General features: G+C 47.1%; 1 protein-coding gene across 1 annotated transcript; it reads right to left on the reverse strand.

Moving 5' to 3' along the window:
* Positions 1 to 3055: 3055 nt before the first annotated feature.
* PTPRJ (protein tyrosine phosphatase, receptor type, J) lies at positions 3056 to 40041 on the reverse strand. Its single transcript, XM_004683559.2, has 25 exons — positions 39985 to 40041; positions 39480 to 39498; positions 38270 to 38383; positions 36086 to 36355; positions 33775 to 33999; positions 32837 to 33010; positions 32412 to 32672; positions 30141 to 30398; positions 27650 to 27907; positions 26691 to 26969; positions 24338 to 24628; positions 22838 to 22969; positions 21316 to 21526; positions 21094 to 21218; positions 19872 to 19959; positions 17860 to 17901; positions 17290 to 17298; positions 17100 to 17187; positions 15551 to 15641; positions 13728 to 13801; positions 13497 to 13631; positions 11656 to 11775; positions 10229 to 10389; positions 8090 to 8225; positions 3056 to 6511 (listed from the first exon to the last, which is right to left on the reverse strand). The coding sequence occupies exons 1-25, from the start codon at positions 40039 to 40041 to the stop codon at positions 6353 to 6355; spliced, it is 3777 nt and encodes a 1258-aa protein (XP_004683616.2). The 3' UTR covers positions 3056 to 6352.
* Positions 40042 to 58874: the final 18833 nt, after the last annotated feature.

Here is a 58874-nt window from a genome sequence, read left to right on the forward strand (position 1 = left end):
AAAGAAAGAAAGTGACTCTCTTAAACTAGATCATCTACTCTTGGAAGAGAAGACTAAGAACGCAGTTTGGGAGTTGATTCAAATCCCGGTTTTGCCATTTCCTCTGCACAGGGGCCATTCTTTTGAGCACAGCTGAAGGATAAACAGGTGATCAAAATCAAACGAAGTCTCTTCTGGTCTGGGTTCAAAGTTAAGACTCACTTCTGCCCACACCCATGGTCCCAAGAAAATTACACAGCCCTGTCTTGTGTGGAAAATGAGGCAGGAAGAGCATCGCTCTCCACCCTGTCTCAAACCCGCCACCTCTCCACCTTTGCTGTCACCACCTCCACCTCATTACCACCATCTATTTTTAAAACCATCCCAGCCCAAGCCTCCACGAGGCCGCGGGCTTCCAGCTTCCCTCCTACAATCCATCCTACACTCTGCGACCAGCGCCGTCTTGACAAGCCCCAGCCCCTCCTGGATGCTAGATGAAGCTAGCAGGCCCTCGCACCTGGCATAGAAAGCCTGACAGTTGCCTGCACCCTCGCCCTCTCGATCTGTGCTCCTGACTCCCTCGTGTGCTAAGCTCCAGAGACACAGTTTTCTGGCTGTTCTTCCCAGAGCCAGCTTCATTTTCCCCTGAAACCACCTCCCCACACCCCAGGACTTCCTTCTCCACCCACAACTACAGGTCCTATTCCTTCACAATTTCCTGACTCTCCCATAGGCCCCTAAAATGCCCATGAGAAGCGTTCGTGCCTGTTTTGTTCACAAATGTCACAAGAGCCCTGTCAGCCTACAAGAGAGAGTTGATGGAAATTTAGCTTGATAAGTGAGCAGCTATCACTCCCAGAGTGTTTCATAGGAGCCTGACGATGTACTGAGTGACTCAGCACATCACCGCTTCAAAACCACCACCAGACTGCTGCGGTCGGAAGCCATAACTGTCTTCCTCGTCCTTCCTGAACTTACTTGCTAGTTCCCTCAGCTGAGTGGCAGGCTCTCTAGACGTTTCACAGGTGGAGGTGGGATGGCCCAATGATACAGGACCTCAAAGCACCCCTAAGGGATGCCCTCTCCAGGCCTGAGCCTCAAACCTTCATGCCTTAATTAAGAGACTCTGATCCACACCCTCTGCTCAGGCCCTCAGGCTGTGCATCCCCAAGCCACACACATCACACTCAGATGCAGGACAAGCATCTCACGTCTCTGCCACTGATCTTACCAAAAGTGGAAGTTTCTGTGATTTCCACGCAGTCAGCAGAGGCAGGAAAACAAAACTCCGGCACCAAGCATTTGGTTCTGTGCCATTCTTTTTACCACCAGACATCCAGAAGCATCCTTTTAAAGCAAAGTATATTCTCTCGCAAACCAGGGGAGTAATGATGGCTGCAACAATCCAATTATGTCCCAGACCTGTGCTTTTAATGTAATCAGGAAGTAATTATAGCAAAGGAGCAGAGCAGTACTGGACATACTAAAAGTCACTGAGCCTGAGGAGTGGACCTCGTTTCACCCAGCATTTTCCAGCACTCAGGAATGTGCTGGAATTGTTAATAGTTATTTTGCACTTGGTAAGTGATTCAGGATTTAGCCACAGTCTCCAGATGGTTGGGATAGGAGAGGAGGGGAAGGGAGCCGAATGGAGGGAGGGTGGGAATAAATCATATCTGTTACTCGAATGAACAGCCAGCTACCTGCAGGGACTTCCTCCATCTTCTGGTCACTGTGTGGCCACCCTGTGGTTCCCACCCAAAGGAAACCACTAAGGTAAAACTGTATGTTTATATGTGTTCTGCACATGGGCTTGTGTGCGAGGTGCAGTGCTTTAAAGGTGAGATAGTTTTAATCAGACATAGATTCTCAAAGCTTTTACCTTTCAAAGTGATCAGCCACCATCTCCACTCACACCCCCGAATTCTCCCCTTTCCCCTTGAAACTGTCCCCCCTTTTAATCCTCCCACTAAGATCCTGCTTAAAGCTCAGCTGTCTGGGGCTCCCCTCTCAGCTGTCTGGGGCTCCCTGTCACTGAAGCCTCCTCTAGGACTTTTCAGGGTTCACCTCACAGGGTACCCCGCATGCTCCTGGGTTCCTCTTCTTCTGAACTTCACTCCTGCCTTCCTGTAGCTGCCCATGGCTGTGTGAGTGACCAATTGGTACATCAGGGCTGGAAGTGCTCTTTTCCATTATTTTCACCATCGAACCTACTGGAGATTTTATTTGCAGGTGACACGTGCCTGTCTCCCCTCATCGGGAGGGAAGCTCCATCAGAGCATTGACTTATGTCCTTTTTGTTCACTGTGGCTCCCTCAGCCACTGAGCAGCAACTTGCATAGGGCAGGCATCAGGACCTGGGTGTGACCAGGAGGGGGTCTGTCACAGGCAAGAGGAACAGGGATCCCAAAGAAAAACACCTGAGTCTGCTTGCAGTTTGCAGCCCCCCAGGAGTTTGCAGACAGGGAGAAAGAAAAACTCCCTAAATGGTATTGGAATTCCCCAAACCCATCAGCAAAAAAATGTCTCCAACTCCTGGCAGCCCTAGAGGGTGTCTGTCCAGCCCCTGAGGGCCCACACTGCCACAACCTTCACACCACTTCTCCCAGGCTCCTCTTCACCTGAACGCCTTGGATGTGTGGGTGGAATAGTGCCCGACCCCTAGTACTTCAGTCTGAGTGCATTTTGAGGTAGGGAGATTACGGTAAAATGAGGTCCTCAATGTGGGCTGTGATCCAATCCCTACGAGGAGGGAAAGACACAGGCAGAGGGGCCCTGTGACTAGGAGGCGCCACAAGCCAAGGAGACCAGCCCTCCAGAACTGCCCCTTCTCGCCTCACTCCCCTTTGGTCTTTGTGCTTTGGTGTGGAAGAGAGAAGAAAGTTAAAACAACACTGGAAACCCCAAAGGGCTATGTTAAGGATGCCTCCATGGAACAGGTCAGCAAACTGATCCTTGAAAGGGATATGCATAAAGGAAGGGAAGGGGTTAAAATTAAAAAAAAGAGGGGGGGGCAAAGAAACCAACCTAGATATCATACGTTGACTTTTTTTATATTTGGTATTTGTAAGTCTTTTTAAAAAATTTTTTTCAGGCCATTTTGTTCCTTAAAAAACAAGAAAAGCAACCAACAGCAAAACTCTGTACAAGTATAACAAACATTAGAAATATGCATCATTCCAAAATAGTTACAAGAAAATTACAGTTTGAGAGTCCACATCAATGCATCCTACTTCTGGGCCCTCCGGGGGAAGCGACTGGAGGGCTCCACTGTCACACGAGGTCGGAGAGCTCAGCGCTTGCGCTTCTGACGCAAGTCAGCATCTGTCACCAAGAACGGCTTAGCTCAACAAGCACGGTCAAGCAGCTCAGAAGCAAACAGGCATTTCCACCTAGAGGGAACGCAGAGGTGAGTGAGCTGCGTGGTCAGCCCCCACCTGCGGCCCAGGAGCCTCTGGAGCCTGGGACATGACCAAGTCTAGTCCAGTGGAGTCCATTATGCCCAAGTCTAGCTGGCGATCAGTCGCTCCATGGAAAATCATCTTCCGGCGCCAATCATCACAAGACTTGACTTTGGAGACAAAAGCCCTTGTTTGTGGGAGAAGCGATCGATCACAGGCCTGAATCTCTGGAGCCAGCTCCTTAGTCCTTTCACTGACAGTCAGCCCCATTCAGGCTGCTTTGCTGTGGGTGACCACGCAGTTCTAAGCAGGGGAGCCAAGCCATCCCTACCCTACCACCCACTCCTCAGATTTTAGGTCACTGTGGCTGGGAAGGTTGGTTGGGCCGAGGCCAAAAGCACACTCCACTTCTCCGTGACCATCTCCGGCCCCTATGTCCTTATGGTTACACACTAATCTTCCCTTTTCCATCACTGAGCTATCAAGACCCTCACCAACTCCGCTGGCCCTCCCAGCCCTCTCCAGGGTGCACAAGAGCAAGCACCCTGACCTCATGTGACCTGCCCATTTGGAACCCAGAAATCTCCCCCACAAACCTTCCTCCCTAGATTAGCAGTGTCATCCAAGAGGGGCATGTAGACCCGTGTCCCCAGCCCATGCCAAGCAAGAGGGACTCAGCTTTCTGGCTTTTGCAGAAAACTATGTTTTGATTATGGTTGCTTTCATCTTTTAAGGGGATTTTCCAGCCCAGCCCTTCCCTCTGACTTCTCCAAGGCAGTGAGACGCACAGGGCCAGATGCAGCAGCGACCTGGGCTGTGACACCCAGGTACCCAGCACAGTGGTCTCCCGACAAAGCAGAGAGGGGTGGGGGTGAGTGAAGGGCGACTGCCTGAACAGGGGGAGCTCTCGGCTCTGCCAGCACTGAGGGCCAAACCACTATGAAGCAGAGAGGAGCCCCCAAACCAGCTTCACCAACACCCCGCACAGACACAGCTTCCCCCAACGCAGAGCAAAGGCACCAGTGGCCCCTCTGCAGCTGAGGACAGAGAGCTCTCTCCGGCCTGGACACCCCATTCCTCAAGGGCCTGATGCTGAACAAACCGCTGACTGCCAAAGACAGCATAGGAATCAGCAAAAAGTGCAATTTCCATGTGGGAAGCAGGGTTCTCCCAAAACATCACCCCACCACCGCCTCTCCTTTCAGTACCTCAAAGGGAAAGGGGGACGGGACAAAAGACATTCTGCACTAAATCTCTGAATGAATCAAGGGCTTTTGGGCCGCTGTGGTTGACTCTAAAGCACCCATTGACGTGCAGTTAGTTATCAAAGTGCCGGTGAGTCGCGGGGCGGGGTCTGGAGACAGTGAGTGACCGGGCGCTGGGGAGACCCCGCTCCCACCTCAGCAGGACACGCCTGTCCTGCTTCACAGCAGGATTATTACTGTGGGAACAGCCACAGAGCTCCAGGGACTCGGTAACTCCTTCATACAAACCTTGGATACTTCATTTGCTATCAGAGGATAAATTCACAACTTCTTCAAAATATAACCTGAGCCACCATATAAAATAAAAAGAAACAAATCCTTTCATGTTAATGCCTTGACAAAGTTTACAGAGTATGTACCAATAAAATAAATCCACACAAATTCTGAAATTCTTGGTGGATATACAACCTGAAGCCCAAAAAAAAATCTACACTTAAAAAAAAATCAAAGTAATTACAGCAGCAGAATGAAAAGAGGTTTGAAAAATAATAGTTACATCTCTGATACAAATTCAAATTTTGTACACCTCCATTCAAAGGAATGACTGTTTTGAGAGTTTAGTATATATATATACAGCAGATACCGATGCATCACTGCAGATACAGACTAAAGCCAGTGGGCTTTGAGGGAGGAGGGGTCATTTGACACTGTTTTCACACTGAAGTGTTCACAGATTGCCACACTTTTAAAAACACACACACAAACACGGACACACATATAATGCCAACCTGAGTAAAACATTACTAAAAACCTAGAGCATCATGAATCACTAAGTCAGATATTGCACCTTGAAATAATCCTTCTTACCACATACAGAAATGAGGAAAATGATAGAAAACAGACGAGGAAAGATTACATCACTATAGGGGTCCCCCTGTCCCCCCACCCCCCAAAATTCTCAAGGTGATAGTTTCCACTCCACTCTCACGCGTGGGCTGAAATTGTGGCAGCAGAAATGTCTTTGGGGACAACTTCAAGGACAAAAGGAAGAAAGAATTAGGAATGAACAGGAGGTGGGTGCGGAAGCTGCCTCCAATCAAATGCGAACACGAACACTTCTGAGAAGGCTGAACCTCTGATACTAAACTACTGTTTAAATATGCCGTATATTCCAATCATGAGATTCGATACAAAAATATAGATATCTACTGAGTTTTGCCTGTGGAAGCATAATTCAGAAAAGGCACATGTTCAAATAGAAAAGCCAGGCAGAAAGAGGCACACCTAGCCCTCCCCACGTGATAATCGTCCACAATTATGTATTTTCCATCTGCTAGATTCCAAGATACAGTAGGTAAAAATAGACTTCTGATACTTAAAATATATTCAACCCAACACAAGCCTGGCTTTAGCATGTGAATCATATAAAATAGTCTTTAAAAAAAAAATCTGTTTTTGAAAAAAGAAAAAAAAACCAAAACCATAGCTCACTTTTCCTGGTTTTCCGTAATTCTCCAGAAATAAAAAGTGAACTCATCCCATTGGTAATCAGGAATGTAGTCGATTCTCTCACCCTCCACAGCCCCCCATGAGCCCCAACTTCTCATGTGTCATGTTTCACATGAGCCCCTGAACACCCTCACATTAGTTCTAAACAAACAGAACAAAGAATGAAGATATTAGACATAGAAACATGTCGGCATGGGGCATTTTCCTTTGCTGTGGCTGTGACGGTCTGGTGAACTCCAGAAAGGCTTTCCTTTGGAATCAGGCAATGTAACCATTTGTCTTTCCAAATGCAGTCACTGGTGCGAGGTTTTCATAGATTGTCATTGCACTTGTGTTCTGGTAGATGAGATCTACTTTTGAGTCTTTCTGGGTTCTGATAATATCCAAAACACACTGATTGAGGAAAACATACTGGTCCTGTTAGAAAGGAGAGAAAGCAAATGAACAAAGGCCCCAGGGGTCAGTGTCCAAGGTGACTGTCTCAGATTACCACCTACAAACTCGTTCACCCAGCCCAAGGTGGACACTTCAAGGGAACATGTGCGGAAAGGCAACGGGATGCGGGTGAAATCTGGAATCAATGATGCTCAGCCTGGGCACACTCCCCTCCTCCCCACCCCAAAGAGAAACACTGGGATCTCTGGAAGGGCAAAAGAAAGTGGAAGCATTAACACAGCAGTAAAAATTCCAATAAGATTTCTTTGGCAAGTGACAACTAAAGAGGAAACTGGGGTGCAAGACAGAAGACAACAGGGGGTGATGAGGGTAGAGTCGGGTGGGGAATGGCTTTGGGCAAACAAATCAAAATCATTAGAAAATGATCCACAATGCTGTAAGGGGGGGGAAGGGGGGGTCATAGGGCAGCATTGTATATAAAAGGATTAGCGGGTGTGTGCACACACGTAGGCAATCCCCCACTGCTGTACATAAAAATACAGGCAAACGAGGATATTGGCTGTGAGGAGTGAGATTGGGGGAGAAAAACTAAAAGAGGAAACCCCACTAGATCTATTCCTGTATTGTTGCATTTTTTAAATACACACAGGTTTATATTATTTCCAAATTATAAAAAGGGATGAGAAAACATCTGTTAAGCAGGTAGAAGTTGTTTTCCTCAAAAGGGGATAAGAGGTTTTCTAGCAGAAAAAAAAAGAAATATTACCCACAGGACCAATACACGAGGTAAATTTCACTCTATCACAACCCTATCACTCACTCCAGAGTACACAATGTACGCAGACCTCTAGAACATTCCCTGCTAAATTCGAAAACACAGCCCATATTCATAGAGTTCTAAATTGGAACAGGGCAACAGCCTGATACAGAATTAATATTCTGCTCTCATCCTGCATTCACCCCTACAGCTTTGAGAAAGGCCATTTCCCAACATCTTTGCTGAGAACATGCCAAAAAACATTTCAGGGAAAGCCAAATCCAGTGGCCTCAGACAAATGGCATTGTACATATTTAGCATTCACTTTCTCAATGAGGTAGCCATCCCACTGTGACTGACAACTGATGTTCTTTAACACAGGCTGGGTAAGGAAACAGTGCCATCTGAATGCTTGAAGCAACATTTTGCAATTTCACATGGTTCATATTTGAAAGGTCTACTTCATGAGCTTATTTGAAGGATGGTCAGATCTCCTTAGAAACAGGGAGAAAAATGACAATATTATGAGTTTCCAACCTGGATGGCAAAGTTCAAAGACTTGCAAAGATGTTTTGGGGAGTCAGGGTGAGTGGGGTGAGGAACCCTGATACCATCTAAGTTTATAGCCTATTACTGAAATCAGAACCCACTGTTGTTGAGGAATTCAATCCCAAATCAGTTTTCTTAAAGAAATCACAGCCAAGAACCAGGAAGACCTGGAAAGGGGAAATAGTTTAAACACAAGTATATGACACAAGGCAGCCTTTTAAAAATTAATGGGGGGAAATAAATAAAAATGACTGATTGAAGGGCGGGCTGTCAAACACAGATCTTGTTCTCACCTCTGTTTGCACCATTAATGGCCTGTGCATTCGGAGGTCATATACGATCCCATACACATCCACAGAGTTCTCATTCTCAATCTGGTAGATGAGACGATCGATGGCAATGAAGGTGCCTGTCCTTCCCACCCCGGCACTGAAAAGGAGAAATGAGCACACTCTAGTGGGTGACTTTTATTGCCAAGCTTATAAATTTCCGTGTGTGTGTGTGTGTGTGTGTATACACAAATTTATCTTGTTCTCACTAAGACTTTGCAGGCGATACACAGCATCATTAAACATCTGCTCAGTCAGACTGTGGCAGCTTGGGACTGGGACCCAATTCCTAAAATTACTTTTGCGTCAAATGCCACAAATGGAAGCTTGCTAGAGCTTTCTGAATCTCAGTCCCCTTTGAGTTGCCACCATGACCTAGAAGGACCCGTTTCATCCACTGATTCCCCAGAAGGTAGCAAAGGCCCGCCTGCCTTCTGTTCCTAAATGAATTCTTTTGGTTTTGCGATCTAACTTCCTGCTGTTCCAGAGAAGGCAGTGGCAAGCTTTCTCTGTGAAGGGCCAGGGAGTAAGTATCTTCTGTTTTGTAGACCAAATGCGCTTTCTGCCATGGCAACATGGAGGTAACTAGCGACAACAGGCAGACAAGTGGCAAGGCTGTACAGGCAGGAAACAGATGGAGGTGATACTTCCACAGTAGATACTTATCTCCATAGTCATAAGCTGTTCTCAATCTTTTTGTATGTCAAAAAAATTTCAGACATGAATACAGTGACCTACAGCTATGTGTTTCAACACTGTTAAACAACAACCAAAATGCTGGATGAACTTCGGGGTTCTCTATGCACTGTCTCCCCCACCCCCACTGGTGGACACAGGTAGATTAGCAGGTGGAAGCTGGGCCTGACGAAGGGGGGTCCTGGAGCCCCCTGCTACAAAGACACACTGGACTTATACATGGGGGTCTAAATCTCAGCTGGCTGATCAATTTGAGCATGTTGCTTTACAAGAAGGTCTTAAAGTTATTTTCTGGTAGGATTAGCATGTCACTAATGCCAGCCTTTTGACAGGTTTTTAAAAAATTTACAGCTAAACAAGGTTAGATTTTAGCCCTATTTTAAAGGTTTCTACATTTTTGTTTTACAAAGCTGCTTATTGGTTCCCACTGTTTTCCTCATCCCTACTTTTTGGGGAGCCGGAGACAGAACTAGCCTCCAAACACTTGTCTTATATCCTTATTCTCCAAGTGTGAAGTACTGTGTCTTTGTTAAAGATTCTAGTTATTTTTAGTTCTAGAATAATCACCAAGCCCCATCTTCATTCCTAAAAAAACATGCTGACGGAGGGCAGGTTGCAGAATGATGTGGATATCATAAAACCCGTCTAGAATTTAAAGCCATATAAATCCACAGAAATATTCACACACTTAATAAAATATAAAAGCACAGAAGGAAAGGACACAGAGCACAGTTACTTGTGCCGGAGACTATTAATGGAGGCTTTAAAGATCTAGAGTGCAGGCCCTCCCTTGTGGCGCAGCGGGTTAAAGCACAGCACTGAGAAGTCTGGGCTACTTCCCCATGGGTTCGATTCCCGCCTGCCCCGGAGGTGACCACATGGCGTGGCAGACCTCTCCTGGCCCGCCCGCTGCTCCCCTCAGCAGTGTACTTCGTCGATCTGCCTGTTCTGCTCCCTGCTCTGTCTCTGGTGAATCCTCTCACCCGCTGCATCTCTGGCCTGTACCCCAGTTCTATATGAATAAATAAATAAATCTTTAAACAAAAAAAAAAAGATCTAGAGTGCATTACTAACAAAAGAAACACAACTAGCCTGACTATATTAATATGTTATTCTCTGTATTTCCATAAGGTTGAAATATTTTATGAGCAACTACTACAAAGCATAAGTAAATTTACATATGTTATTAAAAAAAAAAAAAAGACAACTGAGCAGATCTGACCTCACAGGCCACAATTTGCCAACTCCAAAGTCTTGGGAAATGACAAAGTCCCTTATCCAAACCTTACTTGAATCCATACATGTCTACTGCAGTCTCTTATGCTTTTCAAAGCATCCACTTTCTTATTACATTTGAAAGTTGCCCCTGCAGCCTGCCCGGCCCACCACCCGGCGGGGTCTGCACACCTGCAGTGCACCAGGATCGGGGACTCCGGAGGACCCTGCTTCATGTAGTCACGAACGAGGTACCGGAAGTTGATGAGCAGGTCCGTGGTGTCGGGAACGCCGTGGTCGGGCCAGGAGGTGAAATGGAACTGGCGCAGCGGGTGGCTTTCACTGGTCTGACTCTGAAAGCCAAAAGAGGGGGTTGGATCGGAGGCAAAGGTTAAAGAACAGAAGCAGAAAGGCAGGTGGCACAGTGGTGCCTGAGCACCCTGCCGAGAGGCAGTTACCTGAAGAGAACCGAATGTCATAACAGAATTTTACATTGGTACAGCCGCAGATAAAGCCCTTGCTCAGGTTTGGATATGCCCAGTAAATCTTCACCACATGTCAAGGAGGACATGTGTGCTCCCCCTTGAAAGACAAAGGGGCCACTCCCCAGCATAAAGATCAGAAGTGGCACGAGTCCCTGGGACCAAGAATCCAGATCTCTTCCCAGCGCAGCTGCCTGCCAACCATGTCTGGCATTCTCACACCGGCACCTCTCAGCACTTCAGAGCCCTCATGCCTGTGTCTACCTGGGAATGTCACTGACCAAAATGAATAACACAAACCCAGCGGTGATATGAGTGCCTTGGGGTCAGGCGCTGCCTCACAAGTCATGTCTTCCAGTGGACCTGATAAAGTGACAGGCAACAGCAAGCACCCGTGAAATATACAGACCTGCATGGGGAGCTGGAGAAAGCATCGCACAGAAGACTTTCTACCCCACATCAGACAGCAGGAAGTGGACCTTGTTCTAGCAGTTAGTTATTCTACATACGGCTCCTATACTGGCCACAGCATGGACCTTGAATCACCAGACCTGCACCCACTGGGCCACTCCTGCCCTGACTCAACCATCCTCATGAGGGTCACACTCAGCCACCTACATGTGAACAGCGGGCATGACCATCTCCTTCATGATGGCCACTCTTGGGGACATTTGTACATGCACGTCCATCACAGAAGTGCCTTTACATGATTCAAAATGTGGACAACAGCCAGGGAAATGCAGAGTGAGGAAGAGGGGATGGTGAAGCCCCATCACACACAAAGGTACATGCACAAGCGTAACCATGGTGTGCACCCAAAAAAGGGAACCGACCATGAGCAGAAAGAAGGGAAGTGGCAGGCCAGGACACTTCTAAAAAGAAAGGCACATTGGTGTATCTTGTGTCATTAAAAAGCAGTATTTGACTAAATGCCATGAAGTATTCTGAATTGGACCCTGGAGCCGGGAAGTGCATTAGTGAGAAAACATGAAACTCAAGTAAAGTAATTGCTATTAGCTTTTTATACTGACAGGGTCACTTCCACCTACATATTCCCCCACTCCCAGGCAGGAGATCCAGCAGCCTGAAGTGGACACGTCAATACAGGAGACCCGTCAGTCTTCACCACTCACTTACATTTTTCACCGTGAAGTCTCTGATGGTCCACTCCGGAAGAACGATTTCTGATGTATTTGCCACAATTATGTCCCCGTAATCCTGAGCCTTCTTGGAGGGCCAGTACTCCTCACATTTGGTCTAGAACAAAAACAAACTTTTATCCAAAGACTCAGACTGGGGCAGGTGCCATTACTCAAGCCTCACAAGGTGCCCTGAATACTGAAAACTGGCACCAGCCCCTAAACCAGCCCCTCCCTGGTTGGTTCCTGTTTGACCCTTTAAAAAAATTTTTTTTTTATTTATAATTGGCGCCAACTCCTTTCAATTTGGCAGACTTCCCATAAAAATGCAGATTTTTGACTTCTCTTTAAAAACAAAGGATCTGAACTACGCAGAAGCCCGATTTCTTCATAAAAACTGATCCAGATCTGAGCAACAGCTGGTTCTCCCCAGGGTCACAGTGTCCACCCAGCTCCCTCCGGCCCTGACAGAAGCCCATCCACACTGTTCCCTGAGAAAACTTGATACGCTGACAGCGAGAAAAACACCGATACCAATAAAGAGACTCAACGCCAGTCACTCTGGGCTCCTTGATTTTTATAAAGTCACTGGGCAGATATGAACAGAAATCAAAAGCAGCAGACAACTAATCTCCAAGAATAACTGAAGCCCCACGTGGCAAATGACTTCTCTCTCTCTCTCTCTCTCTCTCTCTCTCTCTCTCTCACACACACACACACACACACACACATACACACACACACATATACACACACACACACACCCTTTCCAATGTTGGGAAGTTAATGCTGTTATCAAACATATACTTGGGACCCCCTCCAAGGCGCTGTCTGGCCCCTGGGCCTGTATTTGCCTTCAGTGGCACAGGTTTCTAGAACTCTGTTTCAAGAACAGAGGCCTGGGACCCACACAGATGTGGAGCTGGTGCCCAGCTCAGCCTCTTCCCCAATGGAGCTTTGCTACTACCTTGTGGGCAAATTCTGAGACTCCATGGACTTCAGTTTCCCTGACTATAAAATAACACTAGCAGGGTTAATACAGAACAATAATGTATGAGGAGAACCTGCCACAGAGAACACACCAGCTCCCTTCCCCTTCTTCTAGCGGTCACTACCACCCACTCCTCTCCTGACTTACAGTAAACACGGACCCATCTAAATTCACCATCCTGCTCTCCATTAATTTGGTTATGTCAGTTTAATGTGCCCAGCAGATATTTATGAAAATGTTTCATGGGTGAGGCCCTGGGCTCAGCAGCACCATAAAGTTTATGTGTGTTCCAATAAATGTTGCAATGTTCTTTCATCTGTATAACAGATTGCCTCCTGATGGGAAACGGGGTGCTGAGCCCAACCTTCTACCTCACGAGCAACATGAAGCTGGGAACCGTCACTTCCTGCTCTTTGTTACCTTTCTCCACCCCTAGCACAGGACCTTACACTGAAGTAAAATCCCCCACTTCACAGATGAAGAAGCGGGGGGCTTAGAGACATAGTGGACTTGCACCCCAGCACAGGCTAGTGAAGGGCGAAACTGAAGATGAACTCCCCTGCCCAGCACTCACTCAGGCCCTGCCAGGAACTAATCTAACCTCCAGGGACTCAGGAATAGCAAACAGAAACATTTATCCATAAAAGAAGGTAACAGTAAGATAAGAGTTCTGAAGACTTCCTCTTAGACAGAAAAGGGAAAACAACTCTAAGAAGAGGTGTTGATGTTGGGGGAACATTTTTAAGTAAAAAAAGGAAAAAAGACAAGTAGTTTCTAAGATGCCCTTCCATGACACTCAAAATGCATTCATTGAATTGATTTTTAAAATTCAAAAGATAGATACGTACCCGTCCCTGTTCAACACATTTGGTCAACATAACAATGGCATACACGTTTTTTTCCCAGACCATACGCCAAAAATCTTTCAAAGTGTTGGGTAAAGGTCCCTGTGTGGCAATAAAATCTTTCCTAGAATGGTAGCCCTAAAAGTGTGAGACAACAGAGAGCCATTGTCAAAGACGCAGGAAGAGGCGAGACGCGATGAGAACAAGCCAGACAGGAGAGCGCCCTCCACCTACCGGCATGTAGTTGGCATTGATGTAGTCATCCGTCGAATGGGTCTGGATGGAAAGTTTGACACGGGAAATATCATCTGTGACATTAAAAGAGAAAAGTGTCCTTAGTAGCGAGAAAAAAAGAAGCATCACCTGGCAACACCAGGGTTTCTAGAAAACCTTAAAGCTTTTTATATCAATGACCTTCTTCAGTCCTCGCAGCCACCCTCGGTAGCTGGGCACAGAGAAGCTGTGTGATTGTCCAGGCAGAGCTGGTAAGCATCTGTGCAGGGGTTTGCACCCTGGGAGCCCGGCACCGTGGCTCGCTTAACCACACCTGACTGCCTTCATAGGCAAAACAAGCCTACCAATGTTAGTTCTCTGTTTGCCCCCCCCCCCCACGCCCTGGGAGCTCGCGAGCTCACTTCGTTTACTCCTCAAAACCACCCTGCAAGCTTGTCTGCCCATTTCACCAATGAGGAAAGAGAAGGTGGAGGTTAAGAGGCTTCTCCAGCAAATGGCAGTCAGAACGGATATCTAGTGCCCCTTCCACCATGGCGAGGGTTGACACTCAGGTGAACCTTCTCACGCTTTCTCTAGTCACAAAAGATGTTCTAAAAAGACAGTACTGAATTCAAAAACAAACAGAATTATCAAACTCCTATGAGTAGAAAGATCAAAAGCACAAAATTCGCATGTTTTCCAAACATTGTCATCTCAAAAACACACAAACTGTCCCAACTCAAGAAATGAAATGATGACCTTAGAATTGTGGGGGTCAGGCTGTGCTTTAAGCAGCACCCTCTGTTCCCCTATCTTTGACGACATGCTCTCTCACTCTCCCCTAGGTGAAAAGATGCACCGATTCTAAACCCAGTAAGGAATGGGATTTTCAGCCTATAATCTTCCCAATGAAAAAATCCCAAACTCTGGATCTGAAAATCTTTGCAGCCAGTCACAGACCCACAACCCCCAGTTTCCACTAGAAGAGCAGTGCTGGGCAGATTCCCCCACCCCAGTCACCCCTCTAGTATAAAAGCAAGTGTCTCAGAACCAAGTCCACTCTCAATTCAAAAGGGGAAGAAGAGAACACACCCAGGAGCCAGGAAACCCTGAATCTAAACAGAAGTTAGTATTTCAGGCCAGGAAGGGAAAACAGAATTTCAAATAAAAAAATAAAATTAGAAAAGTCTTTAAATGTTATAAAAAATTATCAGCAGAGCCTACACACTCCTTCTAAATCAGAACACAGCTCCAATCTGCTGGCAGTTCTCACCCCAAAGAGAGCCCACACAATACTTTCCAGGGAGAAGGGTGTATATTTCATCTTCATTTTTATTTTTAACTCGTTCCTCATTGTTAACTCAATGGTTGTCATCTCTGTCTGTTAGACTGTAGACACTGTTCATCTCAGCAAAGGGGACAAATTAAATATAATTGGTATTTAGCTGTGGAATGAGCTCAGTCAACCAGAGGAGAGCCCTCCTCTTCTCGTTCATTCCAGAATCTCACAGATACGAGATCGGCTGTGAGACAGAGGAGGTCTGGAGCACAGACCAATATATCTAATCCAAGTTCTTCCTGCGGACCCCGGTAACCCTGAGTGAACCATCTCACTGTTCAATGCCTGATTTTCCTCATCAGCAAAATAAACATTTCACCCTCTACTTCACGCTATGAGGGTTAAACCCAGTGGAATATGCCTCCACACTGGGCTAGCATATAGGGTGACTCAGGAAAGCTGGTGGAAGTGGGTATGTAGGATCCCTGACTTCCCTCCCCAGAACTGCATAATTGCTAGTGACAGAAAAAAAAAACAAAAAAAAAAAACGGTTAAAAACACTTACAGGGTAGAACATTATTATAGCGATTCTTTCCTCTATTGTCAGCCAGCTCAGCAGTATATTTCGGTTGGCCAATTCCAACAAGCTTTAGGTCCTTGAAACAAATGAGTTGAGCATTTATTTCATGTTCAAATACTGTATATACTAAGCATAGAGCATGACAGAACAGAACATTTTGGGGGTGCAGGGGTGTTATGGGTTAGCCTGCATGTTCCCCCAAAAAACCTCATGTCCAAGTCCTAAGCCCCAGTGCCTGCCAGAGCAATCTTACTGAGCACGACGGTCTCGGCAGACGTAATCAAGACAGCATGAAGTTATACTGGTTATGGCAGGCTCTCAATCCCAGGACTCATGTCCTCACCAGAAGAGACAGAGGCATGGCCACCCAAGGGGAGGTGGAGGGGAGATGAGGGCAGCGCTGGGGCCTCCCAGCTGGAGGAAGCAAGGAGGGATCTTCCCCAGGAGACTCTGGAGGGGCATGGCCCTGCCCAACACCTTCATTTAGTTGAACTGTGGGAGAAGAGTTTTCTGTGGTGCTATGGGCGGCGAGGCAACTAGCAGTGAGGTGAAAAGAAAAGACAGAGTCTTTTCCATCTGGGAGGGAGGTGTAGACAGAAACAAAGAAGTTACAAGGCTAAGTCAGTGCTGAGTACAGGTCACAGGTGCTGTTCTGGGCAGAGGCTCCAAGACGTACAAATGAAGCCACGCCAAGGGCTGCAAGCCTGTGGCAGGCTGATAGAGGTCCCCCAAAAAAAACGCCAACCCCCAAAGGGCCAGCCTGGGGAACGGAACCTAATTAATTGAAAAAAAGATGTCTGTGCAGATGAACGTTGAGACTAGGCTGGAGGAGCCAGGTGGGCCTCGATCCGTCAGCAAGATGTGGGCAGAGGTGCGGGCAGGAGAGCAGACAGGCAGAGACTCCAGCCACGCAGCCCAAGGAGGCTGAGCCTCCAGAAGAGGCAGGGAGGCTTCTCTCCCTGGAGGCTTTGTAGGGAGCACTGTCCCCCACACCTTGATTATGGATTCAGTCTGCCCTCTAGAACTGTGAGAAAATAAACATTTGCTGTTTCAGTCACCAGGTTGTGGTTATGTATTATTAGGACACTAATATGAAGGAGGACGGGGTTTTAATACGGCCGGTGAGGGGGATGAGTTCATGGCCATTCTGGGGGGGCAGCCAGGCAAGAAAGTCTTCCCTCAGAACTTCACATAACCCCCAAGATATATTCACCCACAACCATCTACTCATCACACCTCTCGCCCCTAAAGGCCCCACCTGGGTTCTTTCTAGCTCAAAACAGCTCCCTAATTACTCTGGGCAATAGCCATCTCCCACTTCTCCGTGTCTGCATAATCTTCACAAGCAGCAAGGTCGAGGTGCTGGGCACGTCATGTGAGTGCCCACTCCAAGCCCCACCCCTCACAAGCTCCAGTATCTCTCTCCCCTGTAAGAGGATGGCCTCCCCACACCAGCATCATCAGAAAACATAAGATAGGCAGATTTCCAACTTTCAGGAAAATCCTAAAGCAACTGGAGACCAGGGTTACGTACTTCATATTCTTCTGCGAACCCACAGTTGGAGTCTGCTTGCTGTTTCTTAAAGTAGGCCTCAAAATTCTCCACTTTGATTAACTTGGATCTAAGAAAATGAAACAACATATTTGGATGTTTTACCTTTATGAAAGTTCATACTCAAAATTAGAAGGATACAAATTATTGAAGAAGGAGAGAAGTTACTCACTTTTTAGGTCTTCATCATAGAAAGGGAAAGAAAAAATAAGCAATTAGAAACACTGGCTCAACCATCTCCAGATGACAGTAAGTATCTTCCCCAAAGAACAAAAAACAGTATCGCAAGCGCATGTGTGAGTGAGTGAGTGTGTGTGTGAGAAAGAGAGAGAGTATTGTTATTTACACAGTCCTGAAATGCTGAAACATGAATGTGAACAAGGAAATCTGACTGGCTTTGTGACTTGTGCATATTCTCTTCTAGATCTTGCTAAGTCTTAAATCTCAAAATAGGTACTTTTGGTAGAATTAGCAGCAGCTTGCAGTGAGCGCTATGTACTTACCACAGGAGGGCAGGCAAGCAGCAAGCCAGGAAGGAGACTAACACACACATGCCTTGCAGAACAACAAAGCTAGCAAAACCTCTGGATGGTCACGGCCCAACGTGTCAATCAGGAAAATGACAGCAAGTTCCACCCAAAAAAGTCTCCATAGACATCGAGTCATTGAACAGACCGGGGAGGGGGGGGGGGGGGGGGCAGTTAGAGACCTGACAATCAAGCTCAAGACTCTAGACACTTACTTAATTTGAGAAAAGGACAATTCATTGTTCTTTGCATCTTTCCTGTTTTGAAAGAAAAAAAACCCATTAGACAAAAAAATAATAATAATTCTGTGTTTTGCCCCTTCTGTGTATCAACTAAAAAAAGCCTTTTCCCTGGAGCATTTTCAGTTCACAGCTGACACTAAGTCGTTATTCCTAAGTTTAATGTGGACACAGAAAACGCTGATTACAAATCTACGAGGCTGCTCTTTCATACCACCTAAGAAAATTTTTAAAAGTTGCTTGAGTACAATTCTTCTCTACCAAAGTTTACTGTATTGAACAGAAAGAATCATATTGATGCGACGTTTAAGAATTTCCTGGTATATATACGGTCAGCAGCATTGCCTTCCTGTGAAGTTAGACTTGTTATCTCCCAACTTTTTAAATGAAAAAGACTTTCTGATAAATTAATGGAACGAACGAGAAAACACGAGCAGTGTGGCAGGGCAGTGAGGTGTCTGGTGCTCTCTCCTCCATCATTAGCTAAACCTACCGAGTTGTGTTATTCAAAAACTTTCCGGAAGGCAAAGTACCAAAATCAAAAGCCGATACAAACCACCGACCCAGCAACTGCCTGGCTTGGAAGTTGGCTGAACGGAGAAATGATGAATATGCCCCAAAACTTAGGCACAAGGATAAGTAACTAGCAAAAAAAAAAAAAAAAACCTTGACTATCTCTAAGTGTTTGGTTGAATCATTTCTACACAGTTGAATACTATAACTCTTAAATTCCTTCTTAAAGTAAAGAAGAAATGAAGTTGTCCACTGTGCATTAAAGCAGATCAGGAAGTAAGTACATGGTTCTTTTTATGTGTCTGTGTATTCCTGAGCTTGCCCATCACATCAACAGTCACAGTGATTTTGTGTACAGAATTAATCATTTTCTTGGCTCATCTTTTCTGAATTTTTGGGTCATCAACATGTATTACTTTAGCAAGAGGCAATAAAGCTGTTTGACTCTGCTACCAAGCCCTCCACTGCAAAACATCAAAATAGAATCGAATGCAAAGAACTGGCCTAGGAGCATTGCCTGTCAGGTGAAGAGGGCAAGACAGTGGCAGAAGCACCAGGCAGGGTCTTTGTGGGTGGACCTGGGGGGTTCCTGATGACAGAGCATGAGTCCCAGTGAATGCACAGGCTTCACATGCCACAAGGCCAGGCAGGAGGTGATGCGGGGAAATGCAAAACCAAGTTGAAATCCATTTCCACACTGCTTGCACACCGCCTCCTCATCCCACCACACAGTAGAGCCTCCTGAGTGGGATGATTCATGGCAGGCACAACCCAGTTACCCAGTAAGCTCAAAACAAAAAGCTGCTATTTTTACTTCTGAACCCCCTCTAACGGTGTTCAGATGAAATAACAGCAGAGAGACAAGACATCGTGTGAAGCGCTTTAACACTCCTGGGCATCGTGAGGGATGTTATCCCCACAGCAAAGATGAGGATGTCGTTAATAAGGCTGAGCACTTCACATCTAGTCAGAGACAGAGAAGGTGTTCAAACGGAGCTAACACTGGCCCGAATCTCCTGACCCAGGAGCTGAGTTGTGAAGGAGAGGGTACCCCTGGGAGGACATCATCCCACATTGCAGTGCTCACCCAGGACCTGATGCAGGGCTGGGATCTGATTGCAAATACTGCAGTTCAGAGGTGGAGAGGAGATAGAATTAGCCAGGCGGCGGGGACTGGATGGGGGGATGCCAGGGCTCATTTGCCCGATGCACGATTATCTGAAATTTTCCATAATAAAGAGCTCCCTTGAAAAGAGGGGTTTTGAAGGCCTTGAGTGCTAACCAGAGAAATGAGGTATGAGAGGGGTGCAGGGTACATCAGGGACCATGGCGGGGCCTGGGGTGCTTCACTGGTGAGTAAGCTACAGTGACCCCTGAAGGGGGCAATCCTTTTCTTCCAAAACACAAATGAGGATGTAATCCAAAAGGACTTCAATTTAAAAAATGGGGTTTCATCATTTGCATGAGCAAGTCACCTTTTCTTCCTCCAGAAGATGAAGCCTCCCACGGACACGATAGCCAGAGCACCGAAGATACATCCAAAAACTGCTCCACAGATGACGCCTGGGAAGAGCCCAAACAGGAAGCACTTCAAGAGGAGTGCGTGACCCACCGGCCCGGGGTGCTCACGTGTGCATGTACACACACACGCACGCACGCACACACGCTCAGTTCTATTGCTGTGCACCTCGAACTAGTGTTGGCATCTGGCCAGGCTCTCTGCTCCTACCACCCTCTCCCCCCAACACCGTCCACCCCTAACTGGGTAGTCTTGAGGCAGCGTCTGCTCTCCTCTGGGGCTCAGCTGCAAATTTTGGGAACGAGGGCATAAGTGATGACCAGTGGCTCGTACCCACTGATCTCTTCAGTGATACCACAGGCATCAGCCCCGACATGTAAGACAGGAAACCTTGCAGGCACACTCTAGTTGGGGTCACGGCCATGGGGAGTGTGCAATCTGGAAAGCACTAGACGAGAGGCTCCCCGTGGGGGCTGCCACCTCTGACTGCATGAGACTCATGCCCACGTATGAGCAGAAGTCCCCACCACACTGAGTGCAGAGGACTAAGAACCCTCTGCTCAGGGGAAGGAGTCGGGCACTGCCTGGCCTGCTCTCGGGAAGCCACAGTTACCAAGTGTGAAATCAGACTAATGGCGGGCCCCCAGGGAGGGCTCTCTCCCCTTCGGGCCCTGAAGCTGCTTGACAAGGATGCAAAACCAGAATGGCAGGCCTAGTTCTAGGCCACGATCTCACCCTGGACAAGACGCTGACCCCTTCTGAGGCTTAGCAGCCTTGTTTCTAAAGGGGGGGTGCGGCATGGAACAAGGGGGGGGAGGGTGCGGCATGGAACAAGATGATTCCTGTAGCCCTTGCTGATCCTAAGAGCAAGGGTTCCCTGTGCCCACGGTCACATTGGCATCTGCACATGGGCACAAAGAGGATGTGGAAAATGGACCAAACGGTCTTTACAAAGTGGAAGTACCACTGGCACTGGCACTGTGGGGGTCTGGGGAGTTGGCTGTTGGAGGTTGGGGGTGTCTCCGAGGTGGAGTCTGAGCTGGGTCCTGGTGGCCCAGTGACCTCCCAGGAGAAGCCAGGTCCTTCCCGGAGGCCTCGGGGCAGATGTGCAGACACCAGGTGAAGGCGCACCAGAAACAAAAACCCACTGAGTTGCTAACTCCACTCTTGTTTTCTACCTGGATCCTGGGGCAAGAAAACGGCATCTGAATAGCGGCTGAAGGAAACGTAGCTCTGGGCCCCATCGATGAGCCCGGCGTTGCGAGGGTTAAAGGTAATACTGGTGAAGCCTGCCACGCAAGCCCTGTGGGAGGACAAGAGGGAAAGTTGCGGTGAGACAGGTGCAGGCGTGTGGAGCTCCGGGAGGCTCAGCCCCCAGGGGCCGGAGGCCGGAGGCTTACCGGTAGGAGCGCAGAGGCTCCAGCCTCCCGTTGTGATAGCCGTGTGTGACGGACCCGTTCCCCACATCCACCTCGTATCGCAATCCCTCGGGCAGACCCTCGGGGTGTCTCTTGTCTCCGGTTGTTATGAGGTATGTCACGTACGTGTCCGAGGTCCCCTTTTTGAAATCATCGTATGTATAGTTCAAAACATCTGCAGTGGCACGCAGAGCTAGGACAGGCCAGGAGAAGGAAAGTTAGACGAGAACAGGCCGGCGGCATCCTGCCTCCCGAGCAGCTCAGAGACGTGTGGACACGGCGGTGGCGATGCCAGTGAGAGCCGCGTCTCCCGGGAGGGAGGCTTGACTGACGTTAACTCCTGTGAGCTCCACGTGCCTTAGCTCACTTTGTTCCCACAATGCTCTGCTCACGTGGGTTCGTCTACCATAGCTGCACAGAAAACCAGAGGGACCTGGGCCCGCACCACGGAGTACACGCTTTCCCAGGCCATCCAACGTGGGGGGAGCTTCCTCATGGCCCTCTGGTCAGTGCCTCGTCGCCTCCCTCATTCAGCAAAGGCTTCAGCTTGGGGTTTGACTGAAAGCCTTCAGAGCAAAATAACTAAGTGCTTGAAACAGACCCAAAACAAAGACGCAAAGCAAGGGGCAGGTGGGATTCGACAACACGTCTGAAATCGTCACAGATTTAGGCCACCCCAATATTCCTTATCTTCCAGGATCCCCACACCCCTGGACAGTGCATGTGAGCTCCATCTTCTGAAAAGAGATGAGGGCCACACCTCGATGAGGAGACAAGGCAGGGAAACACCAAATTATTCACATTTCGCTTAAAAAAAAAATGGCCTAAGGCAATCAAACCTGGTACTTTATTTCTACATCCTGACAAGTGGCCAACAGAGACGGGCTGGAATCTTTCCCTTCTCACTTGCAAAGATGTTGCGGAGCTCTTTTAAGGAAAAGCAGCCTGTCAGCCACCTCTTCTGTCAGCTGTGAGGATGCTCCTTGCAAGTTAATGCAAATCTTTTTCTCTTTTCTTTCAAGAGGGCATCTATTGAGGAGTGTGTGCATGTGTGTGACAAAGCTGGTTAAGACTAATATCCTTCCACCTACAAGACCCTGCACTCTTAACGAGGAGATAAAAAATCTACAACAGAGGTGGGCACATTAATACCCACAGCCAAACCCAGCTAGCCAGCTGTTTTGGTGAGTAACATTTCATCGGAACAATCCACTCAATCATCCTGTGTCCAATGCTGCTTTCACATTATAATGACAGAGTTGAATAGTTGCAGCAGAGATGATAAGGCTTCAAAGCTTAAAATACTTACAAGAAAATCTGTCAACTCCTTACATCATCAGGCAAATACCTTACCCCCACCACCACCACCACCGAGTGCCAAAGCCTGGGCTTCAGTGTAAAACAGACACGTATTTGTATCACCAAAGTGCCTCAGTGAACACGGAAAGGGCACCGGGTCATAGCCTCACACACCGGCTGCTTCACCCCTAACAATCCTCCTTACCTTCCCCAGTGGTGAGAATGACAGCGTATGCTTTGAGGGGTCCGCTGCTGGCTTCAAAACCACTGAACTTGACCTTTACTGAATAGTGGTTGACAGATGTAATATTGGGGGAGCCATATGGAGGAGGAGGGTCTGAAACAGAGCAAAACATGACCACCCAACATTTAAAACCAAAGAAGGCACAAAATGAGGAAGGTCACCACTGCGGCGCCCTCCTGCAGTGCTGCCCCTGTTCCAGAAGCTGCTGCTGGGCACTCCCAAAGCAGCCCAGAAGCAAGGGGCAGAGCAGGGACCCGGCAGGGCAGACAGAGACCCCAAGGAAGGCTGGCTCCTTCACTGTGGCTCCATCTGTGCCCACTGTGTCACCAGGGGCAGGGTCCAGGCCGCCGTGTCCACTGACAATAGCCCACATTTCCCAGTGGCCCCCGGTGCCACCGGACCAAAGACGGGCCAGTTCCTCATGCTGAGAACTGGGGCAGAAGGAGGAGAGAGACTGTGGGAATCAGGCTCTAAGGTGGGCACTTGGCGCAGGATACGAACATCAGCCCACCACATGGACTCAGCACCAGGAGGGCTTGGCACACTGAGAATGATGCTGCTGCAGATACCCAGGGCAGGCAGAGAGGACATCCAGGGGCATGCTTCTACCTAGGACGTGGCTGCTTTCCCAGTTCACGTCCTGCACGCTAAGTCAGAATTTTCCTGGAGCTGTTTTAAAATCCACCTAAAGAAACCCATCAGCTCCCCTGCCAGAAACCAGAAACGCTCACCCAGGATCGTTCATGGGCGACCTGCAAGAGTGTCTGCCCCAGCGTTTGTGAAGCCGCTCTCAGAACTAACAACAGAAAGCACTGTCTCTACACATGAATTCATCTCACAGTTCAGTTCAAGTGCTTTCATGACTATCATCGGGACTCAGGTAGACGAGGAGAATCACAATACAACTACCCAACTCTGGGCTTGGGGGTGTTGTCAGATTGTTAAGAGCGATGGCAATGATAATTCAGTTATGTTTGGAAGAAAGGAAAATGAAATCCCTAACTCAGAACCATATATACTGAAATATTTACAAATAAAATTATACAGTGGCCAGGAGTAATCTCGAAATTAGAAATCTCGCTGTCACTGAAGCGAGACTGGCCCAGAGCTGAGTGCCCACCCGGGCAGCGACTATCCACAGCTTTCTCCATACTCCCTTCTGCTTTCTTATATAAAATGGGAGGTTGGGAGGGGGGTTGGTTTTGTAACACAGCGAGGGAGCGCACGACTTACAACATGGCAATGAATTAGTCTATAAGGCCAAGGACATTTTTAGAATGTACCATCTTACTCTGCTTTCTTAGAGGAAATCGCTATAGAATTTGGTTAATAAATCTGATGTCATCGAAAACAGAAATTTTAGAGGAAATTCAGAAACCAGTTTTGCAGGCCACCTTTGCGCACTTGCGGCCTCTCCAGGGGTAGACCACCATGCACCGGCCACCCCCCCGCAGAGCCCACCTGTGATGCTAGTGAGGCAGGTGTTTTGGGCGGGAAGTGCCGTCTTGTTACAGGAAATGGCAGTGATGTTGATGTTGTACGAGGTAGAAAAGTTCAAATACTTGACTTCTGTCCTGTACTCAGTGCCATTGTCTAAGGAGCAGCTCTCCAGGTAGGTCACGTTGCTCCAGGCCCCGCTGCTGATCTCCAGCTGGAAGCCGGTATTGACGCCGTCAGGGCAGGTCCACTTGAGAACCAACATTGGCCTTTTAGGGACCATTTCACAGTCAAAAGAGGCGACTGGTGCAGGATCTGCAAAGCAAGTCCATGCATCGTGAGAGTCAGGGACTTTTGTCTTTGCACACACGAAACCTGGGAGCAGTGTGCTCCTCTTCTGTGGTGGAGGCATGTGGTAAGCAAGAGGCAGCAGAGGCTGGCCCAGAGCAGGCACTGCTGAACTATGTGACCCTAAGTCCATCTCCCAAGTGACCCGAGCCTCTGTTGCAGGACTGTCGGGGGGCTCGGTGAAGCAGCGGGTGTCCGTCACCCGTTGCTGGAAGAGAACAGGGCTGTGTGAAAGGGGGTCCTATCACGCTGTGCGTGGAGCAACTTCTTTACCTGCACCATCTCATTTGCGGGCCCTCTTGGCAATCCTTCCGGAACAGCTACAGTGAATTCTGTCCCGTTTTGCAGAGAAAGCAACCGAGTAAGTCAGAAAGGCTAAGTAACCTGCTGAAGATGACATGGTGCAAGAGGCAGAACCAGGTCTTCTACAGCCAAGTCAGGAGTATTTTCTGTTTTCTACATACAACGTGCTGAAGACGTAACAGCCAGTTGTACATTTAATATTTACTTTATTTAGTTCATTTGTTTGTTTTGTGAAATCATATAGTATTTGTCTCTCTCCATTTGACTTACTTACTGAGTGTATGCCATTGCATATAGAACTGTATATTTGAGGTCTATGAATATATTGTGGGGAAACGGATGACTTAAATCAACACAAGTTTACTTGCAATATAATATACAATAACACCGTAAAGAAGTAACATTGCGTCACACTGGTTTACCACTCTGTATATGACTTAGAAGAGGTTCACACCTCTTCAGACATATGTCGCCACTCCACCCCACCACCTAAACACCTGTAATCCTCCGCTGTAGACCACTGGGCCCCCCACTCCTTCTTGCTCCCCATCCTCTACCCTTCCACTCTAGTAGCCTCAATTCAAATGTTAAAAAATGTTATAGCATGAATAGCTCCAGCCAGTCACCAGTACAACTCACACCCGCCCCATCCCCAGATGGCCAGAGGTCAGAACAGTGCCTACCTGCTCTACCCACCCCGGTCATAAATGCTCGCCCCATTTCCCCCCTGCTGTTGGGGGAATGATCACAGCCAAGCAAAGCATCAGTATGAGAGTCACCCAGATACGGAGGAGCAGCGTCTAGACCAGAGACTCAGTTAGCAGAGGAAACTCCGAGCACAGGCCCACTCCCCATGATCAGTCTGGTAAGCTGATCCCCTACCTAACCAGCCTGCACACACTTGAACAGCTTCGTGTTAGGAAGGAAAGATGTTGCACAGAGGCTGGAGTGCAAGGTGGTACATGAGCATGGAAATGAGGAAAGCCCCCTCGCCCTCCATCACAAGTGTGAGCAAAAGTATTCTTCTCCATCTCTAAAACCTTCCCTGGGCTCTTCTCTTTATCACATAGTTTTGCCTGGAGAAAGAAGGATGTAGAAAGATGGAGAGGCCGCATGTCCATTTTCGCAAATATCCTTTCCATTGTCAGTGTGAAAGCCAAACTATGCACACTCGGCTGAGACATCCTTTGTGCCCTGGCCCATCACCTCTCAGGCCTCACCTCCGGCTTCACCCTCTTGCTCCACTCCACCACCCCAGCCTGTACACAGCAGCACACCCAGCCTCAGGGCCTTTGCACTGGCTGTACCTCATCGATACATCCACCCAGCTGTTTCCCTCACTTCCTGCCAGCGTATATTCACGTATCACCTGTCCCTCACCACCAAAAAAAATCTCCTTTCCCCCTCCTTCGTTGTCTTCCCTCTCTTCGGCAATAATCTCCATCTAGTAACTTATTTATCTTGCTAAGTATGTCTTCCCTGTCCGAATAAAAATTCCAGGAAGGCAAAGACCCATTTGTGTCACTTACCAGAGAGTTAGTGCTCAATAAGCATCTGATCAAGCAAGAAATTATGAGAGCAGCAAGACAGTACTAACAACTGAGCAGGTGTCCCAGAGAGCTTGGGTGCAAGACCCCATACCACAGAAACCCGGGTATCCAGTCCACGGAGGCCGCAAGCCCAGCAGCACACAGACAGGAGTCCCAGAGGCGTGTGGGCTACTCACCTGTACAGAATGACTGGCAGGTGGACTCCAGCGACTTGGTGGCATTCCCCACTTTTGTGAAGATGTGCACAGTGTAGAATGCGCCAGGTGTTAATTCAGTGACGGTAGCACTGGTGACACCAACACTGGTGACCACCTGCCTTTCCTCGCTGGCATTTTCACTCCTCATAATGAGAAGGTGGTAGGTGTATGTGGGAGCAGCTTCATCCACGTTCTTCCAGGTAAAGCTTGCTGCTGTGGTGTTGGTGCTTATTTCAATGTCAGACACACTGCTGGGCCCTTGATTCCGAAAACAAAAAAAAATGAGTTCCAGGACTCTTAATTACTGCCTCTAAGAACAGCCTGCTTCCCTTTGGGAAAGAATGAATAAAGCTAGTATTTTCTGATTCACAAGGAGACATTCATAAAATATTTAGATTAAATCTCCAGAGAATTAAGTTGTTTCATTTTCTTTTAATACTTCAAACTGATTTGAGCTTTATCTTCAAGACAGAATTTCCTGTTTTTGAAATCTGATTACTGAGTGAGAAGAAAAAAAAAACACACACACAAACAGATATTACAGACTACCATCTCTACCGTATCTTTAGGTCAAATATTAGCAGAACACCGCCCTTACTGCTGAAAGCCAAGTTTCAAAGCTCACTGGAGATGCCTCCTCCAAGGCCAACCGACAAGGGGACCCTCAGGTCTGTACTCCCAAGCCATGAACGGAACAGCTTTGCCTTCCATGTTTATGGGATCAAGCTCTGCTTCTAAACACAACTCCAAGTTCACACAACAGCTCTAGGGTGACATGAGAACAGCAAAACCTTTGCGAGGCCAATGTTCTCAGCTTAAGCAATCTTACCTGGAACCCCAAAACATGGTGACCCCTGACCCCACCATCTGACCAATCTTACACCCCACCCTCCACAGAAATCAGAGATAACTCCCTTAGGAGGCAGTAAGAGACCTACGTGTGTACTGTTCAATGGAGCTGGAGTTCCCCTGGATGTTGTCCAGTTCTGGGGAGATTGTGATGTTATATAAGATGCCTGGGACCAGGTTGCTGAGGGTGATGGCTGTGTGAGTGCTGTTCTTCTCGACAGAGGAATTCTGAGACATGATAACGAGATGATAGTTGTACTCTGAAGCCCTATCTGTATTCTGCCATTCCAGAGTCATCTCTGTGGACGTGACGTTGACCACGGAGATGTTGAACACCGCACTGACGTCTGGTCAGAGGAGAGGAAGGAAGAAAGGGGTCTGTCAATGACCATAACAACATCCAGTTTTATCAAAGTGTCCCTTCAAGAGAACTTGCTCTTTTGCCCTCAAACTCCCGCACAAATTCACAAAAAGCAAACTCTACAACTGAGGGGAATACACACTCAGTTCTTACAAGGGTTTTTAGCTCTTCTAGAACACTGGTGCATTTGCCAGTTTGGCAAATTGGTTCTTCTGTCTTTGGCTTCTGTCATTAAAAAGTCACCTTTGAGCAGAAATCATGCCAGATGAATATGTTTATGAAAAATCATCAAGCTGTGTAGCGCTGAGTGTGTACTTTTCAGCATGCATATATATATATATATATTGCATTTTAGTAGTTCTCTACTAATTTCCTAGTAATTATCAATGTTTAATCCAACCACAGAGGCGAAGAAGCCTACACAAGAAGACTCTCCAAAGCCCAAGTGATTTCATGTGGCTCAGTTGTCTGTCTTTATTCAATCCCTCCATATAAAAAATTTCAACTCTTTTGAAATCAAAGCTCAAAAAATACCGTTTTCCATGTTTTCCAAAACCATCACTTCTATTCTTTAACAATGAAAGTCAAATTGCTAATTCATCTGTATCAATTAGCAGGATATATAGCATGTGTGTGTGTATATTAGTGTGTATATACATATACACATATCAGTATCAATTAGCACTATATATATATATGTATCTCAAAACAATTGCATCACAATGTTATTTATAAACACTGAATATTCTACCTGCCCAACAACAGGGAAACAGTTAACTAATTCATGACACATCTAGACAAGTGGCCCTTGACCTCAGTACTCATAAAATCTTAAAAATTATTAAGGCTCTTAGAGAACTTTTGTTTTGTGTAGGAGATACTTATATTTACTGTATTAGAAATTTAAAATGAGATTTTTTTTAATGTATTTATTTATGATACAAGAACTGGGGTACAGGCAGAGTTGTAGGGGAAGAGGTGGTCTGAAAGGATTCACTAGAGACAGAGTGGGGAGGGGGAGCAGAACCGGCAAATCTACTGAAATGCAACACTGAAGGGAACAGCGGGCAAGAGAGAAGAGGTCTGCTGCACCATGTGGGCTGTCCCCCTGACCGGCTATGGATCAAATTCACACTGCAATGGGGATCAAACTCATGCTGCAGTGGCTGGTGATAGCTGGATAGCACTGACTTTAACCCCTGCACCACCAGGGGAGGCCTCCTAAAAATGAAAATTTTAAAGTAAATATGCAAGTGCACATACCATCAGCCAGGAGGACGATGTCATCCATGCTGTGTAGCATCTAGAAAAATTCTGTTGTGCACTCATCACAAAGAAATGAGAGTGGAGAAATCATGGAACAGACTCCCTAAAGGAATTTAGGGACCTGCAGGGCGACCACACATCCCTGCACTATACTTTGAGAACTAGTAATCCAGCCTAGGAGTCTAGCCCTTCTTGGGTCACAGAAAAAAAAAGTTGGGCTTTGGGTGACGTATATTTTATTGTAACTACTCCTTTGAAGCACAAAGAAGCCACAGGCTTTGTATATAAACAAATGAGCATGGTAATGCTCCAATAAAACTTTCTTTATAATATAAACAGGCATTGGGCCTAATCTGGCCCTTGAGTCATTACGATCTGCTGGCCGCCGATTTAGACAGTGGAATACCAGGGGAGTATTAAAGGGATCCCATAGAAATATTTATATTGACAGAGAATATTCACAATAAGTTTGCTAGGGGATGTGGGGAGAAGCAGATTATAAAATCCCAAGTTCAGGATCACAGCAATGCTTATAAAAGAATATACACAATGTCTATAAAGGCCTTAAAATGGTTCATGTCCTATACCAAAAGTTCAGTGATAATCTGTTTGATGGTTTACATGTGATTTTTTTCTTTTTGTTTGTCTGCATTTGATGTAAAGATATATATTACTATCAAATTTTTCAGAGATTTTTTTTTTAAATAATGAAAAGCAACATTTGGAAAACCTGACATTTATAAATTAGATTGATTTTCTTTAAAAAAATCACTGTCTCTAGGGAGGGAAATGCACGAGACTATGGTGGTGGCACAGGGGTGATTTGGTGATGGGAAACCCGCGGGGATTACAATCAAGATGTAAAAAAAAAAAAAAAATGTGCAAAATGATTTAAAAATAAACTTTGTAATAAAAAAAAAATCACTGTCTCACAGCAAAGAGCCTTTGCTTACCAGTTCTACTGCAAACTCTTTGGGGATCCCCTTCAGTTCCATTTGGTCCTTGCGGAATTATTTCAAAACAATAATCAGTTCCAGGATTTAAGTCACCAATGACAATACTTCGGTGAGTGGTGTTTTTCATTTTATGTTCTACAGTTCCGGTCTTTATAATATTTATCTTAAAGAAATTTGCATCATTGCTGTCCCAAGCTAAGCCAATTTCTCTTGTGCTAACATTCGTCACATGGGCGTTGGAAACTGGCCGGGGGGCTGTGGAGCGAAAGAAAAGGACTAGATTAAGAATCTATTTCTCCAGAAGAAAAGGGTAACTGTACGTAACAAGAGATTTACACCGAGATTAAATGCACACTTAGGACACTTTATCTCTCTTTTCCTCTTCTTTGTATTATCACCAACAACACAAGTCCCCCAGAAACTAGTGCTCTGAGCAGCAAGGACACACAGAAAATACAGAAACAATGTACTTAAGTTATACTGAAACATTCACAGGAAATGTGGACACATGAGCCCTGTGGGCAAGCGTTCAGGCTCTGGAATAAGAAGTTGGTTCCTGTTTACCTCGATGACATTACTAATTCTGCCAGATCCTCTATTTAGGGAGGTGCAGAAGAGGCTCCTGTTGGCCCCCAAATCAATTACTTCCCTTCCAGAGACTTCTAGCAGTATGTGTGACTGTTGGGAATAAGGACTACATTTCCCAGCCTCCCTTGCAGCTAGACGAGCCCTGTAACTACGTCCTGGCCAATGGGACATTAGCAGAAACACAGTATGGCTTCCAAGAAGTATCCTCAAAGGGGGGGATACTCCTTCTGCCCTGTGTCTTTCTGGTAGCTGGAATGTGCTGTGATAACTGGAAATTCAGACTGCCTAACTCTAGAATCCACAATGTGGGAGTGACTGCAGCTTCCCAATGCCAGGGTGGCAGCCCAGAGCACACATTCTTGGAGCCAACAAGTTCATTTGGGGGTACTGATGGTGACAAAGCTGGTGACAGCCTCAATGGGGAGTTCTTTACTCCTCCTCCTAGAATGACCAATCATCTCTGGGTTCCAGCCTGGAGCCTGCACTCAGAATATAATGGGTTGAATGCCCTCAAAATTTGAATCTTAAAGTCCTAACCCTCAGTACCTACAAGTGAGACTATTTGGAGATTGGGTCTTTTAATGGACAATTAAGGTAAAATGAGGTTCCTGAAGGGAGGCCCTCAACCCACCAACTGGTGCCCACACAAGAGAAGGAGATTAGCACCAGACAGGCACGGAACAGCTATGTGATGACACAGGGTGATGGCAGTCCTCTCCTCAAGCCGCATGGAGAGAACTCAGGAGAAGCCAGAGCTGCTAACAGCCGAGCTCAGACTTCTCGCCTCAAGAACTGTGAGAATAAATTTCTGTTGGCTACACCTCCCAATCTATATGTGGTAATTGTTACCACGAATGAATACGCCAGAATCCAATGACTCTGAAAGCTCTCCATTCCCCGATTAAGTATTTAAATACACCTTGTTTCTGTTTCTGGCAAGCTAACACTCTACCTAGCCTGGGTTTCTTTTATGAGAACTAAACTCCCATCCTGGAAAAGCCCCAGATACTTTGGGGCTTTTGGTTGCTCACAGCAGAACCCAACCCTAAGTATTAAATAGTTAAAAAGTAAAATGAAGAAATGGGCCCCGGAGCCAGAAGACACGTGCAAGAATTCCTAAGGCGTGTGTCTTCCTGGGACGCGCACGCTCGGGTGAACCGTGGGCAGACACAGAGCCAGGCAATCCTGGGTTCGATTTCCTGCTCTGCCAGCTGCAAACTCTGTGGCCTTGGGGCTGGGCTGTCATATCCTTGCCTAAGGATTCTAGTGCTGACCCCACAGGTCACTGCAATACATGGGAAGTTCTCAGAACACACATCAAAACGGTCATGCGGGAGCTGCCGGAACACCTTTTACTGTTTCATTTTAAACGACTGGACCGTCTTTTCAACAGAAAGCTTTTTATTTGCTGCCTATCACTCATCTCTAGGGGGCAGTTAAGCAGACAAAGACCAAGACACAGCTGGCCCCGCTTCATCATAACTCAGCACCTGAAAAACAAAGGCACTGGATACACAGGTTCTTTCTCTCTCCAGGGGTCAAGGTGTTTGGAGAGCACACCAGAGGCACAGGCTGGAGTCTTGTCACACACAGAGCTGTGCTTTCTTGAGGAAGGAACAGGGCGCTGTGTGCATCTGGACAGTGAGCAAGAACGGTTGGCAAAGCAAGGCGAACACTCACGGGTGTATACTTGGAGAAAAGCTGGCGTGCCCACAGACCCATGTCCCAAGACCGGACACACTGTGATGTTGTAGAAGGTGCTGGACTGGAGTGGAGCAAGGATGGCCTGAGTCACATCGGTGGTGAAGTTGAGAACATCAGTCTCCCCAGCAACCTGTATCTCATAGCTATAGGACGAGGCATTATCATTGATTTTCCAGGTCAGGGTCAGGCTTGTGGCGCTGATGTTGACAACTGTGATGTCAAAAACCTGACTAGACTCTGTAAAGACACACAAGGCATTAAAAATAACCAGGGGGCCAAAAAACTCCCTCTGGGAACAAAACTACTTGTGACGCGAGAGACCTCAGCCCCGGAATGACAGGAGACAAAAGCTGATGCTGTTATCAACGCTAGCGGAAGTCACCTGACAACATCCAACCTACTTGTCTGGAAGCTGAGGGTCACGGGCGGGCCCTCCTTGCCGCCTGCTGTCTGGGAATACACAGAGACGTTGTACGGTGTGTCGGCCTTCAACCCCCTCAGCGTGACTTCTGTGTCTCGGGTCGGAAGCGGGTAGGAAGCCTGAGAGGCAATGATGTTCTCTCCATTGTTGGCATCTATTTCAAACACAAAAAACATAAGCATTGGTTTTGCCAGTAGCACGGGGCTGTGGTCCTTCAGCACCTCCGCCCCTACCCCCAGAAGGTGACAACGGACTCCATAAATGATAGCCGGGACGCCATAAACCCATGCTCTCTTCCTCCCCCAGACAGGGACTCGGGCTCCTGACCAGGCCTGGATGGCGGGCAGCTATGTCCTCTTGTCTTGTCCTATGACCCAGATGGCACTGCAGGCAGGTGGGCTGCTCTTTCCATCTCAGCTCTTTGCAGTTCAGTCTCCCCCTCGTTCTCCCCCACCCCCAGAAGAGGTTTTCCAGGGACACTCACAGGATACCAACCACGCATGTCAGAGCCCACTCCAGGGGGTTTCCCCTGCACCCCCAATGACAGAGGCTTACATGGAGTAGTGGGGGCAGGGGGTTCTTGATAGCTCCACCTGCCTGAGTTGTGTGTAAGGAGCTACTCTGAGAATGAAGCTGAAAGAAGAGGGAAGAAGACAGTTGAAGAAGAGGGAAGAGTGGCCACATCCCTTTCCTTAGGGCTGCGCTGCCCGCAGCATGCAAACAGTCACAAGCCAGTAAGTGCTCATTTCGTTACCCAAAGTCTGGTCTCTGCCCCTTGCCATTCCAACTAACATGGGGAGGGGCCCCTGGATATTCTAAGACGCTATACAAGTGTAAGAACAGTGTGGTCTTCTGACGACCAAGTGGCTGAGGCTCACAACAGCCAGGCAGATGAACAGCACCCACCGCGTGACTCACCAAAGCACTTCACTGTGAGTGGGTCCTGCGTCCCATTGCATCCTGAGACGTTCAGGGTGAACTCATGATGCACCCCCGGTTCCAGCCCTGAAAAGTTGATGGCTAAGTGCTTTGTGTCTTCCAGGAGCATCCGGCAGGTGGCAGTGCCGTTGTCATTCTTCCAGGTAAGAACAACTTGCGTCACACCCACCAGGGCAGCACGAAGATCAGAGGCCGGACTTGGCTCTATTTTTAAAACACACAGTGGGTCTGGATGGTGCAATATCTCTGTAATCACCTGTCGCTAAGAATGATAGGGCCGCGTGTTTCAAGGAGAGCTGCTAAAAATATTCCCTTTCTATCAGAGTCCAGTGGACTTCCATCATTTCACAGCAGGAAAAATAAAAAGTAGATATCGTAATGGAGAAGAGTCAAAATTTTTAGATCCTTGCTATTCTCCAAGGCAGGTGGCTCCTACAGGGAGCTGACACGCTCCTATGCTCACTTTGAAGCTTCAGCATTTAATCCTATTTGATTTAGACACCAGGAACTAAACATCCAAGAAAGCAACTGCTAAGTCTAGAGGCCTTCGTTCGCACAAGCTTGAATATCACTCCCCAGTACCAAGACTTTTCAACTTGGGAGAAGGCGCTGCTCCTTATAATCCAACGCCAGGAGGAGCCTGCCATTCCCTACCAACCCCCACCGTTCCTTCCGTCACCTCACTGGGCTTCGTCGGCTCCCTCCATGGCTAAGTAGAAAGAGGCAGGTTGGTTTCCTCAAGAACACATGATCTGGCAGCCCCGGGGAGCCAGGAAGCCGGGGCCCCAGCGTTAAACACACCAAGCCGGCCCACCCTGGCCTGCGGTCTGCAGCAGCGGCACCGGAAGACACTGCCAGGTGAGCATAAGCCACCTTCCAGCATCACAGCTGACTCCCTCTGGACTGTTCACATCAAACGCCTGTGCTGCAAAGAATTCTAAGCTGGGTCACACACATATCCATCCATCCCTCCGTCCATCTAAAAATGTAACACCCAGAAACTAGGCAGCTGCACGCATGGGTGACAGGTACAAGCCATCTCTGTACCCCAGGGGCTGGGCATCAGGCTGCCTGGGGGCCCCACCATGGGATGCCCAGTCTTCTGGGAACTCACAAAAAAACTGAGCTTCTCACCAGGCCAGTCTCTTCCAGAGCAGCCCTCAGGGTCACCGAGAAGACCGATGATGGAGTTGGCACAGCAAAGCCCTGAGAACATGCTCAAAAAACAGCAGCTAATGCACACAGCCCTGCTTTCAGCTCCGGGGCTCTGAGGTGCAGTATGGACCCCAGGACTGAGCACCCCCAGCCAGCACACCTCCCTTTCCTGGTCACCTACTGTCTCTCCTTGGCCCGCCACCATTCGTCACTCCTGGGTTCTGTCTTAAGTATCTCCTTCTATCTCTGTGCCCTCTCCTCCCCTTCTTCTCTCTCTCTCACACACACAATATAACATTTATCCCATATCTTATGGGATAATTTTCTCTAAAACTGTGCCTTGAAGAGCCCCAGGAAATTCTGAAGATTCCGGTAACACCCACTCCTATAGCTCCTGTCTCTCCAGGTCATTTTACTGTTTTACCTATTGGGCTTTTGGGCAGATTCGGTTTAAGGAAATAGTTTCCCTGCTAAAATTAAAAAACAACGCTGGCCACCCTGGGGGTGCAGGGTTTGCCTGCTTTGCAGGCAGCACAGTGAGGGTGGTGACGTCCAGCCGTGGGCTCCATGAAATCAGGCATCCCCGCTCTTTTCAATTTGGGGTTTAAAAAAGCTAAATTTGCAGCTCTAACAGGTGGCTCAAGAATCCTGACATGTAGACCATATAAAAGTCTAAGCACCATTGAATGTCACGAGGTTCTAATATCATTCGAAACACTCTCTTCTGTAAAGTCTACCAAATTTTTGTGCCCTCCAGAAACTCCTGGGAATAAACAACATGAGCTTTCTTGGGAGCTGACAAGCAGTCTGGTAATTTTTGACACACCAAGACACAGTCTTAATCGAGTCACTCTGCTCCCAAGTCTTCATGAAAAAGTAAGCATTAACCAATAAAGACAGTGGATCCTTAAAATTGGACAGGTAGAAGTTGTTGGAACCTCTCGAGCACATGAGCCCTTCAGACTGACTGTTCCAGTCACCCCCACTCCTGGGCTTGCAACAACACAGGAGTTCATCTCCTCTCCCACAAGACAGGAAACCCAATTGTGCAACAGGCAGCTGGAAGGGCCCAGGCTCCTGGGTACTGGGTGAGAAGGGACAATCCAAGATCATTTCTGGGAGCTGGCGGTCCTACCTGTGGTGACATTTATGTATGCGGATTTTCCCAGAGTCCCGTTGTCTGCTTCTGGAGTAATGGAGAATATATATGTTGTTGCCGGGCTCAAGTCTGTGATGTTAGCCTGTGTTTGATTTGTCACCAAAATCTCGAGCTCATTTTCCATCCCATGCTTGCACCTGACTCGATACGTGTAGTTAAAAGCAGCTGTGTCATTGTTTCTCCAGGTTAGATTCACAAAGTTTGGGCCGATGGCAACAGCTTTAAGGTCAAACACCAAGCTGGGATCTGTTGTAATAATATTTCCCCAAAAAGGGAAGGAGAAAAAAAAATGTAAGACTAAGAACTGTTCCATATGACTACTTTCTAGAAGTGAGTTTGCAATCACAGCATTGCATTTCTTTTGTTCACCTCCTGGAGCGCCCCCTCCCCCCCTCACCCCCCAGCAAAATACATTAGACACCTATATATATACAGATATGTCTATGAGCTAGGGAAACAAGGTTTTAAAACAAAAGACGAAGTGCTAGATAGAGGTTGTCCTGTTGTCTGTGACGAAGGTGGGTTCACATCTGTGTAAACTAATCCAAAGAGAACTAAGCTACAGAGTGAGTCTCTCCCAAGTCTCAGAGACACACACATGGAAAGGCATGTGATGCCCGATGACCAAACTCTGCCATCAGGAGAAGGTGCCAAGCCTCTGTGGTATAAAGATGGCACAGAACAGAAGAACACAGAGAAAAAATAAGAGCTAGCACTCAGCCCTGCACTGAGGACCTGCCCCCAGCTGTGGGGCCTGGAGCCACACCCTTAAAAACTCTCAGTCTCAAGTTCCTCTGTTGACAGCTGGAAAACAGTGTATCAGATGTAAAGGATTGTTTTCAAGGCTCCATGGCCTGGTAAGCAAAGCCACAGGGTGTGAGCATCCCACATTCTGGGTTCAGAGTCCAATCCCGCGGACTGAGAGATGTCACAGCACCTCCCTGAGCCTCAGTGCCCTCATCTGTCAAACTGTTGCTGTCTGGGACCTTAAAACAACAGGAGCCATTACAATTCTAAACGAGTTAAAACTCAACCTGGAGGCATCCTCACTGCATCCAAGATCTAGGAGTAATAGCTAGAAGTAGCAGAGCCTGAGGGCAAAAGGGGCCCTTGCTCTCAAGGCCCTGGGGACTGACCCCAGAAGAAAAAGATGGTGCCGCTGGGCATGGGCATGAACTTTCAGTGCAGCATGAGGGTGTGCCTTCCCTGGCTCCTGGGAGATGCAAACAGTTCCATCAGTGAAGCGGGTCGGAAAGGAAACAACAGAAAGCAAGAAAGAACAGCGGTGGGAGGAATCATGAGCTGCAGCTCAACTGATTCCTTGCAGAAGTCTCTCTAGACCTGAGCTTCCTCATCCAGCCAAGTGGCATTTACAATGGATGGTGGTGGTGGTCACAAGGATAAGACCACAACTGCCGTGTCAGTGAAGGCACCAGGGCAGCAGCCACCCTTCTGGGGGACTGATCGCATCCCAGGACCCCCACCCCCACCCCGGGGCTCTGCACACCTCTTCGCATTCATGATCCACAACTCCACAAGGAAAGCTACAGGGCTATTTAAAGGGGAAATGTGTTAACAACTAAATTTTGTGGATTCACACAGGCCTGCCGGGGAGGTTTGGGGCAGGTTTGTAGTTCTTTATAAGTTTCTACCATTCAAAAGCTAAAGTATCTAGAAATTTGTTTTTTAAAGAGGTGTGTATCTATGTATGTTTGACTGAAGTTTTTTAAATAAAGGTGAAGAAACTGAGGTGAAAGTGGATGGGTGACTGGCCCCGGGTGACAGAGCTAGAGATTTGGACACAAACCTGGGTCTCCAAGTCCAAGCCTACGCTCTTGGCTGTAGGTCATCCTGGTTTTGCTCAGAGAAAAGACAGAAAAACAAGTAGAGAAAGCCAACAGAGACCCTTCAGGTCAGGCAAGAGGATCTCATGAGGAGGAAAGACACCAGCAGCCTATCTTTCTGTTGACGAAGCTCAGATAAAGTGAGCTCTGGCCCACCACAGTTGAAGAGATTCTCTAATCCACTCTCCCCGCCTCCTACTGTCCTTCCCAAAAGAATAGTCTTGCTCACTTGTTTGCACCACGCAGCAGCCATTAGCAAAAATGACAAGATAGTACATGCCAGGGGTCAGACCTATGATTAAAGGCCTCTCCTCACCGTCTCCTGGAGCCGTCCCATAGTCCCGTGGTGTTACTGAAAAGTTTTTTGGTGGCCCGTTGAGCTGAGGTGTGGGGGCCGTAGTTGAGGCTGTAACCTGACCACAGTTGCTGCCTAGAACATGGGGAAGAAAAAGAAAATGCAAACTAATATAATGGCGGCACCCCCCCCACCCCCATACTAGACAACAGAGTTTTTATTATGACTATAAAAATAAGTAATGCTGCCTTCATCCCCCTCTACCTGGGTTGAAATATCTCCTCTACACATAGACAGTTTCTTCTTTAGCTGTGTGATTCAAGCCTACACAAGGTACCATCCAGCTTATTTACCAAACTGATTAATGAGGAAGAAAAAGCAATTGCAGAACTCTGCCCATTGTTTGCAAAGACTCTGCATCGTCACTGTTCTGCTGGAGATCTCTTTTATAGAAGGTTTCAGCAAGATCTAATTGTGTGGCACTGGAAGGATATTCTAGATATCTCTATGGTTCACAAGCTTTGGGATTTTACCAATCAGGAAAAAATTCCAAATTTTGAGGACAGAAGCTACCAGTATTTTTCCCCAATGATATATGTGAAATATATATATATATATATATATATATATATATATATATATATAAAGTTATTATCTTTACTTCTTACAGAAACAGTTATGACCAAAGAAAATTTAGTAAGGGCACAATCTCAGAATAGACAGTGCTTTCAACAGAATATATTTAGTTTCATTAAAAACTTACTATTTTTTTAACTTTATTCTAAGGAGGATTTCAAGGAACCAGCACCAATCAGCAATGGAACGAACACCAGCCCTCCGCATGGAAGCAAAGTATACAGAAGACTATGTCTGGTTTTCCAAAGATTATACAAACCCTACACACCACTTTCAAACTCATGGAGCAATCAGTGAATATACTTACGGGATAACAGACATAAAATAAATAATAATCATATCACTATGTCAACTAAGTTTTTAACCACCTATGTATACAGGCTGGGGGAGAATCTCAGGAAATGTATTTTTTTTGGTTATTTTTCCAGAATTTGCACTATTAATTTCTATCACTTGCTTTTCTACCCTCACACTCCCTCTCTGAAGAGAAGTTGGGGTTTAATCAGTCTTCTCTGACTTTCACATTGCTGTTAATGTTTGTGTCCAGGGGGGGGCAGTCGTGAACCGCTCACGAGGAGAAGGATGTGGTACTCACATTCACCTGCACACAGGATCTGTAACAGAAAAGAGAAAACGGAAGTCAGCAATTCATTCGGGCATGGAAAATGCAAATCAGAAATAAAGCAGTTGAGAAGTGGATGGGGCGGGGGAGGGCCGGGTGTGAAGACGTACACAAAGCTGGAGCTAGGTTACGCGAACACCACAGGGAACTCTGCAGCTGTGTGTCAGTAACAGGCTGACTCCCGTACAGGAGCTGGTCAGCTGTCCGCCATCAGTGTTTCCCCACAGATCCTCCCAAGACTGAGGCAGCTCCCAGCTCAGCATCACCACCCCTTCCCCAGGGCCATGTTCCAGCGGCGACGGCAGGACGCGATGCCAGATGTACAACAGGGTCTGGGGTTCATTGTGCAAAAATTCATCTTCTTCCTTCTATCAGTAGATGGCGGTAAACTTTACAAATGGCGTGGCAAGGGCTTGGAGAAGAATGAATGAATGTACAAGGGTCCTATAGATTGTTTAGCTGACTGCATCGCATCTGCCTTCTGAGGGGGCTGGGGGATGGGGATGAGCAGCTCCCCAAAGACAATCTCATCCATAATTCCCTCGCAATTTAAAAACCTATAATAATCCAGGGTTTGTACGTTTCTGTAGGTTCTATTGTTTAGTAGACACGCTTCTTAGCAGGATTTTTCAAAACATGGTTCTTGTGAAGAAAGAACCAAGGGGACTCTAGTGGGGAAGTATCTCCTCCGACTTCCCATCACACTTAGAATAAAATTCGAACTCTCAGCCATAACCCACATGGCCTCTCTGACACCCCTGCCCCTTCCCCGTGCCTTTAGCAATGTTCTTGAAACTGGTTCCTCTTAAAGCCTTTACATATCCGTCCCCTCCTCCAAAAACACTCTGCCCTAGACCCTGCCCTGCACCACCCTTTGAGCAAGTCCTTCCCCACCCACCTAATGAAAATAAGCACCCCACTTTCCATCAGCTCCCTGGTATCGTTCCTCCTCAACATCTAGCGCAATGACCAGTGTCAGTCTCCTCCAACTAAAATGGACACTCTGGGAGAACAGAAACCTCTGAGCCATTTCCCCAGAACGGTATACACAGCAGACACTCGATAAATGCCACCGAGGAGGTCATGAGCCTTAGGAGGCCATCTCTAGGGCCCAGAGAGCGACAGACTCACCCCAAGGTCCTAACAAGACCACACGGCCCAGTAACTTGCATTTACAAATGGCCGAGACCAGGACAAAATTTGTTCTCTTCATGCATGAGGTAGACAGAAGGAAGGGCCTCTCCCTAGGTTGTCTGGTGGTGGCCTGCTGGCTTGTCCCAGTGTTTGCTTTTGCTCTGCCGAGACAGGTGTGGCCAGGATTTGGAAAACCTTAAACAACACCCCCTGATGACTTAGGACGCCAAGTATTGGCCCCTTCAAAATGTGCATCTATGCGTGGTCTCCTCTGGAGTCCAGTCGCCCAGCCATCCAGCTGTCTCCTGAAAACAGTAAAGAGCTGGGCTCTGCCCTCGATCTTAGCAGGAAAGGAAGAGAAATAAGATGTTTCTGTCAATTGTATTCGAGGTGCAAAGCACTGGCAACTCACTACTAAGCTCTTCCAGACGCCTGTGTGTGCCAAGCGCTGTGCTAAAGCAGAGGGCCTGCAGAACACCGGGGCTGGAGGCGGAGAGGAAGGCAGGCGAACCCAGACACAGGGGGGCTCGCCTCCTGGTGCCCGTGACCCCACATGCACAGAGCCCTGGCTGCCAGGTGCTGCTCCCAGTCTAGCAGGTATCAGCTCATTGGCCCCTCAAAGCACCCTAAGAGTAGGAAAGCAGGTGTAGGTCAGTCGTGGATGCACGAGCGGCAGCACCTGGACTGGAAGCCTCAGTCTGACTGCAGGCCTGTGCTCCAAGCTGCCAGCGACCTCACCTCTCAATGCAAAGCATCTGGCAAGAAATACACTGGGATTTAGGGAAGGTATAAATTTTAAAAACCATTTGAAGTGTGCTCCTTTCTACTCCCTAACCGCCCAAAAATTCAGCAATCAAAGTACAGGTTTTCCTTGACAATCTCAGGTAGCGATTGCCCTCTTCCCACTCCAAGGGAGGGTCCACTTGCACTTTAGCTACAGCATCCTGGTATCTCTGAGGCTCATGGTGCCGCAATGCCAGTTGCCCACACCCCGCTATCTCCTGGCCTTACCCTCCGCCCGCCCCCTCTCCCCCAAAATCTTTACCCAAAGGACTTCAAACTAAGACGCGGAAGGAACATGAGAACTTCAGAGGAGTCTGTCACGGGTTCTGCGGGGAAGAGCTTCCTCTACCAAAAAGGAAGTGCACTGGAGTAAATGCCACCCCGCTTGGCTGGGCTTCAAGGGTCGTCCTGACACCTGGAGCGCTGACTGGAAGTGGGACGTGTGCACCTGCCCAGGACGGCCAGTGAGGGCAACAGGGGAAACACCTGCGTCCCTTGCTGCAGAAGCACCACTCCTAGGCTCTGCACCTCCAGACCTCCTGCCCAGGGAGATGCAACACCCCTCATTATCTCACTACTGTGGTTCGGGTGATCTATCATTTGCAAACAAATAGTCACTAGTTGACAAAATTAAGAACAGCAACAAAATTAAGGCAAGTAATTTTCACATTAGCCCTCATTTTTTTTTTTTAAGATTTATTTATTTACACATACAGAGCTGGGGTACAGGCCAGAGGTGCAGGGGTGGTGAGAGGATTCACCAGAGACAGCGTGGGGAGCAGAACAGACAAGGTACACTGCTGAGCAGGCGGGTCAGGAGAGGTCTGCCGCACCATGTGGTCACCTCCGGGCCAGGCAGCTCATGCTGAAGTGGCTTCAGCTGCTTAGCACTATGCTTTAACCTGCTGCACCACCAGGGAGGGCCCTAGCCCTCATTTTTACAAAAGAAGGAAGATCAAGGCCAATGAGCTGCCAGGAGAGCAGAGCGCCAGTCCAGGTAGATAAGGGGGAAGGCAGAGGACGCAAGCCCAAAGGCCCACTTGCAAACAACACCCCCCAAGATAGTTGGCATGAAGACAGGTGCACACCCTAACCACGGTTCTGCCCACTGGTATTAAACAGGTGCTCTGCAGTGGGGCCTCTGCAACTATGCTGAGCAGATGCAGCTTCTGGACATTGTTCCCTAAACACAGCATAGCCACTGCTCACACAGGTCACTTGTGAAGTAGACAAGCGGATGCGCACAGGCGAGATGCAAACACTATGCCACCTTCTGCGCATGCTCAGATGCTGGGGTCCTGGAACCAATCCCCCAGAGATACCGACGGAGGGCTGTGCTCTTCAAAAGAACACAGTCAACAGAAAGCTCTTCTTTCTAAAATTAGCTCAAAGCCTAGTTCTGCCTGAGGAGAAATGGGAGGCGGGAGGGCCCAACCTCCCCAGATTCAGTCAGACCCTCTGCACCAAAACTAACTGCAGAAAAAGGAAGTCGGGGACGACTTTCCAGTATGACAGCTAATCACGGTGACAGGAATATCCTCAGCTCCTTCCGCTTCTAAAAGGACCCGAGAAGGCACTGGGAAGTGTCTATACAGGAGGACTAGATCGTCCTGCGTGTTTGCACCCTGGGGAGCAGCTCCAATCCTGGCATGAAAGAAGCTAGCAAATTCCATAGGCTGTCTCGTGCAGTCCTCACAACAACCTGTAAAACATGAGTTAGGATGCCCATTTTATGGAAGAGGTTACAGGCCACAGTGCACAGTAAGGCGTTCCCAGGTGGGTAGAATCTTGCCCTAGGCCAAGGAGGGAGAGATGAAAAGAGATGCCTTGGCTAGAGATAAGACAGCCCTTGCTTACTTCTACTGTCCTCTGGACAGAAATTAAACCAGATAAAGTACACAAAGACATGAGCAGTGGTGAAGCACATCAGCCTCTAAGGTCAGCTCCCTTTTCTCCCACCCGGCTTCAGCAACCCCTCAGTGAGAAGGGTTAGGAATGGACCCCCCCCCCTCCCAGTGACTGTGACTCAAGGGGCATTCACTATAGCCAAAAGATGGGAACCTACTGATCCATCACAGAGGAAAAGATAGACAAAACATGATCTAGCCACATAGTGGAATATTATTCAGCCACAAAAAGGAACTGAGTGTATGGTTCTCTGCATGAGATGTCCAGAATAGGGAAATTCATAAAAACAGAGCAGACTAGTAGTCACCAGGGGCTTAGAGGAGAGGAAAGGGGGAGTGATTGTGAATGGATACCGGGTTCCCTTTTGGGTAATAAAATGTTTGGAACTGCACAGAGGAGGCCCCTGGGCAATAATGTGAATAAATGTACTCACTATCACCAATATGCACACTTTCAATGATTAGTTTTGTTATACAAGTTTCGACTCACTTTTTTTTTTAATATTAGATATCGACCTACTATCTACTATACCTAGTATAACCCACAGTAAACTGTAGAATCAAGCTCAGCCACTATGCGGGAAAGGAGTTTCTGAAAATGGGGGAAGGAAATGAGTAGATGGTTTTAAAGGGGGGGTTGGACCATTAGAGCGGAGGAAATAACCACCCCAACTGGGAATTAGAAGACATAGTTGGGACTAAAGAGCCTGACCAAAAGCACCTCCAAACACATTCTGAGTAGACTAGGCACCGATCTGTGCAGGGACGGAGCTGCATGTGAGCTCTATGTTCCTTGTCTGAGCAAAGAGTCGTAGAATCACAGTTAAGAGCATAGGACCTGGAATCGAGCCACCAGGGAGCACCCCTCAGTGCCACCGCTTACAATTGTGTGACTCTGGGCAGACACTTAGCCTCTCTGTCCCTTGAGCCTACATCTATGATCAGGATGCTCATCATACCTGCTTTGTTGTAGTAAGGACAAAACTAAATTATCTCTTTAGCTCTTACCACCATCCTCACCACCTTTAAAGTTTCACAGAAACTCTGCAAGGTATTTTTATCCCCACTGACAGATCCTAACGCCAAGGTTCAGATCCTACTTGCAAAACCAGTGAGCAACCTGAAATGCACGTCTTTCAAAGTATTGAAATAATGGAGCAACAACTCAGAAATGTGGCACTAAAATCCAGGGACCATAAATGACTCATGCAGCCCATGAGGAAGCACCAGAACCAGGTCTGGACTCCTAACTCAGCCACTTGGACCAAGCCTCCGCCACCCTTCTCTCCGGGGACTCAGACCCAGCTGGGATACTCTCAGCTCACCCCCACTGCTCACTATGCTTCCATGAAATCCCACACACAGATGATGCAAGGCTCTGCAGGTCCCCATGGCTGGGCAGAGGGAGCAAAAACTGACAGGAGAGATCAGACTGAAGACATCCCAGCATACGGAAAAAAGAGTACGATGCTGTGCTCAGTCCAGCCAAGAGAGCCCAGTTGCCTACATTCACCAGGTGTGTTAGAAACCCTTGGTCAACCAGATATCCAGGCACCAGCTGTGCCAAGAACAACCAACACGGCAGCTCCTCGCTGTTGAGGCTGCCACACTTGCTCATCGCTCCCCTCCCCAGAGATATGTTCCTGTTTCACAACCTCTTTGGTTTTGCTGATGAGCCAAAGCCATTTCTCCTCCTCTTTGGGAACCACCATGAGTCCCTGAAACTGTGGTTCCTGTCACAGGGATCCTCCTCCAGGCCCCAGAGAAAATGAAACTGTTGACTCTGCCTTCTGTGTCATCCCAATTTGGCCAAAGCTGCAGCCATTACATCAGTGGTCCACTCCGAACATTCCATCTTCCTATCCGACACCTAAATAACAAGGATCTCATTCACAGCATTGACCAAAAATGTCTGAGTTCTCAACCGCTCTACACGTAACACTACTCCCACCAACACACCAGAACACTCATATATTCTCTGCCCCCTCCCCAAGCCCCTCCAATGCTGTCCCATTAAACCTATAGACATCAGAGTAACCTCTGACTCCACCCTCCCTTCATCCTTCTTGGGTACACTTGGCAGTCACATCCCCGAGGTGCTTCTGTGACTTCCCACTTCAGTTCTGTGGCCCACCCTAAACCAAATGATCCCCAGCCCTCAACAGGAGAAACAGCCTCATCCCAGGATACACACTCGGTCCTCTCCTGGTTTTATTTTTTGAATTTCTCAGTACACACTCACACACACACACACATTAAAAAAATGCCAGAACAGGCTGCATTATATTTTTGTTTCAATCCCATCAGACCAGCTCTGTGACTCTCTCTACAATCCCTCATTTGGAACAAAAAAAGCCAAAACCTAAATTGCGGCCCTTGAAGCCACCACAGGGAGAGCCAGGCCTCAGTCCTTCATCAGCACAGCTGCCGGCTGCTCTTCTAGTCCCTTCCTTCAATGCACAATAAAAAGTAAACAGAACTGCTAGACTATTCTAAAACATGCTAGTGTTCATCAAAAGACTGGCAGAACAAAGCACATTCAACCAAGGTAAATGCGATCAATGGGTCTCTTCACAAGGGCGTGGGTGGGGTCAGAGAAAAGCAATGAAGACAGGCGAGAACCCGAGGAAGTGTCCGTGGAAAGAAGGAAGCAGGTTGTGAGCTGCCTCCCTTCATCTCCAGCTTGGCTTTTGTTGAGCTGTCCCATGGAAAACCAGAGATCAAGAGCGCCCACTGGTGAAGAACAGGGTGGAGATGGGTTGGCAAGATTCTACAGGGATGCAGGGAAGAGCCACACCCCACAGTTCATGTCCCAGCACTGCTGGGAACCTGGGGGTCCCACAGGCACAGCCCAGCATGGGGACTGAGAGGCTTAGGTTCAACCTCACCTCACAGTGAGCTCTGGGCCTTGACCTCACCAAGCCACCTGGGTCAATGTTTATAAAATGGTAGCAGGAGATGGGCAAACAGATCCCAAGGCTGAGAGCCCTCTTGTGGCTCAAATCAAGGCCCCACATGCCCAGTCTAGTGGGCTTTTCCAACTAATCCAACTGCCGAAGCCTTCAGTTCTCTGGACTAGTCAGGCCCGCGGGAGTTGTCCAGGCTCTAGGCCCCTTTCAATCCAGGCCACTCCTGCTTCATCCTGCCGCCTGCAGCCCTGTCCTGTGCCAGCGCCCGGGTGCTGAAGGTGCTAAGGGCACTGAAGGTGGTTCTGACTCTCCAGGAGTTCATGGGCAAGAGAGGCACCCAGACAACAGCAGTGTGATGTGGTCAGGCTGCCAGGAACACCCAGCTGATGAGGCAGGGGACACCTAGGGACAGGGAGAGAGGGGTGGTGGCTTAAAGTAGCAGCAGGGGAGCAGTGGTAGAAAACACCCCCAGAAAGTGACCCCAGATGGGAACTGAATGACAGCTGATTTGATGTGTCCCAGTTTTGACTGAGGACTTCACATGAGCCAACCACTGTGCTTCAAGCATCATCCCCATCACATGCGCCACCTCATCCAAGCACCAGCTGTCCCAGAGACAGGGGCATGTTTATCTCCATCTAATATATGGAGAGATGAAGCCTTAGAAAAACCAGGCTTCTGGCCAGCACCGTACAGAGTCTGCCCGACTCTGAAGCTCTGACACACTCCTGTGTGAGACCAGGGGCCCCAAAGGCAATTCCAGGGCTGCTGTGAGTTTTCGGGACGGTTTCCTTCCGCATAGTTTTGAGTCTACAAACTCAGAAGGCTGCTGCAAGGTGTCGAAAGGAGCAATCTGAGGGTAACTTCACAGAGCAACCTGGATTTTGGCAAGTGACAAAGCTTTGGATTTTCTATTATACACATTCGGCTTCTCGGGATGGTTAATAAGTGACTGAATAACACAATGGGTAACAATAGACTCTTTATCCTCCTAAAACCAAGCCCACACACCATATGACAATAGTTATTTTTACCCACTGACGTAATTAACCAAAATGTGAACCGCTTCCAGCAATTTTTAAAATCAAATCGCATTTTATGGGATTTGGAGCATCCACACAGATTTCAATTCTGAAAGACCATCATTCTTCCTGGCTCTTATTTATCTCCCTTGCAGGAATTATCCAAGAGCTCCCTATAAAGCAGGCCCCTGAAAGGTAAATCATTGATCATGAAAATGGCAAACTGGGTGGACTCACCCCTTGAACACAGAGGCCAAGGGATAAACATCTTTATGGGGGACTGCCCCGAAGGCACGTGTGGCATTTCAGGGGGTGTGAGTATCTGGCAGCCACTTCCACCTTACATCTTAAAGGCAGGCAGCCAGGCAGCACAGAAACATGGAAAGTAGAACACACCGGTCAAGACATCAGGCAAAGCGAGAAAAGAGTGAGCAGGCTTAGTCTGCCCTCTGGCAGTGGGGTACTCTGAGCTTGGTTCTGTCGTCCAAAGGATTGTGAAGAAGGGTCAACATAATCGATAATGCTCCGCCCCAAAAAAAGCTAAGATAAAGGATGTGGAGAGAAAGGAACCCTCTTACACTGCTGCTGGGGGTGTAAACTGGTTCAGCCACTATGGAAAGCAGTGTGGAGGGTTCTTGAAACACTAAAAGTGGATCTACCTTATGCTTCAGCAATTCCACTCCTAGAAATTTAACCAAAGAACATAAAATCACTAACTTGAGAGGAAACCTGCATGCCTATGTTTATAGCAGCACTATTTACAATCACTACGATAAGGAAACAACCTAAATGTGCCCCAAACAGATGAATAGATCAAGAAAATGTGTGTGTGTGCTGGAATACTACTCAGCAATGAAAAAGATAAAATCGTGCTATTCACAGCCACATGGATGGAGCTACAAGGGATTATGCTAAGCAAAATAAGTCAGAAAGAAAAAGAAAATTATCAAATGGTTTCACTGATATGTGGAGCATAGGAAAACCCAAACAAAGATTTGAGACAACGGCAGAAAGAGGGGAGGGAATTGCACAAGGGACAATGGTGGTGGGAGAACTCTGGCGGCTACCCCTAAAGGGATAACAATAATGTAAGAAAAGAAAATTAAAATTAAAAAAAAAAATCCCAGGGAGGCGTGTTCATCCCACAGGGATGGACATCAACCACCCCACAAAGACCAGGGGGCGCCTCTGTCCATCTCGTCAGTTACAGGCACGATGAAGCTGTCGGGACACACAGAAGAAAGAAGCAGGCAGAGAGGCTATTTTGGTGAGGCTATGTGAACTTTAAGATGCATTACTGAGGGTGACCTTGGAAATCCCAGGCCAGAAGTTTCCATGGGTATTTTTGGCAGCAGAAGCATCTTTTCAAAAAGAACCTTATGAAGAAGCCACAAGGGTCGAGATCCCTGTTTTGTAGCTATCTACACAGGCATGACACCCTGCGTGGATGCAGGCATATTGGCACAAAAGCAGTTTTTTCATTAGATGTTTATTTTAAAGCTGGAGTCAGCATGCTCTTATTTTGAATATAACCGATCATCCATAACCAAGTTAAGACTCTGGAGGTCTCCAATGTATTGAAATGTGGAGTAATGTAATTGGGCCAGAGTCTCAAAACAATTTCATTACAATTTCAAAACCAGCCATGTTGGTGGGAAAGGAGGGTGTTAAATGAAGCTCAGGGCAAACACTTAGGGATCCCTTCGACCCACCTCAAAGAATATAGTTTGAAAACTAGTGGTCTAATTCTCCTTTAACTTCATGAAGAAAAAAGTTCCAGGATGGCCCCACCATTCAATCCAGATCCGCCAGCGTGAAGGCCTGGACGCCAGGGGCGGGACTGGTGTCTCAGCCTGAAGAGAAGGTCAGAGTTGGCAGGTCTCAGACCCTGGCTGAACCCTTTCTCCAAACTGCCTGATACGTCTAAATCCCTCCCACAGAGTCTCTTTCTCTTTTGTTTCAACTTGCCTTCATTAAAATACCGTCTCCCGTGAACTCATTTTCCCCCAACTTTATTTAAGTATATTTGACAAATAAAAATTGTCTCCTTAAGGCCTAAAATGTGTCACAGTATTTCTTAAAATGTTGAGTATGTAATAATTAGGAGACTTAGCATTTTAAAAATCTTGACTGTTATGCACTCAGAACTGGGGTACAGGCCAGAGGTGCAGGGGCAGTGAGAGGGTTCACCAGACACTGCTGAGGGGAGCAGCGAGCGAGAGAGGAGAGGTCTCCCGGACCATGTGGGTCACCTCCGGGGCCAGGGATCAAACTCACACTGAAGCAGCTGCGGCTGGCTTACAGTGCTGCGTCCTAACCCTTTGCACCACCAGGGAGGGCCGACTGTTTTAGTTTCTAAAACAAAGCCTTTTTGACCTTTCTTATCATGCCACATGTGAGCAGCTAACTGGGCCTGCGCATCAGTGCTCCGGCAGATGGAACAATTGTGGGGAGCTCCCTTCTGGTATTGTCACCTCAGTGCTGAGGACAAACAGCTGTTGCCAAGCAACATGGCATCCACACTGTTGGTTTTTGTTATCAAAAGTGAGCATAGGAAAGATAAAGGAAAACTGATGTAATTTCTCGTCATTTGGCCCAGAAAACACGAGCTCCCGACCTTTACCTGAACTACACAACACAGCCGAAGTTCACAGGTTGAAATATTAACAAAACTGCTTATTTCCAAGTTTCCCTCTTAGGGAAAGGTCAGAAACTCCTATCTGGCCAAGGTCAGCAGTGAATCGTGTCCGTGACCTGAATAGAAAAAGCACCATTTTGCTTTTCCCTACATCTCTGCCTGGCCCAACTTTCCCACCATCCCAGAAAAGAGCCAAAAAAAAAACAGGACAGACAGTTCTAATTCTTTGAATCAAGAGTTCAACTTTTTTAGTCTGGAATCTGAATTCTAAAACCACTCTATAAATCCCACCGATTCCTTCTTGCCCCGCCCATCACCTTAAAGTATGAGAAAAGGAGCTAAGAGCCACCAGTAACTAAGAGCTTGCTGAGCAGAGCCAAAGCCTGGTGGAGTCCTCCCCTTCCCCACCTGCCCTGCTGTGTGCTCCTCTTTGGCTCCCTCCTCCCGTCTCTCAAGAGTCTCCAGCTTCCTCACAGAGGAGATTAAACAGCCTGCCTCCAGGTCCCTCTCAGAAGCTCTGCCTCCCACTGGCCACGAAAAGCCACAGGGGCCCTCAACCTCTATTTGCTGTGGCCAAAACACTAAGGGGATCCTTCGTTGCATTCACCGAGGCCCCCAGGGCCAGCAGTGAATGCAACAGGTCCAGATGCTTTCCACCAGGGTTAGGGTTTGCAAACAGAGGTAGGTACCCACACACCAAAGCACCCCACCATAATTCCTACTGCACTGCTGGGTTGAGGAAGCCTGGGAACAAGGCGAGAGCAGGGGAAGAGGAAATCAACAGGACTCAGACCTGTCCACCCTGTACCTGGGTGTCCAGCCCTCTCCTAGCACTTATGAGAGCTGAGAAGAGTGCCGAAACACAGGCGGTGCCCCCCCTCCACCCCCCAAGCAAAGCTTTGCCGGTCAGTGGCAGCACTCATAACCTGCCTCAGCTCTCAGCTTGTTACTGCCTCTGCCTATTTGACTGGCAGCAAACACTCAGAGGTTGGGAACTCTCCCTCCCCCAACACAGTGCCAGGACTGCCCACGATACTGCTGGAAGGCTGCAGAATAAGCAGTTTGGTGGGCTAAAAGGGTGAGGGTGGGAGAGGGTCCAAGCAGGAAAACTGGACCGGATTTGGACCTCAGGAGACAAGAGTGGAGAGTCGTCAAGTCAGAAAGCACACAGAAGGGGTATTAGAGTCATCTGGAGAATGTGGTAAAAATACAAAGGTCCAGCCTAGTCGATTCAACTCGCCTGTGTTTCGGCACTCTTCTCAGCTCTCTAGGTGACTCAAGGAGCCTCCAAAGTTGGAGAGCCACTGGCTTAAAACATTTTGAAGGGACAATGAAAACAGGTGATGTAGTCCAACGAGTTCCCTCTGGTCATCTGCTCCCGGGAAAGGCCTAGGAGGTGAGCTGGGAATTGGCTCAGTTTGAGGAAAACTCAATTCAAAATAAACAGATGCTCGTTAATGGCCTTTAAACAAGAGAAGAGGCTGGTCTTCTGGAATCCAGGCTGAGTCCTTCCCAGCCGGACGTGGTGAGGAAGGTGAGCTAAAGGCAGTGTTTCCCTCAGACCTTCAAACTCTGGCAGCTTCTTCTACTTCTCCTGTCAGCAAGCCCAGCAATACAACAAATCTTAGAAAGTAATTCCATCAGCCTAATGTGAGGCATTTGGGCTGAGACTGATTTTCTTCACTGACCAAGAACTTGAGCTGTTTTCCTTATCAAGGTCAAGACGACCAACACTCTGTCACTCTCTAACTTAGTAGGTCCTTTTCCTGCCACTGACTGCCACCATCAGACCCCAGAATGTATTTCTCATCACATGGGGAAATCCCCATGTGCTTTCAAGAGACAAAATTCAACACTTCAGAGACATCAACGTAAACATATTCCATAAACTGCAGAGAACGGTGCTGGGTTCGAGCCAGACCAAATGTGGATGAGTCAGTACTTTGCAGAAGAAAGAATGTCATGGAAGTGTGGATCTGACCAAGGCGCAAACAAATCCTGGCCTCCCCACCTACTGGGTGTATGACACTGGCAGAGTCACCAGTTCTCTTGAAGCTTCAGTTTCCACATACTCACAGGGGAACAGTGCTACCTAACGCCTGAGGCTATGGCCCGCATCTCCACAAGGTGTCATGGAAAGCAGACGCTGAATAAAGGAGTCAAGGCACACTCATCTTCAGAAGCAGCAATATTTAGCTTTGAACAAAAGGCGCAATACACACATGCACGCACACTCTGTCTTAACCAATTGAAGATAATTATTAACCACTAACAATAATTACCACATTGTACAAGTAAATTGCATGATATAAAGAGTAACCCTCCTCCAAAGTTTGCATTAACCAAGAGAAAGCTTAAATTCGCAAAGTCTCATCAGCCCAGTCCATCTTTCTTTGACACCTAATAAAACACTTTTTATTTCCTTTCATGGGCTGAAACTTCACTAAAAGGCAGATTGTCTGAGGGCATGCCTCTGAGACAACAGGACTCTGTGTGTGCTCAAATAATCCCCTGTTCCAGCTGACTGTTTTCTAGTTCTCTGAATAGACACTGTACAGAATCGGGAATCAGAAACGGTCCTGTGATCTCCCTAATTGCTTCCACAGACAAGTCCAAAATGGGTAAATTTTTTCAAAGACACAACTGACTCAAACCTTAAATGTTCCTCAAGGAGCTCTCAGACTTCTCTCCCACAATGGCCCAGACCCACCACCCCCCGCTCTGCTAGCCCTCACCCCAGGGCTGGGCAAGAACCCAAATGGAAGAAAGGCTCCCCTCCAGACAAGACCTGACTCTGCCCAGTCAAGGCCAATCCTCAGAAGAGAGAAGCCAGGAAGTTGCAGACATGTACTCGGGCATCCATCTTCTCCCTACCCTGAAGTTGACCCTAAGTTTGATCCAGGAGCTAGCATTTGAGGAGCCACTGTGTGACCGAGAACATCCGCACTTTTCGAAAGCCTCTAAAAACTTTACACAGACTTTAAAAACACAGACACATTAGACACACAAACAAGCCCCCAATCTCAGATTTGACAGATCTCCACACTGGTTAGGGTCTCAGTCTTCCAACACTTAATGGAGATTCCCCAAATTCCTTCTAATTCGATCTGCACGACAACAGGCAGGTCCTGTTCACCAAAAAGGTGACAAGCCCAAGCAGAAGTTAAAGTCTCATCAGTAAAGAGTGAAAGGTCCAAATTCCAGCAGGTTTGACATCAATCAAAAAGACAACATTTAATTTCAGCATCAAATTCTGTCAAAGAGATCTCACTCACTCATATTAAGTAAACTTAATAGACGGGGAATATCTTACTATGCGCTTGGTAAATTGATACCGTATATCAACTTTAATGCCACTTTTTCAGCGTAGAGATAAGAAGAGGCCCCAGGAAGGTCGTGCTGAGCAGATCTCTTGGTCGCCCTCTCTATGGGACCCAAGAGGAAACTTTCCATTGTTAATATGTTTTAACAAATTAAATATCTGGAAAATAATTTTACTTGGTCCTTGCTGTTCAAAGAAAATTTTCCCCTGCTTGCATTGTGGCTTCTGACATCCTGCCAAGTTTTAGAGGATGAAATATGAATGGGATTAAAAAGGATTAAGACAGAGCAAGTGCTATTAACAGCTCTTCTATTGCATTCATCTATCTTACTCAGGAGCCAATGGCCCACCAGGGAAAAAGAAAGGCTGCAGGAGCTGAGCTCATTCAACACCTGCTCACGTGGGCTGGCAGGTCAGCCACTGTCGTGTGTCTGTCAAAGGCTGGTACCACTCATTCTGACACATAATCAGAGCACACCTCATCATGGATCATCAGTGCAGCCGGGGGAGCTATTAGCAATTGGTGGCTTCTCTTTTTATTATTTTGGAAGAGCAAAATCCTCAACAAATTAAGTCTTAAGCAAAACCCAAATACAAGCAGATGAGATGGAGAACATTAGGAAACCTTAACTTTCAAAGTTCAAACTCATAGCATGAACTAATTAGGGGACATCAGTCTATCCTTTTTTTTTTTTTTAATGACATTTGGGCAAACACAAAATCCTGAAAACAGGAGCTACAGCTCATCCACCTCTGCCTTTCATTTGGTTGAACAAAATCAATAAAACTGTGACTCACATAGATGTGTAGAGGTAAGTGGTAAAAGTTTAACAATTCGTCTCAATTAACCAGAGAGCGGAGGTGTTATTCCTGGGGGTATGATAAAAAAAAATAAAAGTGAAACTGGCAGCACAGAGAAGCATATGGGAGCCCTAATGGTAAAAGTTTTCTTCTTAGCTGTACTGAAATGGAACTGACATTTACCAGTGTGTAAGTTCTAGTGGGGTGATTCGATATACATATAAATTGTGAAATTATTACCACCGCAGGTTAGTGAACACATTCATCGCCTCGCCTCAAGTTCATCACAGTTACTGTTTGTGTGTGTGGTGGAAACATCTGAGATCCCCTCTCTTTGCGACATTCAAAAGAATAGAATAAAACTGTGTTTAGAGTTTTAAATTATGAGAATTTTTTTTTTAATTTTAAATGATTCACCTTTAAGCCTAGATAAATTCTACTAAAGGATTAAAGAGGGAAAGGACAAAGAAAAGAAAATGACAAGCCAAGCTTACACATAATCATAGATGTGAAAACACTAAAAAAAAAAAAAATAGTGAAGATAACCCAGCAATGTATCGAAATAATAGCATTATGATAGCATTACCAAGGAATACAAGTGTGGTTTAGAAACAGAAAATATATGTCATTTATTATTGTATCAGATTAAAGGAAAAACCACAAGTTCATATCAACTGATGAAGAAAAAAGCATTCAGTATATTCCATATTCATACAGGTTTCCCTCACTATCCAAAAGAAGAATGTTCCTATGTATGATTAAAGGAAAAACCACAAGTTCATATCAACTGATGAAGAAAAAAGCATTCAGTATATTCCATATTCATACAGGTTTCCCTCACTATCCAAAAGAAGAATGTTCCTATGTGGTATGAGCCGATAGGTTATTTTTTCAGGTCTAGGGGTGCTATACCACTCACCTAGATGGCAAACAATTTGAGCATTGCCAGACCCAAAAAATAACTGAGCGAATCCTATCAAATAGAAAAGTACTTTCAGATGATGGGGAAAACTGTCCATGGAAAATTCTTAGCAAATTTAGGCTGAAAAGGAACTCCCTTAACTCAGTAAAAAACGAGTCACATCATTACAGCAAGCAACATTTAACCTGAGATAAACTTTAAAATTAAGACCAACGGCTTCCGTGCAGCCTAGAGGTTAAGTCTCAGCACTATCACCACTATGGCCGATGTTTGATCCCTGCCCAGGGAGGTGACCCACATATGGCACAGCAGATCTTCCTTTTGTCACCCACTGCTCCCATTAGCAGTCCATTTCTGCTCCCCACTCTGTCTTATTGAATCCTCTCACCTGACACACCTCTGACCGACACCCCAGTTCTATGCAAAAAAAAATATATATATATAAGACCAAGACATTAATTTCAAGTAAATCTCAATAAAGAGTTTGGGATTTGGGAGGATCTAAATCAAGGCAAAGATGCTGACTGTTACCTCTTGTGTTTACATAATGGACAATAGAAGGAGAAAATAAAACCCTCAGTGCTTACAGAAAATAAGACAACAACATTAGCCACATAGAAAAAATTTTCATCTGCAGAAACTTTAGAAATAACCAGGAAATGTAGGACAATTACTAAATCAAATGTGCTTCCATATACTAGCCACAACAGAGAGGCAATTTTTTAAGCTGCCATTTATAAACAACAAAACATAAGGAACCTACAGCTGAATCTTAAAAGGATGCGTAATTTCTGAATACAGATAACTATCAAAATTTATTAAATGACTTACAGAGGAGAGAGGCATCACATCCCTAGACTAGACTCAGCACTGAAGGATGTCAATGATCAAGTTGATTATGGATTCAATACAATCCAAAAACCGAATGAGATGGATTTTTTTTTTCCAGAAAACTGACCATAGAACTTAAATGGAAATGCTAAAAGCCAGAGATTGCCAAGATCTCCTCCCAAAGAATTAAGTACAGGGATTTCCTCTACTACCTATTAAGACTAATTACAATACTAATAATGGTTAATGCAGTGTGTTGCTGGTAAGAAAACAAACTGACAAATTAAACAACCCAGAACTCAGAGGGAGGCCTGCCCACCTATGGAACTGAACTTGGCACTGAAGGTCTACTACAGAAGCATTCATCCACTGGTGTTGGAAAACTTGGTATTCACATAGGAAACAATGAAACTAGATCTCTACCACCAAACCACACATCAAAGCCACTTCTAAAGAGCTGAAAGACGTAAAAGTGAAAAGTAAAAACCTTGAACAGAACTAAATCATTCTAAATTGTATGTGAACGAGGAAGACATGAGCAGGAATGATCACAGCAATATCATGTGCAATAACCAAAAAGAGTCGGAAAAGCTAAATATCCATCATTTATCCATTCTGCACCTCCAAAACTGCCCATAAATTGTTACTAATTATTAGCTTCTTGTGACTTCTTGTGAAGCAGAGCAAATCTAAAACTCTACAGCCATCACTTGCAGAGTTCAACAGACCTTTGAATTTGGGATGGCGGCAGGCTGGGTCACAGGCCTGGGGGGCTGGTAGCTGCTTAGATCAGGTGGCCGCCAGATGAAGTGGCAGCAGGATAGTGCCCAAGGCCGCCCTCCAACACCAGAATTGCTCTAAGGGGAAAGGGAGACTTCTCCCTGCACACTGTCCTGGATCTAGCTAACCTGGTCCAACCTGAGGTCAAGACACCTCACCTTGTTTAAGCCCCTTGTTCTTTAGTCCGTAAAGTGAACTATCTCACTCCTGCCTTCTAGTTCAACTACCACAAAATTGTTGAAAGACCCAATGAGATGACATCACCCAGTCCCTTGCAAGACTTCACCCTTAAAGCACGACACTGGCAGAATTTTCAGGCTGCAAAAGTGCGTGTGTCAGATAGTTTTCCAGCAATGAGCAGTCACCTATCATTCTGGCTCTGTCCCACAGCAAGGGCTGCAAGTGCCTGCATTTCTGAACAGCACCCACTGGAATCCAGAAACACTCATGCTGCAGCCTAAAGCTTCAGGGGGGAGACACATGCTATCCCCAGACAGCACAGCTTCAGTCCCATAGGAGTCCTGAGCAAAGTCTGTCCAGCTGAGCCCCAGAAAACAGGCTTCCATCTTTCTTGTAATTGGGGAAGGGACATCACCCTTTGATGGAAAGAACCACCCCTGGTAGTGGGTCTCACCTGAGTGGGCCATGCTGTCTTGTCCCAGACAAGGAAGGCCGTGTCTCTGAGAAATGTGTCATTTAAAGGAACAAAAGTTCAATGCTGGAGCAGAACAGGGAAAGAAAGTCACAGAAGCAATGCCAAGTTGTCACTTGGAGAAGGTCAGCTTGGAATCGAAAGCTGCCTTTGACAGTACTGGGGTCCATGACAGTCCCTTCAAGTGTGACTGTCCACCACCTGAGGAGGCCAAGACAGGACACCCTGCCCTCCCCTCACTTTGTGAAGAGTGTTATTCTGCAGCCTAACCTCGTAGATACGCATTGACAGAACTCTTCCAGGGAAGTGATCAAAAATGCAAATCAGTGATAATGATACGCAAATGTACAATATCATCACATATAGTATATGTGATACATATGTGATGTATAGTATCATCACATTTGTGGTGATAAAATTATGATAATGATAGTATGGCAAGAGCCATCATTTACCAAGCTCTTCTTCGATGCCAGAAAATTCTTCCAGGATCTTAAATGATCCTAATAATACTCCTATGTGAAGAGATATGTACATCTCCATTTCTCAGATTGGCACATTGAAAAATGTGCTGTTGGGTGTTAGGGCTGGCCTAACACCACACAACTGGCAGAAACCTGGTCTGATGGGCAGCCTTCCTGTCCCCAGCCTGGAGAGGGGTTGTCCAGAGAAGGGCGGGCTGGCATGTTTCTAAAACACCAGCCATCACCATACATCAGCAGGATAAAGACTTGACCTGCATGATTCAAAAATGTACAACAATGGCTGTGCCCCCAGTCAAGCAGAGCAGAGGAGGACAGGACTGATGGTTGCACACAGACACCCCAGAAAACGAGCCAAGAAAGCCGGCTAACAAGTGGAGAGGAGAGAAACAAGTGATGAACAAAGGCGCACACTGTTCAGTTGCAAGACACCGGGGGCAGGTAGGCTGCATGGGCAGAGGATACGGTGTCTGCCCCCAGGTGCTCGGGGCTGGCGCAGGGTCCCTCCAGAGTCAGGGCATTCCCTTGCCCCCTAAAACATAGGGAAAGGTCAGGAGGGGCCTGAACACCTGCTTTGTTTACAAGTGTGCTTTTCCACACTTCTCTTGAATAATAACAGTGAGTATTTGCTGTGGCCTGGCAATAAGGCAGCTTTGCTGCAAGGACCTTAGGTGTGATATATGGGGATCCACCAGAATTGGCCCCATTCTGCAGACGGGGAGGCACTGGGCACAAGGGTCTGCACAGCCCTGGAGCTGAGGAACTGCCACAGAAGTCCGCTCATTTACAGGACAGCACCAGGTCCCGCGAGGCACTGTGCTGTTTACATCTGCTATCTCACTGAACCCTCGCACAGTCCCCTGGATTCAAAGCATCTTCTCCATTGATCCGTTGATATACATCCAGTGTGACATCAACTAAATTGTCTCCATGCATCAAAACAATATATTGAGAAGACACCAAATTATCAAGAGTGGTCTCCTTAGGTAGTTGGGAGAGGCAACTTTTTCTTTAAACTGTTTCCTATGTTGCTTGCCGTAACTTCCAAATGGGACATGGCTTCCTTTACATTAAGAAAGAGCTTTTCCAGGCCCTCCCTGGTGGCGCAGCGGGTTAAAGCACAGCACTGAGAATCTAAAGCCGCTTCCGCATGAGTTCGATTCCCGCCTGCCCTGGCGGTGACCA

The sequence above is a fragment of the Condylura cristata genome, unplaced genomic scaffold, assembly GCF_000260355.1.
Source record: "Condylura cristata isolate star-nosed mole 26May11 unplaced genomic scaffold, ConCri1.0 scaffold00015, whole genome shotgun sequence".
Classification (NCBI taxonomy): domain Eukaryota; kingdom Metazoa; phylum Chordata; class Mammalia; order Eulipotyphla; family Talpidae; genus Condylura; species Condylura cristata.

Coding starts and splice junctions, on each gene's coding strand:
- PTPRJ (XM_004683559.2), bottom strand. CDS start 40,041: ATGGATGAGATTGTCTTTGGGGAGCTGCTCATCCCCATCCCCCAGCCC. Junction 21,527..22,837: donor CATTCTCACCACTGGGGAAG/GTAAGGAGGATT, acceptor GGCCTGTCCTAG/CTCTGCGTGCCACTGCAGAT. Junction 17,902..19,871: donor ATCTTCTGGAGGAAGAAAAG/GTGACTTGCTCA, acceptor CTTTCAAAACAG/GAAAGATGCAAAGAACAATG.